This window comes from Telopea speciosissima, chromosome 7, assembly GCF_018873765.1.
Source record: "Telopea speciosissima isolate NSW1024214 ecotype Mountain lineage chromosome 7, Tspe_v1, whole genome shotgun sequence".
Taxonomy (NCBI): domain Eukaryota; kingdom Viridiplantae; phylum Streptophyta; class Magnoliopsida; order Proteales; family Proteaceae; genus Telopea; species Telopea speciosissima.
Window position 1 is genome coordinate 22,283,945 of NC_057922.1, and position 71,780 is coordinate 22,355,724.

At 39.6% G+C, this 71,780-nt stretch overlaps 4 protein-coding genes and 1 pseudogene across 7 annotated transcripts in view; 3 read left to right on the top strand and 2 right to left on the bottom strand.

Moving 5' to 3' along the window:
• Window positions 1-1,905: 1,905 nt before the first annotated feature.
• Window positions 1,906-11,354, top strand: LOC122669037 (calmodulin-binding receptor-like cytoplasmic kinase 3). Its single transcript, XM_043865658.1, has 7 exons — window positions 1,906-2,266; window positions 2,474-2,725; window positions 3,235-3,494; window positions 7,078-7,243; window positions 7,332-7,421; window positions 10,364-10,662; window positions 11,065-11,354. Exons 1-7 carry the CDS (start codon window positions 1,960-1,962, stop codon window positions 11,272-11,274), a joined length of 1,584 nt encoding a protein of 527 aa, XP_043721593.1. The 5' UTR covers window positions 1,906-1,959; the 3' UTR covers window positions 11,275-11,354.
• A 1,722-nt stretch (window positions 11,355-13,076) lies between these two features.
• On the bottom strand, window positions 13,077-23,707 carry LOC122668107 (putative chloride channel-like protein CLC-g). 2 transcript variants are annotated; one of them, XM_043864676.1, is made up of 7 exons: window positions 23,469-23,707; window positions 23,191-23,391; window positions 22,883-23,060; window positions 16,879-17,141; window positions 14,955-15,224; window positions 13,741-14,869; window positions 13,077-13,326 (listed from the first exon to the last, which is right to left on the bottom strand). In XM_043864676.1, exons 1-7 carry the CDS (start codon window positions 23,651-23,653, stop codon window positions 13,159-13,161), a joined length of 2,394 nt encoding a protein of 797 aa, XP_043720611.1. In that variant the 5' UTR covers window positions 23,654-23,707; the 3' UTR covers window positions 13,077-13,158. The 2 variants fall into 2 exon arrangements, with proteins under 2 accessions (XP_043720611.1, XP_043720612.1); XM_043864677.1 differs by lacking the exon at window positions 23,469-23,707 and having other exon boundaries at window positions 22,883-23,080; window positions 23,191-23,330.
• A 6,973-nt stretch (window positions 23,708-30,680) lies between these two features.
• LOC122669301 lies at window positions 30,681-31,120 on the top strand (annotated as a pseudogene).
• Window positions 31,121-36,161: 5,041 nt separating this feature from the next.
• LOC122666651 (synaptotagmin-5-like) lies at window positions 36,162-54,007 on the top strand. 2 transcript variants are annotated; one of them, XM_043862688.1, is made up of 10 exons: window positions 36,162-36,680; window positions 36,770-36,874; window positions 36,972-37,022; window positions 37,153-37,273; window positions 44,355-44,476; window positions 45,921-46,022; window positions 46,215-46,280; window positions 48,089-48,168; window positions 53,494-53,644; window positions 53,728-54,007. In XM_043862688.1, the coding sequence occupies exons 1-10, from the start codon at window positions 36,576-36,578 to the stop codon at window positions 53,971-53,973; spliced, it is 1,149 nt and encodes a 382-aa protein (XP_043718623.1). In that variant the 5' UTR covers window positions 36,162-36,575; the 3' UTR covers window positions 53,974-54,007. The 2 variants fall into 2 exon arrangements, with proteins under 2 accessions (XP_043718623.1, XP_043718624.1); XM_043862689.1 differs by having other exon boundaries at window positions 53,494-53,648; window positions 53,728-53,870.
• A 2,415-nt stretch (window positions 54,008-56,422) lies between these two features.
• LOC122670104 (chaperonin CPN60-2, mitochondrial-like) overlaps window positions 56,423-71,780 on the bottom strand; it is a 23,955-nt gene continuing 8,597 nt past the window's right edge. The window contains exon 20 of one of the 2 annotated variants that reach the window (XM_043867070.1): window positions 56,423-56,436. The gene's annotated coding sequence lies outside the window, so the exon portion shown is untranslated. Of the gene's footprint in view, window positions 56,437-68,858; window positions 68,873-71,780 lie in introns of those variants that run through there. The other variant, XM_043867071.1, reaches the window with a different exon arrangement.

The window sequence follows — 71,780 nt, forward strand, 5'->3', positions numbered from 1 at the left end:
TTCATATGATATGTGTAGGAGAGAGATATACCTCCACTGACTCTCTGGCTTTGTGGCCTTCTTTCGTCTAGCCCACTTGTTATGATATTTATATCAACAAGCAAGCACATGTATTAAAATAATCAAATCATAGAATATATATATATATATATATAGGTAACCTTCATGGTGGGTCCCTTGAAAATCACTACATCTAATGTTTTAAGGGTTTGGGTTTTCCACGACACCAGAGTGGATATCGCACCAATGAAAGCTAAACAAGAATTTAATTCATGGTATCAGTCGCCGACGTTATTGATATCAATAAATATATATCAACTGTATCGGATCATATCATATCAATATAGGATAAAACATTTACCTTTTCAACAAAAAAAGAGAGTCAGGTATTAATAGTAATCATGGTGGCTGATTCAATATCGATACCTAAACAATGAGTATAAAATTCACATTTTGTGTCGTCAAGAGAGTGTCGGAATAGATACCATGACTACTAAGTAAGAGGTTTGGGAAGAAATCCTCACTCTAATCTACTTGGGTCACGTTACCTGATCGCATGGCCCACGTGGTTGTTGTGCTTAGACATAGAAGTACACAAAGTACTGTGTTACCCTCATGAAAAGATAGAACTCCTGTCAAGACAATACTTGCACATATGAATCAGGATCATCTCTAGGGAGGCGTGTGCCTAGGGTGGTGTCAAGGGGCATCCAGCTGCTGAACTATGCCGCACACATTTCAACGCACACCTAGGGATGTGTGCGGCATAGCTCAACGGCTAATAGCACCCTAGGCGTGTTGGGCTCCCTGGAGACGAGCTAAATTCTACACATATACTCCCATTGGCCATTGCAAATGCAGTGGAGGGCCGCCTAGGCTACGATCTCCTTTCCCATTAAATTAGGAAAAATTATCCTCTCCAATTCCTTAAAGTGTGGCAGTGTGGCAGTGCAACAGTGCTAAGTGGAGATGTTGACACCTGACAGTTGCCGCATCCAACAGTCCATATCAATGAGCTCGGACGATTGGATGCAACAGCTATCAGGTATCAACATCTCCACCTAGCACTGCCGCACTGCCACACTTTAAGAACTTGAAGAGGATAATACATATTGACTTCAAGAGGAATTTTAGTATCATTCTCCAGAACCTATAGAATTGAGCCCAAGATTGTTTGTACTTATGGTCATGCAGATTGATTGGAGAATTGGAGTGGATTATGGTGTACTCTTTATGTATGTGAAAATTCCTAACCTGCTACATGGGAGTCAACAAAGAGTGAGTGTCCGTCATTTTAACGGTCAACAATGAGTGCCTTTTGAAATTTCTGCAGAAGAGCCAACGAGGAGTTACCTAGCCCATCTTACCTTCGCTGTGGGTCTTTCTTGCTTTGTTCTGTGCTTCCTTTAGCAAATTTTGACCTTCCAAACTTTGCCGCTTTCATCCTTCCTTCCATGGCTAATTCAACTTCAAACTCAGTTCCTCGTTTCATCTTTCCCAGTTCCGTCCATACAAGTCACACGACTGTAACCAGGTTGATTCTGTTCCTGTGAGTTATGGTTTTTAATTCGTGGCAGTGACAATTTCGACTTCTCTGTTACTGCTTATTCCTATGTGGGTTCCAGAAAGTTAGCTTCTTGAGCCCTTGAATTGTCTAAGAGCGCCTATTGGAATATCAATTCTGCTGCCGTCTGGGTTTCTTTCTTACTTCCTTGAACTGGGTGTTAGTGTGTCGAAGAATTGGGTCTGAGTGGTAGCGGCGTTTGCAATTACCTGAGTTTTTTCTTTCGCACTTGTACCCTAAATTCTACTTGTTCATTGTGGGTTTTTTTTATTTTTAGTTTTCTGCCTACCCTGGGTTCGTCGCTTCCTGGTTAATTTGGTGAATTGGTGCGGATGATTGTCATTTCTTCTGAGCATGAACACGGAAATGGTTTTGCTATGTTTCAGAGCTAAAAAATGGAGTACGAATGCACTGGTCCGTTGAGAATGTTTTCAGTTATATTGCGCCTATTGTTGTTACTACAGTTGCCTGGCAGCTGTGTATCCGAGTCAGTAAATTGGTCAAAGGCCTGTGGAGCTGATGAGTTTACCTATTCGAGAAATTTAGGGGATGAACTGTTTAACATAAATGGGAACAGAGTAGATAGAATTTCTTTCTGCAACACTTTTGAATTCTACTACAGAAATGGATGTTTTCTGGATTTGGGTCTGGAAGATTGGGGAGGACTTGCAAGGAAAAACTGTGCTTTGGAGATTAAATCAGGTGTGTACGTTCTTTAGTCTTGAAGGTCTTCTTCCAATAAAACAATCACTGGAGATTTTATGAGTTTTACATAAGAACTAATATTCCATTATAAAGGTTCACTTGAGGTTCTGGATTGGAAAGTGTTTACTTTTCATGCCTTCTGTTTAATCATTAAAGGCAGAAATGGTTATTCACTTGATTTTACTTGGGTTTTGTAATTTGCAGTGCAGTTGCCTCAAAGGAGGGGGAGAAAATCTCTGCGTGATTTGGGAACAAATCGATCTACCTTCCGCATGCTAGGTCAAAGGAGTCATCAATTAGAAAAGAACCGAATTCACAGTTCTTGGGTGGCCCCAAAGAACATTGCCATGGTTGCATCAGGAATGTTGCTTCTATATTACAGTTTCCTCTGTGCTCGTGGTTCTCGTTCAAAGAAAGAAACAACCGACACTCTCCCTGCAAAGGACCCAAGTTCAAGTGAGTCAAAACTATGATTGCCACGTTGAAAGTTCAACTCTTCTTCTTCTTTTGAATTCTCTCTATTTTTCTATCGAGCTTTGATTTGGGATAATAGTACATTCTCAGAATTTCTAAAAGATAAAGTGTGCATATTCACTTCTTGGTAATGCATAACTGGCTCACCCTCCTGTCATGATGATAGGAGAAGATCTGGTATGAGTACAATGTCCAATTCAATGTGCACATAGTTGAGTAGTGTGCACGAATCTATCACAATGGTTTGAACACACTGAAACCTGTTGAGTACAGAATGACTTGGGTTTTTCTCCAGAATTGTTCTTGTTCAGGATAAACTTTGCCAAATCAACATCTATTTGCTTAAAGATTTCCCCTTCAATTCAGGGTTAAATCTATCAGATAATTCAGTCTTCTCAGTCTTCACCAATTCTCATTTTCTCTGCACCACCAATTCATTTTGTTTTGATGAGTAGGTAGTTCTACTTGACTAATATCATTCATTGTTCCAGTGGATTCAGTTTCTTCTTTAGGAATGAATTCTGCACATGAAAAGGTTCCTGCGAGTCCACTACGAGTGCCACCCAGTCCTCGATTTGGGATGAACCCACAACTGGATAGAATTGGATCAGTGCATCTCAATATGAATCAGGTGGTCAGAGCCACACACAATTTCTCCCCATCGTTAAAGATAGGTGAAGGAGGCTTTGGAACTGTCTATAAGGCCGAGTTGCAAGATGGTCAGGTTGTTGCTGTTAAACGAGCAAAGAAGGTAGTCATCAATTTCTTCCTTTATCTTGAACCTAATACAACTGTGGCAAAATCGCTAATGTTGCATATAATAGGTTGGTTATTTCTTCATGAAGTAGGGAAATTGTATTTTTAATGGTTATTTCAAGACCATCTTGTATGATAGAAAATTCAAGTCATGAATCTCCCAAAAAACTCGCACTAAATCTATTATATTGGTTTTGTATAAGGCTTGAGGTTAGATTTCAAATGGGATGTTAGTTTTGTAGAAACTCAAATTTTCAAATAATAGATGGGGAACACTCAAGAGTCAAGTGGGACTCTTTCAACAAAATGACTGAGAGCATTCATTCAACTCTATTTAAGATGCAGTTTGACTCTTTACATCAAATAATATGACCATTTTTCTCAACAAATTATTTTTGTGAAGGAATGCTTGCTTTAACTGTTCACCATTTTGAGCGATGTTGAGAACTGATCTGGGAACACCAATGATTGGATGCGTAGGATAAGTATACTACTTGAATTAGCCACATGTCATGTTTCAATTCCCATATTGAACTTTTACCCTGTACTTCCAGTTGTTGAATGAAAGTTGCCAAAATTGACTTTGCAACCACTTTTACAAGCTTTATATTGGCAAATGGCAAATTGCATTTTAGGCTGAAACTAACCATATGGACAGATAATGACATGATAATGTTTCCACAAAATCTGAGGCCGATTAGCCTTCCACGTGATAGATATTTTAGGGCTGTGTAGACTTCCCAGGCATGGATACTCTTCAATTTCACCCCCACTTTTGAGTAAAAATAAATAACTAATGTATTGGGCTTTGACCACATTTCCTATATCTCATAGTTGATTATTTATTGAGTCAACTAGCATTATTCTAAAATTTTATTGTCCAGAGTTTGGTGCATCTCAAGGAATGGGTTATCTTGCTGAACAGTCTAAATGATCCTTTAGCAGCCAATGGTTTTGTTATTTACTGCTGGAGGTGGTGAAAATGTTAGTTTACTGATTTAGTAAAATCAAGGGAATTGAGGGTTCATTTTGACTGATAATCTAAATTATCATTTACCAAGCAATGTTTTTGCAATTTACTGCGCAATGGAAACTGGTGGTGAAAATGATAGTATCCTGATGTAGTAAACTCAAGGCCATTGAGGTTCCCTAATATGTAAAGAAGTGGAAAACAACGAAAATATAGGGCTTTTATTTTCAGGAATTAAATTAAAATAACTGGAAGGTTTCAGTGATACTGACCAGAGTTATCAATTAAGTTTGGGGTTAAAGGATTACACATGCAATAAATTTAGGGTTTCAAAAAATTGAAATCTAGGGTTAGGATATCAAGAAAACATGAGGAAGAGACCTTGAACTCAAGAACAAGAAAAGAAATAACCAAGAGCATGGGCCAAGAATTCAAGATTCAAGAATTAATCCCAGTGCCTAGAATATTTCAGTAACCTAATGTTAAAGCTTTAGAAACTTAATTGAAATCGAGAAAGGATGATTTGAAGATTGGTTGGAGAGATTCAACTCGCTTTGACAAAAAATTGGAGTCAACAACTCTTGGAGAAAAGGATTATGGTCAAATCTGAGCCACCAGGACAATGTGCAGAGTCAGCTTCCCTTGTACAAGGACTGTTCTAAGCAAATAAACTTCTTAGTCTACAATCAAAACTTGTTTTTGAATGACAATGCAGCAGCTCCTATTTATATACTATGTAGGGATTTCAGCTTTCTTACCCGCTACTATCTTAAACTTCAAACCAGATATTAGGCAGTTACTTGCTTAAAAAGAAAAAAATGGTTTAGGACTAATTAATGACTCCTAAGTCCTAACTGGGACAGGAATTAGAAACTTCTTAAAATGTAAAAATGAAACTAGTGATTTAGGCTGTCCTAATTCAAATGAATTGAGAACACAAGGCTACAGATACCGCTGTATGGTAGGGTGGTCAAACCAATCCATGTCTGACTAGGCTCTACTTTCTAGAATGAACTGGATTCGGTCTGACAGCACCCCAGAAAAAATCCCCGTTGCCTGTGCTACAGATTGTAGGACTTATTAGTCTTTTTGGGTTTGGCATGTCAATTCCCATCATATTAAGAGCCATAGACCTTGCCCTTCACTTTGCATGTATACCGTCAGCTGCTTGGATGTTTTATTGTTAGTTTTCCTTGAGTGTCATTGTCAAAGGTGAGAAGGGTAAGGATTTGGAGGAAAGGTGACTTGGAATAGAGAGTTTAACAAAGGGTTTAGCGTAAGTTGAAAAACTGAATCCTCCTTGCAGTAACAGATAAAGGATCTGGTTTAGTATATTTCCTAAACTGCTGAAAGTGGAAAATCTCGTCTTCTAAAGAAGGGGGGTGTTTGACCATGTAGGGAGTTCTGTTAACAAATTGTGGTTCATAGGCACCATCTTGGATAGTAAAAGTGAGGATTTTTAATAATAATAATAATAATATATATATATATATATATATATATATATATATATATATATATATTTATCTATTTTTAATTATAGTTATGGTTTTGGGAAATTGGAGAAGTTTACCTCTGCTGAATTATCTTTGACAAAGGGTATCCTATTGTGGTAAACAAGTGGTGAGATTTGGGTAGCTCACACTAGGAAGGGATGGATGATCTATAAGGGTAGTGCACTTTAGTAGAAAGGCCTACTCAGTAATGTACCCTGGTTGGCATTTTATCCTGTTCTCACAGTTCCAATGCCAAATTCTTATGCAGCAAATTTAACAAGGCAATTCATATGGAATCTATGCAAATTGGTGCTCTACTATGATGTGGTGTGACTCATACTTTTCACCTTGTTCTCCCTTTTGTTAATTTTGTGTCCGTACGTCAATAATAATAGTTCTATTTCACACCTCAATCCCTCACTTAAAAATAAAATAAAACCTTAGATTGGCTAAAATATATGGATTATGTTTGTTCACTATCATCATAAAAGTTTAATTTCTTCTCAGGGTTAGCCTATCTTCTGAGAATTTGCAATGATGAAGAAATTTGTAACATTGATAAATAATACAGTTCATTTAAGAGTTGGGTGAGCACGGAACTTTTATCCTCATTATGCCTAAAAGCAACACATGCCAAACAATAAGAGAGTAATTTGATAATGGTAAGGTATTTTAACCTTTAGGTCTAATCCTTGCTTTCCATCAGACTGCTCAAAAAGTTTTTCGGTTCTTAAAATACACTCGTCATCATTTTATTCGTGAGAGGATAGATTTAATTTCTTTCTCCCATGGGTCATAGTGTGTTTTCCATTCACAAAAAGTTCAATTGAGACCAAGAAGAAAGGGGCAAAAGAAATTTGTGAAGATGCCATGTCCTATTCAGATAGTGATATTAAAAGTTTATGGGAGCAAAAGATGTTAGACTTGACAGAATAGAACTAAAGAGGACTGGGCTAATAACTGGAACTATAAGCTTTTAAAAGGAATATGTTTTCTTTTTTCCATATTAATGAGCTTATAATTTTTAACAGCTTTATGTTTATATCATCTGTTGAGGATTTTCCCAAAATTTTATATGATGGTCCTATGTTGACATGTGAGACTTTGAACAGGAACACTTTGGGAATTCACAAACTGAATTCAGCAGCGAAGTTGAACTACTGGCTAAAATTGAACATCGAAATCTGGTGAGACTACTTGGTTATGTTGACAGAGGAAATGAACGCATAATTATTACTGAGTATGTTCCGAATGGCACTCTTAGGGAGCATCTGGATGGTAAAATTATTGTCCTATAAGATTTACTATATATCTAATTTAATGTATAACTTACAATTATTAAAACTTGTTCTGCTTAACGTGTCAGGTAAGCGTGGAAAAATCTTGGACTTTAACCAGCGGCTGGAAATTTCTATTGATGTTTCGCATGCCCTCACTTACCTTCATATATATACAGGTTAGAACAACTCTTGTGTTCATTATAGACTTTTCTGAGTTGGATGACATGTTGATTATGGTTTCTTTTATCATTTGAAGATATGAAGGATACTTTTATCCTTGGGGGGGTTCAAGTACGGAATCTTGTTTTAGAAATCATTTATGCTGGTGGACAATGAAATACTTGGTTCCCTAACTTTAATTTTCAGGTCAATCTAGAACTCAGTAGAAGTCTAGAAGCTGGACAGTGAAAAATTAGTTCTCAACTATAAGTTAAGTAAATGGAGGAATATGTGGGGTGCAAAAAATGTGCTGTCCAGCTTTCCTTTTTAAATCCAAGCAAAATTCGCTAGACTTTCTGTTTTCAAGATCCTTCAGAATGCTAAATTTCATGAAAATTTTTGAATGCAACAGAAAAAATATGTGGTCCTCTCCACCTATTGAGAGAGATTTTGTATTAATTGATCATTACTAACAAACCAACTTCCTACACAAACCTGAACCTCGTTGTAAAAACTGTGGACGTAATAGAAACCCAAATTGAATTTAATTCAACTAATATAAGCTGCTGGGCCTTAACAAAACTGGCATACCCTATGGGACAAGCATAGTTGTCATGGTGACAAGGCAATGCTAAGCAGTTGAAGGGTGCGTAGACGCCTAGGCAACTAGGGCATTACATATAAATTAGTGGGTTCAAGGAAAATATATTAGAATTTCTTCTTTTAGTTTTATTTTCAAAGATAGCCTCTTCTGTAAATTATTAAATTTGGTCCCTTTTGCTTTTAAATATGAAAGGGAATTATATGTAAATAAGAAAATTTGGTCCTTTTCACTGGATTTTCAGAGCTTTATATCGCTGCTAGGCCAACTCCATTTTAGCTGAAAATTGACATGTGAGTAGGGGCCCTTGCGGTCTATCTGTCCGCAAAATTTCAGCTCTATCCAATCTGCCATGTAGAAAATATTATTTTTGGACTAGAGAAACTCTCTAGGCCTGCCAGACTAGAAAACTCCTCTAAATTAACTGGGTATCTTAAGAAGAGGTCACGGGTTCGAGTCTGGAAACAGCCTCTCTGCGAAAGCAGGGGTAAGGCTGCGTACATTATGACCCTCCCCAGACCCCGCAGTGGCGGGAGCCTCGTGCACTAGGTACGCCCTTTTTTTCTTAAGAAGAAAATAATATACAGTTGCTCCAGAACATTTTATGCAAAGAATTAATTGCTTGGTTTGAATTGTCAGAAGATGAAGTTAATGGGACAAGATTTCCTTGAGACTACTATTATTTTGAAAGGCCCAAATACATTTATGCCCTATATTGCCTTTTTTTTTTGGCTGTGTATTCAGCCTGTTCCCTACCTCTTGAAGTTGATTTTATTGCAAGCCTGATCTCTTATTTCCAGTTCTTGCTGTCCTATCGTGGGGTTCTTGGCTGAAGGTTTCTGGTTGTTCTTGTATGGTTGATTTTTTTGCTGTTTTTTTTTTTTTTTTCTGTTGGTGCTATGGGAGAAAATAAAACTACTTCAGTTGTTACATCTCAATCTGAAACAGTGAATGTCACTATTACCTCTATCAAGCTGAAAGGGAGTTCAAATTACTTGTTATGGGCTCAAGCAGTAAAAGTTTATATTATGGCTAGGAAGAAACTCAAGTATATTACCTCCGACCCTCCTGCCTCCGATTCAAAAGATTATGAGGATTGGATGCAAGAGAATGCTGTTATTTTGATTTGGTTATGGAATAGCATGGAACCAGATATTGCTGCAAACATGATGTTTCACACCACTGCTAAGGGTGTGTAGGAGGATTTGAAAGATTATTCACAGGAGAAAAATATGAACAGGGTGTATGATCTCTATGAAAAACTCTTTCAGCTCCGTCAGTCGAACAAGCCCCTCCAAGACTACTATAGCACTTTTAAGGGTCTTGTGGAGGAATTAAATGTGTTCCAGCCACTCACCACCAACATTGACAAATTAAAAGCTCTGATACCATGTTACTAATCAGACACTAACAAATCAGTAGAAGAGTGGAGAAGAAGAGAAAAGAGGAGAAGAAGCACACTGCCGAGAGAGAAGAGAAGGCAGCCTGCGATAGAGCTTGTATGTTCTATCGCAGGACCTGGGTTCTATTATTAATAAAGGACAGATCTAATAGGTAAGTTGGTTAGGGATTTATTATGAAATTACCCCTAAGCCCTTACCAATTGCAACTCAACAAATAAAGACAGAAAAGAAAGTAAATAACATAGAACCCCAAAACCCAAAATAAGTATGACCAAACTACCCCTAATTCTCAACAAGATCCAAGCATGAAGTGGGGTTGGGGGGGGGGGGAGATGAATATTTTAGTGCCCCCTTGCGATATTGCTGAAAATGTGAGTTGGTCTGCAGTCAAGCATTTGAAGAGAAAAAAATAAAATGAGCGAGAAGAGGACATGGGAGAGTTATATGTAGTTGGGGTCAAAGAATTTAAGGGCTGAAATGCCCCTAGTACTCTTGCTTATTGTGTTATTTTCTTGAATGAGTTGTTAGGGAAGTGAAGTGGAAAAATCTAAACGAGTCAATGACGGGATTTTCCAATTATACCATTTATTCTTGTCAAAAAATGTAAAACACTAACTATTTGATTAGAAAACTGCAACTGAAGATTGTTGATGTAATCTGTATACTATCTTTCCCTATATCAAATGGTGGCATTGCACTTACTAGGCATCTTTTCAAGGTATGTACATTTAAATACTTTGTCCACCTGGGTCACTTTCTGAAGCCCAATAATCCTTTAAATACACACAACACACACATATAGGCTTATTACAGAACTAAACTCATATTTATTATTAACATCACTATTGAATGTAGACACCCTTGAAAAAAAAAACTCTGCATGTGCTACTGTTGTTTCTTGTCTTGAGCCTTTCGATACTGATTTAGTTATTTTGCTCCTTCCCTGCCTCAATAGAGAACCCAGTAATTCACCGGGACGTGAAATCATCCAACATTCTACTGACAGAGAGCTACAGAGCCAAGGTAGCTGATTTCGGGTTTGCACGACTTGGTCCAATGGATATGGGCCAGACACATATATCAACCAAAGTGAAGGGGACTGCAGGCTACCTTGATCCACAATACATGATGACCTATCATCTCACCCCCAAGAGTGATGTGTATTCATTTGGAATTTTGCTTATTGAAATTCTTACTGGTCGCCGGCCAATGGAGTTGAAGGGACCTGCTGATGAAAGGGTCACAGTCAGATGGGTAAGCAATTCATTCTGATTCATCTGTTTTCTTGACAAGAATGTCAGTTTTATAGTAATTTTCATTGCTGATGAGGAGGGTTGGAAATCCTTGCCACATATACCATAGCCATCACTGTCACACGCATTGGGGACCAGCATTTGATGCATTGGGAGGGTTGACGTATTTGTGATTGTATGAGAGAATGCCACAGCTGTGGTTATAAGTAACTGATTTAATTGGCTTGTAGATTTTGGGAATCTACTTGGTTGAAGCTCATCAAATGGTGGGCCACCCCCGAAAATATACAAACTTTATGATGAAGCAGGGAAAATGGCATCTTGGTTTCCCTTACAGTACCCTTTAGATCTTGTTCCTTAATATTGTTCAAAAAATTAAATAACTAATTGCGGTGGTGTGCAGGCTTTCAAGAAGTGTGAAGAGGGAAATGTGGCGGAGCTTGTAGATCCTTTAATGAACGAGGTGGTACCTATAAAGACACTAGTGAAAATGTTCAGTTTAGCATTCCAGTGTGCTGCACCTACACGGTCTGATCGGCCAGATATGAAAGAAGTTGGGGAGCAATTGTGGGGAATAAGAATGGACTATCTTACGAGTGTTAAACGAGTGTAGTAAGTGCAAATTCAGATTGATTTCCTATTTTCACTCCGTGGTTTGTAGTCTACAACTTGTAAACCGAAATTGAATTTAAAAAACAAAAGATCATAATCTGTATTCTTAAAAAAAAGAAAAAGAATGGTATCTTAGTAAATGATATAATTTTATCCATGGATTATCTTCCTTGTTTGGCCATATCCAAATATGCTTCTTTGCCATGTACAAATAAACAAAAGTAGGACAAATTGCAATGAAATATAAATACATTTCAGAAACAAGAACTCTATTTTCTGCAAAATAAAAATAAATCAAAATTCAGTTGAAATGAGGAGAGTCTAATGGTAAAATCACAGTTCAAAAACTTATTTTTAAAGAAAATAAAACCAAGTTCTAAAACGTTTAAGGCTAACTCTATATGAAATAGGGTCAAGTCGGTGGGTCGGTCAGGTACCGCATAAGTAGCACAACCTATCCACACCATGAACACATTTTCATCTCATTCTGTGATTAGAATTAATCAGATTCTATAAACTACCCAAATTTCTTATCATATTTAGTAATGATATTTTTTAGATGTAATTTTTATTTTACTTTTCAAATCCAAGGAATTTGGATGCAAAGTTTCAGTTAATCAGTTGAAACAATGTACAGTTAGGACTGTAAACGGATCGGATTCGGCTCGGATTGTTCTATATCCGCATCTACATCCGATTAGCTATTGGACGGATTCGGATAGTGCTAAACGGATACGGATCGGATATTTTATCCGTTTACATGTAAATATAGCTTTTTGGATAGCTATAGCCTATCCGTATCCGCATCCGTTTAGCTTTTGGATGGATTCGGATAGTGTTAAACGGATACGGACACGGATTTCGGCTATTCATTTACACCCCTATGTACAGTTGCTTAATGAAGGAAAATGTCAAGGACTGACTTTGATTGAACACAAAGTCTACGCGAAATACTCAAATATGACTTTTGACATATCCAGACAGTTGAGCTCTGCAAACTTTTTCCAGTTGAAACAAGTGAAGCCATAAGTAGTAAACCAAGGTTTGAAGACTGGTCATCTTAAAGAAGAGGACGAAAAAAAAAAAAGGAACATAAAACCAAGTGCTGAAATGGTAATGCAAAAGCACTGACACTTCCCTCGCATTCATAATCTTAACATTTCCTTAATCATCAAAATAGTAGATGAAATTGGTATCTTTCAGGAATAGACAGATGGAGGGAATCAGATTTGGCATGAAACTACAAGGTGAGACCTTCTGTTAGTCAGACACCCTCATTGTCTATGCTCCGTGTGGGTAGTCAACAGAGCATCAGCCATACAAATTGAACAAAACAGTTAGTATAGGGTCTTAATCAACTAAAACTAAAATTTGAAGTAAGATACTCTTAATGAGCAAAATGCAAGGAATGAGCACAAATCCCAATTGAAAGAGGCAAATATGAATTTGACATTCACAAAATTCAGCTCAGCAATCCATCAAGATTTTGTACACAGAGGAGGCTGGAGAGGCATAGCTTATTTGTGAAACATAATTTTTTATCTGTATCTATCCATTGAGTGATTGAGGGCCAGCAGTTCATTTGTTCTGACCCATATTGGGGTTGATTCTTTATCGTTCCTTGTCTCCTCTGCTTTCTAATAAGTCTGAAAGAGTTCTGCACTTGATTCTAGCAGATATATCACTTTGCTATACAGAAAAGATAATGGATTTGAGGAAAAGACTGGATGATATCGATGCTACAATAACTAAAGTACCTTGTGTAACTCCAGAAGGGTCACTATATACAGAAAAGATAACGGATTTGAGGAAAAGACTGGATGATATCGATGCTACAATAAATAAAGTACTTTGTGGAACTCTAAAAGGGTCACTATTTACAAACTCAAATGCGGGCTCTCAGATTTGCCTGAGATGCCCTAAAAATCTTAATTAAACCGCAGGACCGAAATCTTAATCTCTTCCATCTGCTTCTTGCTAGGGTAGGATGCAAACCCAAAATATGCTCAGGCATAAAATCATGCCTCGTCAATATGCCAACGACCGGTGATCTCTGCATCATAACAGTACAGAAGTAACAGCAATTAGGCAGAGAAATGATCACCATACAAAGGCAAGTTCATCCAAAACATCTCCAACAGTGGAATATAGTCATATAGATGAAAGAGACATAACTTAGAAGTGTGAATACCACTAGCACACTAATGCACATGACCACATTAAGAGGTGGAACCCATGGGATGGACACAAGAGGAAGTGTTTGGGTGGTGGCACATTAAAAAAATTTCCTCAACTGCTATCCATTTCTTTCTGTTTAAGACAGATAAACTAGATCTTGTGGGACCATCATGAAAGGCACTTGTTTGTCAGAGAAAAATTGCAATTTTGCCAATGGTTTTGTCAGATTATCTCATCCCTAGATGGCAGAATTCATAGTAAGTAAAACAAATCAGACAGGATCACTTACATTGGAGCCCTTGGGCACCACCAACAGGTGCCTCAAGCCAACTTCCCGGAAAAGTATGAGAGCCTTTGCAAGTGACATTGTCTCTACGACTGTATAGGGTGAAGCATTCGTAAATGCATGCAAATCTACAAACATCTCCATATCTTCCTCCGTCAATTCTATGTCTTCTATCTTGTCACTATTACCTGAACCCCTCTTTGCAAAATCATCAGCTGAGAACTGCTTTGTGGCATCAATTCCTATATAAACAGGGGTAGGCAAGAAAGCTTTCTCCTTTAACAACACAATAAGGTGGGTGCGGAGGATTAGACCGTACAATAGTGGGGAATCTGAAATTGGAGGTTCATCAATCACAGGGAACCCATTATGTCCCGTGGTTTTTAGGACATGTACTATATTGCTGACCTTTTCAATGCCATTGAGGACCTGAAGTGGCCCTGTGACAACATCGCTAACCGACAGTTGCCTCATGTATGGCTCTGCATGAGTTTCTAGGTAAGGAAACCCTTTCAACTTCATAATAAGGTCATAAATATTGCCATTGAAAGCGTCAGCTACAGTCTTTGACACAAGAAGAACCAGCATCATCAGGGGCAGCAATAGCAGATTATTTGTCAGTTCCAAGAGAATAACGCACAAGGACACAGTCATCCTCATTGATCCACCAAGAAGGGAAGCAGAACCCAACACAGCAAAGAGGCCATGGTTGAGATTTGAGTGTGACTTCATCAGCATTCCAACAAAGCGCCCATAACCTGCCCCTGTCACAATTACAGGTACAAACAGCCCCGAAGGAGCCACAACCCCATAACTCACGATACCAAGAAAAAAGCAAGTTACAAAGAAGATGAGGATTGACACGTAGTGGAATTCATCGTCTGTGTTCTTGCTGAAAAGGTTTCTAATTGCATCATCATTTGTGTTGAAGAAAAGGCTGGCGAGGTCATTGTAATGACCTGGAGGACATTGGAACTTCTTGTAGTTACCCGACCTTCCAATTGTTGGGCATGCTTCTGATGTGTCAGCCGGGCAAGGTCGGCAAGATGCAATCCACGGTAATAGAAATAGACAACAGGATGTGAATATGGAGATTGAGCAAGCAAGAAGTATTTTGTAAGCATGTCCTTTCCTGGAAGATGGACAAACATCAAAATGAGTTCAAAATTTTATTTTGGATGGGAAAGTCATGGTTGAGGTAAAGAATCAATGCTCACTCATTGATTAGATTGTAAATTCGGAGGACCTTCTGCAGAAGAAAGTTATAAAAACTTCCCAATATACCCCCAATAACTCCGAGAAGTAGAACAGCAGGTATGTCTGAAAGGTGATATGAAACATGTTCTGAGGTTACATCAAACATTATAAGCCCTCCCTTACCAAATAAGCCACACTTGTCACTGTTACAAATGTCAATCAGAGCACGGAGAACAATAGCAACCACAGCTGTTGTGAAGAATGCTCTCCAAAGAAGGGCACTTCTCCACCTGCAGAAAAATTTGTTGAAGTTGAAAGGATTGCCAATACATGACATGCATGTCAAAAGATTCATAAAAGCATGATAGCAAGGAGCTAAACAAACTAGCTGATATAGTAGCAACGAGCAATTTAGAGGGCATATACTAATTGCAAAAAATAGAAGAAAAAAGAAACAATTGCAAAGGATGTACCAACTTCTATAACAAGAAGAATAGCAAGATAATTCTGCCTAGAAGAATCCTACACCAGCAGACACCATTCTAGTTAAAATTAATAGGAAAGATGTCATTTTGTTAGGTGATTAAGAATATCTGATAGGGAGCGTAATAAACGGATCAAGAGACCAAAATATATCCTAGAGAGGCAAAAAAAAAAAAGTGGATTGTTGGAACCGCTTCCTCTAAAAGGCCGACCTTGTAGGAAGGGAGGAAACAATATGTATATCAAATAGGAGCTCTAACACGGCGGACTATCCAAAGGGGGACACGGGTGGATAAATAATTCAACACTTGCCCGCTCCCAGGGGGACCCGATACCGTGACCCCTGCCTGCTTTGATACCATGTTGGAACCGCTTCCTCTAAAAGGCCGACCTTGTAGGAAAGGGAGGAAACAATATGTATATCAAATAGGAGCTCTAACACGGCAGACTATCCAAAGGGGGACACGGGTGGATAAATAATTCAACATAGATATATGTGGATGAGAACCATGTGTCAAATAGACATCCATATGGTACCAAATACCTAACAATCATTTTGGCTATATAAACATGTATTGAGATGGATTGGTGGAGCATCAAGGGACCAAAATATCTCCTCTAGAGGCCCAAAAAATTGGATATATGTGGATCAGAACCATGATCATATAGAGATACATATACTACAGAATACTCACCAAAGGAAGATCCCTTTTTTATTAAAACTTTCTGGCTCTGTTCGATTGAGCCAGCTAAACACGGCATGGATATATGTTTTTGTTAAAGTGTACCATGAGAAGGTGTGGGAGTCTTCGTTATATCGATTGAGTTAGTCTTAGAGTTAGCTTGTGATAAGTCTAGTTAAGTCATTGTTAGTTAGGATTAATTACTTTATCGGTTATTTACTGTGGTTGTAATTTGACTCTGAATGGGTTTCTAGTTTTAATATAAATTGTGGGTCTAGGCCAAAATTGGAATAATTCTGAATCCTATCATGGCCTAGGATTCCCCCCCCCCTTTTCTCCTATCGTACTCTCTCTTTCTCTCTCTCTTGGTTCACTTTACTTCTTCTTCTTCAAAGGTTCTGGTCGTCAAGTACAGGTTTAGTTACAGTTTCTTTAACAAAGGAGGAGAAGAGAGGTTTTTCAAGGTCCCCATGTCTATCCTTGTTATGCAAATTGCAATTTTAATACCACATCCTCTAATGTAAACGATTTTCCCAATCTATACAAACTCCCCCTCCCCCTTCTAGCCTAGCTTAATACTACTTCAAAGCTTTCACAACTCTGAGGCATTTAGCAGCATGACCAAAATCCAAAAGGTCAATAAGCACCGTTAGAACCAATAAATGAATAAGCAGAAAACTCTAGGCTTCCAGAAGAAATTAGATTTAATCAAGTAGGAAAAGCAGATATGCTATGAAAGAATGAACAAATAAGTGAAAATTTACTGAAGGGAATTTACCATGATGCCATTTCTTCAAAAGCAAACAGAACACCGCCAACAGGTGCACGGAAAGCAGCAGCAATTCCAGCAGCTGATCCACAGGTTACAAGATCACGCCTATCTCTGTCATTCTTGAAGAAACGTAGCCATCTCCATGTTAAACCATATTTCTTGGACCCACCCTGACCTAGTAATGATGCAATACATGCACCAGTATGCACCATGGGTCCTGCCTTTCCCACCATTAGTGATGAAGATACTGCTGTAATGCTACCAATAATCTGTAATTTATTAGTTAAAGTTTCAGTCATTTAGCTTTTCAATAGAAGGAACCCCATACAAATCTTGTGTTTCTTTTGGATAAAAGAGAAGAAAAAAACTGCATATTACAGAACTGCACAGAAAATATATATGAAGGAATTTTTACATGCCTTCTGTATAAGAAAATTGGAGGCTGAAAGCAAGAATGACTTCAAAAATAAGATTGAAACAACTCTATAGACAACTAAATCAGTATTCAGAATCACAGATAAGACCATTGCATCACATTCGTCTTCCAAAAATAAACATCTACATATCTTAGTTGGAAGAAAAATCATCTTTTCATGTACAGGCTCAAAGCTGAAACAAATTATCTCAGAACAGTTTAGGCACTTTAAATTCTAATTATGGAAAGGTTACTATTAGAGGAATGCCAGACGTGCATTGGAGATTTGTGATTGAAGGTTGATTGCTTCAATCACGTGTTCTGTATATTCACACCATTAGCTCCTCTGTACATATCTCATTAGCTGTATGTGATTGTAATTATCTAGGATTAGTTTACCCATTTAGTTGATTTAGTTTCTTATTTTAGTTTTGTCCTTATCTCAGCCAACTGTCATGGCTTGATTTGAGGAAGGGAATTATAGTAATTGTAAAGCTATATATAGTCACTGTCTTCATCCTAACCAATACAAGGAAAAACACCATTAATCCAGTCTCTCCATCTTCATTCTGTTTCGTTTCTTATCATGGTATCAAAGCAGAGGGCCTGAACCATTTTTTTTTATAATTCGTGGAGGGCTCTACAGCCTCTTCATATCAGATAGTTTCTCAGCAAAATGACCCTTTCAAAAATCCTTATTCTCTTCACCATTCCGACAGCCCTACTGCTGTTCTTGTCTCTCCACCTTTGAATGGAGACAACTATGGCACTTGGGTTCGTGCTATGAAGATGGCTTTAAGAGCCAAGAACAAAATAGCTGATGTCCGGCCGTGTAAAATTGAGATATATAAGGCGAACAATGAGATGCCGATATGTGGAGGGATTGGGTAATAATTCGCCATCATCCGGATTTAATTTCAGGTGCTGCTCCATGGGGGTGTGAGCCGGTCGACAAGCTGTCATCCCCATATCGGCCAAGATGTCCAATGTATATTTTCTTTGACAGAGAAAAATGCCCCGATCCGTCTTTGCAACTTCAACTCCAAGGAAGTATCGAAGGTCCCCCAAATCTTTGATGTGAAATTGACGATGCAAATGTTGCTTCAAAGATGTAATTTCTGTAATGTCATCCCCAGCTATCAATAGATCATCGACGTACACAAGGACAAACGAGGAGCCGGAGGGACCTGTTTTTCTAAAGAGAGAGTGATCAACAGTGGATGAGATGTACCCAGCCTCACTCAATGCCATAGATAGCTTGGCATACCAGTTCCTACTGGCTTGTTTCAAGCCGTAGAGAGATTTTTGAAGACGGCAAACTCGGCCATCCCTCGTTTGCAGTATCCTGGTGGAAGGGTCATGTAAACTTCCTCATGAAGTTCCCCATGCAAAAAAGCATTATTGACATCAAGTTGATGAAGCGACCAGGATTTAATGGCAGCAATAGCTAAGAGGCAACGAATTGTAGTTAGTTTAGCCACTGGTGCGAATGTCTCATGATAATCCAAACCCTCAGTCTGGGTGAACCCTTTCGCAACCAAACGAGCTTTATAACATTCAACTGTTCCATCTGATTTGAATTTCACCTTGTAAATCCATTTACAGCCAATGGGCTTTTTATTCGGTGGCAATGTAGTGACAGTCCATGCGCCATTCCGTTCGAGAGCAGCCACTTCCGCGGCCATTGCATCTCTCCAGCGTGGATCTTGGACAGCTTGAGCAAAAGTGGTAGGCTCATTATGAGAATGAACAGAACTAAGAAAAGCAGAGAGAGAAGGAGATACCTGGTGATATGATAAATAGTTGGAGATGGGATGAACAGTCCCTGCATCGAGGTCAGATGTAGACGAGGAACCTGTGTGGACAATATTACATTGATAGTCCTGAAGATAACCAGGAGGGCGACGAGTGCGTGGTGGTAAGCAGGGAGAGTTGTCAACAGGTTGAATTGCATGTGGTGTCGTGGTGGCATGGGGTGAAGGGGGAATGGATGGGGATGGGTTGGTGAGAGTATCAGTGGGCGGTGATGGTAGGGCAGGTGAGGGTGGGTCACCCGAGAGAGGTGGAACAGCCATTGGAGATGGTGAGGTGGCATCAAGAAGGTCAAATGTGATGGTAGGGCAGGTGAGGGTGGGTCACCCGAGAGGTGGAACAGCCATTGGAGATGGTGAGGTGGCATCAAGAAGGTCAAATGGTGTGCCAAAATGATCAGCAATTGGAACAGGTAACACAGGTGGAGAGGTGGGCGGTGAGCCATGCACAGTGATGGGAGATACATCACGAAATGGAAAGACAGTTTCGTGAAATATAACATCACGAGAAGTATACACAGAGTTGGTTGCTAGGTCATAAATACGATACCCCTTTTGTCCAAATGGATAACCCACAAAAATTCCTGGTTTAGAACGAGGATCAAACTTATGACGATTGGGGGAGTGGTTGTGAGCAAACACTAGACAGCCAAAAACCCGTAAATGTGTGTATGACGGTTTAATATGAAGGAGCATCTCATGAGGTGTTTTCCCAGAAATTGTAGGGGTAGGAAGTTTGTTTATGAGTTAAGCAGCAGTGAGAACACATTCCCCCCAAAATTTGAGGGGTAGGTGACTCTGAAAGCGAAGGGCACGGGCAACCTCAAGTAGATGTCGGTGTTTACGTTCAACCACCCCATTTTGTTGTGGGGTCCCAACACAACTAGTTTGATGGACGATGCCAAGACTTTGAAAGGTAGTCTGGAGATCCTTGTCCAAAAATTCGATACCATTGTCACTACGTATGATTTTTACTCTAGAGTTGTATTGTGTGTTGACAAGGGCAAGGAAGGCAGTCAAAAGATTTTTGGTGTCAGATTTGAATTTCATTAAGTATAGCCAAGTGCAACGAGTGTAATCATCAACTATGGTTAAAAAATAATGAGATCCAGATAAACTAGGAATGGTAAACTTGCCCCAAATATCACAATGTATTAGTTCAAAAGGAGAGGTGGTATGAGTAAAACTAATGGGAAAGGAAGACCGTGTGTGTTTGGCCAACGGACAAATATTACACACATCAGAATTGGAAATAACAATGGAAGGATCAGATTGCGCAACTTGTTGTAAGCGTGAAGATGACGGGTGACCAAGCCTCCAGTGCCAAATATCCAAAGGAGATGATTGGACTGAAGAAAGGCTGGTGGGTCGATCAAGGTAATAAAGCCCATCACGAACATGTCCCAGTCCAATCGTGTTCCTCGTTGACAGGTCCTGAAAAACACAAGAGTCAGGGAAAAAGGTCACTGAACAATTTAAAGATTTTGTAACTTTGGAAATGGACATCAAATTAAATTTGAAAGATGGGACGTGTAGCACATTATTAAGTTAAAAATCAGATGTAAAATGCTGTGATCCAATATGGGTAATGGGCACTTGTGAACCATCGGGTAATTGAACAATGAGGGAATTAGAAACAGTTGTAATGGAATTAAGTGAATCTGAGTGGGAACAAATATGTTCATTTGCACCAGAGTCTATGACCCATTCATTGTCTAAAGTGACAATAGAGGATAATGTTGTACCTGCTAGTTGAACAGAGGGTTGAGAATTGCTACCTTGCTGTAGAATGGCAAGAATTTGGGCATATTGAGATGCCGTGAGAGGAGAGTTGCCATGACCCATTGTTGTTTGGTTTGGAGTATCTGCAGATCCAGTAGCCTGGAAGCCCTTAGGCTGTGTAGAACTGATATTGCCTCTCTTTGGTGGATACCCATATAGTTTATAACATGTGGTGATAGTGTGACTGTCTCTATCACAATGGTCACAGTGGGCTGTCCCAGTCCCTTTCTTTGGATATCCATGTATCTTGTATCAGGTTTGGATGGTGTGGCCATCCATATTGTAGTGTTCACAGTGAGGACGATTCTTTTGTCCACGTTGAGTGGATGATGATGGAGCATTTTTATGTGAGAGAAGAGCAGAAACTTCTGGCTTTTCAAAATGACCAGCAGTGATTTCTCTTTGCTTTTCCTCTTGCAAGGCTAAAGAATATATCTTCGTAACAGCCGGAAGAGGATCCTGTAGAAGGAGCTGACTTCTTAATGGAGCAAAAGAGTCATGAAGACCCTGAAGAAACTTCATGCTTTGATCTTGCTGTAGAAAAGCAAGCAAGCTCTTTGATGCACCACAACTACATTCTGGCAATGATACATATGAGGACAATTCGTCCCAGAGTGTCTTCAACTTTGTGAAATAGGTTGAGACCGAAAGCTTGTCTTGCTTCAAGTCAACTATGGCTTGTTTGATTTGATAGATTTTGGTGGTGTTGGGTTGAGAGAAACGGTTCTGCAGATCAAGCCAAATGACTGAAGTAGATTCAGCGTAGATGACGCTAGTAGCGAGATCAGGAGTGATGGAATGCAGCAGCCATGACGTCCTCATCTTGATGCTGCGCTGCATATATTACGTTACCTCAAAACAACCCCTGGTCACGGGATTTTTCTGTCCGTCCAAAGTTCTCTACAACTTCGAGCATATGCAGATTCTGACTGGGCCAGTTGCCCGTTCACTCGCCGTTCTACTACAGGATATTGCATCCTCCTTGGTGATAGTCCCATCTCCTGGCGTTCTAAGAAACAAAGCACAGTTTCTTGCTCTTCGGCAGAATCAGAGTATCGTGCCATGGCGCATGCCTCTGCAGAAATACAATGGCTGCTTTATCTCCTAATTGACTTAAGAACTCCCCACCATCCACCAGTGCCACTTTACTGTGATAATCAAGCAGCTTTGTATATTGCGGCCAACCCCGTCTTCCACGAACGAACCAAGCACATCGAGTTGGACTGTCACTTTATTTGTGAGAAGATTCAACGGGGCCTCATTCGCACGGCTCATCTTTCCACTACCAATCAACTAGCAGACGTATTTACCAAACCATTGGGCCATGCACGTTTCAAAGAACTTGTTCGCAAGTTGGGCGGGTTGACATTTTTTCAACCCCCTCCAACTTGAGGGGGGGTATTAGAGGAATGCCAGACGTGCATTGGAGATTTGTGATTGAAGGTTGATTGCTTCAATCTCGTTGATTGCTTCAATCACGTGTTCTATATATTCACACCATTAGCTCCTCTGTACATATCTCATTAGTTGTATGTGATTGTAATTATCTAGGATTAGTTTACCCATTTAGTTGATTTAGTTTCTTATTTTAGTTTTGTCTTTATCTCAGCCAACTGTCATGGCTTGATTTGAGGAAGGGAATTATAGTAATTGTAAAGCTATATATAGTCACTGTCTTCATCCTAACCAATACAAGGAAAAACACCATTAATCCAGTCTCTCCATCTTCATTCTGTTTCGTTTCTTATCAGTTACATTCTGGAGGGGATTGGGAATCAACTTGAAATTGTCACAGCAAAAACATCTTATCAGGATAAAACATGGCATAGTCGAGTTTCAGTAACAGCAGATCTTCTCAACATCCCAAAACTAGATAAAAATATATTTCTCACATTTAATTTGCATAAAATTTCCTTTGATTTGATAAAAAGAAAAAATCAGGACCAGAAAAATAATCCATTAAACACAAAAGAACTAACTCTAAGGCGCCTCAAAATCAAACCTTTACGCACAGAGTCCGCTTAGACAGTATTCCCGGAGCATCCACACCGTTCAAATAAGCCTTGACTTCAGGTATACCCGAACCAGCTGCTGCAGGCGCTAGAAAAGAAGTGATTATGGATGAAAACAGAATGAGAGCGAAGTTGGAAACTGTAAACACCGCAAAAGCCATCGCATACCTATCCAAATTTTCACCAACCTGTCGATCAGGGAAAAAAAGCAAGAAAGAAATACCAGAACAGAGCAGAAGAGAGACAGAGCAGTTAAAACGGAATTTAGTTAGATATAAGAAAGAGAAGACTGACTCACCTATGCTCCAACATCATATTCGATGTGATGACAAACTTAATTCCGGCAACATTCTCGACGGCGAGGTTGTTGAAGAATCCGACAAGACCGGCAAGAAGGCCTATAAGAAAACAAAGCATCCATTTCATGAATATATACTGAAAAATCTGGCTCTTGTCGCGGCTCCTCCAATCCTGCTTGAAGAAATCATTCTCAACCAATCTGCAATCCAAATAAACAAATCACAGAATGAAGAATCAAACCAAAAAAAAACTGTGCAGATCTCAGTGAAAGCTTACTCGTAGTCCAAGCTCTCGATGGGGCAGACATTGGAGCCCACAATTGCAACCTGAGAAGTAGCGTTAGAGGCGGATCGACGAAGCAGTACGTGGTGCTGGCTCTCCAGTAGAGGCTGAGTCAGAGGCAGATCTTCTTCCTCTTCTTCTCCTTCTCTCGCCATGCTTGGGGTTTCATGATCTCCCATTTAGATTTCAGAGAAGAAATTCTTCAAATCGAATACATCTTTCTACAGAGGGAGAGAAAGTCTCACTAAGAAGAGCAGATGTTTCGGCCTTGTCACTTTGTCAGTTTTGTTTCTAACACGTACCTCAGCTTCCGACCTTTACTCTGACAGCCTTTTTTTTTTACTTTCGAAGTCAAAATATTCAGTAAAATAAGCGAATAGGATCCGTTAGATTCAAGAGATCTCAAGCTGATGGATTGTGTTTTTGAGTAGTATCTTATTACCTTGGGACTTGTCGTGTGTAATCGATATCCGATAAGAATGAAGGATATTGCTTTTTTGTTTTTTGTTTGGTAAAGAAGGATATTGCTATAAGAAGCAAAAAAGGAAAGTGGGTAGTTTTGAAGGAAAAATCCGAAACGTTTACGTATCTCCGGAAGCCAATTGGAAGCCGCTTCATGTCCCCTATCGTAACTGTCTCTCTTGCGATGTTTGGATCACGTAACCGGTATATACAATCTGTATACTTTATATCTTACCATTAAAAGAAAAAAAAATGTAATTTGTACAGCGACCGTCCGTTAAAATTGAGATGATATCGGTATCTGATTTTAATATTCAATAATAAAAGAGATAGGATGGTTATGGGATGGGATTCTCAATGTTATCATTACTGAAATACTAGTTAAGTATTCAAATTTGTTTAATGATAGCATTAAAACTGTATATGGACTTGTTTATTATCTTAAGGAAATTGAAGAATTAAAACCATAAAATTCAATTCATAATAGTTTCTTATTCTAAATGGCTTTCAAAAGAAAAAGAATGTTTTAGATCTTATTATAGTGAAAACATCCACAACATTACTAATGAAATCATCTCGTTAGAAATTATAGTTTTCCTTTCTTTTTCTAATAGGCTTAGAACCGTTAAAGAACTGGTACAATCTCAGCCCATTGATAATCGAAACTAGCATCTAAGTTTGGTCTTATTAACTAAATGGAATGGTACTAAAATTGACACTTTTAGTACCGATAGATAAGACCAGTCCTACCAGGAACCATCCCAATTGACGCCCTTACTATGGACCCCAAAAGGGATTCTTTCAGACATCGTATTGGAATCAACTTACTTTACCCAAGAAATTCCCCTCACGGTAGGAATTTTATTTTGATAACCCCTCACGGTAGAAATCAGACAGTTGAAAAGCAGTGTGACCGCTTGTTGGCCTATCGCATACTGTCTTCCAATTACTATTCTGTGGGGGTCCACCACGTTAATGAATTTATCCATAATTAGGTAGTTGGGCCTAAAAATAAAAAATGAGACTTCTACCAAAAAAATATATAATTAATTAAAAATGAGACTCACGTGGTTAGAGAAGTATGGCCTCCCATTCCTTCTTCAGTAATTGTGATATTATTACTCTGAATCTTATCGAAGTCATCATCACTCATAAGATAGCTATTGTGCCTATGCCCAGACACATGGGGTGGGCAAAATGACCATCCTACCCCTTGAGTGGCAGGCCCATGTGTCTGGATGAAGTCTGCACTGCAGCATTTTATTAGTGAAAGTCGCAAGGCATAGAATCGAGCAACAGTCTAAGAACAAAGCATTACAAACAAGAATATGAATCATCTGCACATACGTGCAGGTGAAGGGTGAATGCACATCTCGGGGCCAATCCCATATTTATTTTATTTTCATAAATACTCCTGTTCCCCTTGTAAATTGTAAAAATAGGACAAATGGTTACCTCTCACATGCATGTGCAGAGGAATCGAACTTTACAAACAAAGGGGGGAGCGTACATCTCAGAGTCAATCCCATGTTTATTTTGTTTTCTAACTTAATAAATAATGGATTCTTCGAGATTCACATAAATGCATGTGTGCGTTTGTATCCCAAGTACCTAAGAAATCTCCAAATTTGTGCTTAGATGTCACATGGTAGTAAGAGCTTTCTCTTTCTCAGGTTGACTAGAAATTTGACCAGGAGAAGGGGAGGTTTCCAAATGACAGAATTCTTGGAATTTTTCTCCTCTCAGGTTCCCTGATCGGTCAGGTTCGCAAGTTCCTCTCATAGGGAGGGTAGAAATGACGACCTTATCCCACCCGGGCAGTGTGTTCAGGCAGGGGGTGAGATCGTCATTTTCACCCCTATTAGAGGAACCTGCGAACCTGACCAGGCAGGGAACCTGCGAGGAGAACGATCCGAACTCTTGTGTCTTGTACAAAAAGAGCAGAACAAGTTTGCCATAGTTCTGCTTGCCTATGAGTGTGAACAAAAAGGACATAAGTGAAACTAGAATATAGTGAGAGGCAATCTGAAATTACAATGGGTATCCTCCAGAGGGGATCGGTAGAAATCATCTTCAAAAGATTGATAACCATCAATGAATCATCTTCAAGAATGAGCTATCTATATCCTCGCATAACCGCAATTTGTAGTGCTTGTCTAGCTTGTGTGGATCATGTCCTTGAACAAGTACCGTCTAAGGCCCTTCGGGCCACTCACATGGAATCCACTATAGGACCCACATGAAGAGTGGATTCCATGTGAGTGGCCTTGGAGGGCCTTGGACGGTACTTGTGTAAGGACATGATCCGGTCTCTGTTTAGCTGTCAACGCTTCTACCACATAAGCGAAGATGTAATCCACATATTCCGAGAACCTCAAGATAAAGTCACCATGATGGTCTTTAAAAACTCCAACTTGCACCCACATGACTTAGGGAGCCAAGACACAAACCATGTAGTTTGAAATATTTTAGGGTTTATAGAGGATAATTTTGGAAATTTGTATCTCTTTATGCTACTATAAATTGTAAGCGATGAGGGTTATTAGGGTTATGAGATTTTTTTGTAAACATAGAAAGCCATGCAGAAGAGAGTGCATAACCCTTTTCTCCATTGCTAGAGAATTCTGGTATCTTCTCTCCATGGACATAGACATGTTGTCTAACCACGTATATCTTTACATTGTGTGATTGTTTTTATCTTTGTTTCGTTTTGTTTTTTGCATCGTGCACAAGTTCTATTTCTAAACATAGAACACTAATCATAACTTGTGAGAGTATATAGTTATTGCTTGCATTTCTTTTCCAACCTTAAAAGACTACTAGGTGAGTGACCCAATCTTGAATGGAAGATGCAACAGTCAAAATAATTGAGACACCAACAACCATTCATATTGATAAAACATTAGTGCCAGTAAGAAATATATGTTTGGTATCAATACTAAATAAGGAATTAAATGCAAAAAGGATGTAGACATGCAACTGCAAACCCCAATTGTTAAGAAAGCCTGGATGAGGAACCTTGCCAAGGAGAATCTTTCAAAGAAATATTCACACTTTAAGAGCTGTGTTGATATGCCAAATCTTTTGCCATATAGAATTGACTTGGGAAGCTTCCTCCTCCAAAGTTAATCTGTAAGCTGATGAGACAATAACAGTGACCATGTATATTCATCATCATTCATTGGTAGGGGAATAGAAAGGATAACGATAGCTAAGGGTATTAAATGGTCCGATTTTGGTTAAACGATTCGGTTTCAACTAAATCGTTTTAATTTTGAAACTATAACTGAACCATTTATTTAAACGATTTCACGGTTCGATTCGGTTTTGATAAACGGTTTCTGTTTGATTTTGGCACATTTATGTTCATCTAATAGCATTAACGGTCTATTTCAGTTAAACGGTCCAATTCAGTTTAAATCATTTAATTAAATGGTCTCATTTTTGAAATCATAATTGAACCATTTATTAAACAATTTCACAATTTCGATTTAAATGGTTCGATTTAATTTCTATAAACCATTTCGATTTGATTTTGACACTCTCCGCTGCCACCAATACTTGACAATATATCAGCCTTTTTCATGAATTGGACAAGACATCAATCACATCTGCCACAGTTTTTAGTTCATTAACTAGTAGGGGTGCAAGTTTGACCCTGTTGGCCTGAACCTGCCCTGAGCCCGAACAGGGCCTGGGCTGAGATACCCTGACCCTGAAGGTGAGTCAGGGCCGGAAATGGTTGACCCTGAGTCAGGGTCAGGTTGGGTTAGGGTTGAGCCTTGGGCTAAGCCCAGCCCAGCCCGACCTTGTTTAAATTATATTATAAAATATAGATTGATTTTATAATATATTATCATAAACTTTAAACATCACACAGTTTATTATATAATATAGGAAAAATTACACTGCCATCTCTTGAAGTTTGTATTAAATACAGAGTGACCCTCTGTATTTTTAAATTATATAAACACACCCCCTGAGATTTGATTGGTTGTTACAGTCAGCCCCACTCCATTATATTATTTCCGTTTAATGATACGGTGTTAGTAATTCATGATTTAAAATGATTAATATACCCCTATTAGGGGTTTGAGCTTACCAACCCTTCCCTTGCCCGGTTACTCGAATCAGAATGAGGTTCAGGGAGGGCATGGGTTTACCGCTGCTTCAGAGGAGATTTGAACCACCGGAGCACCTTTCAGAACCGCTTCAATGAGATTCATGAGCCGGACAGGTTTACCTTTGCTCTTGCAGAGCTAATCTGAGTATCTCGTTCTGTTTTTCACCCTCCCAGAATGTAACTGCTGCATCTGTTCTTCTGTTTTCCCAAGTCTGAGCTAGGGTTTTGTGGAGAAGAACACATGGCGGTGGCGTCCTTGTGTCGGACTCTGATCAACAAACCATCTGTAGCAGCTATTTTTTCTCGATCTGTCACTTCAAACTCTATCTTAGTTCCTGGTTTCTCTCTCTTATTAATCTATTTTAATTTACAAAAAAAAAAAAACCTAATTTAATTTTTTTAATCAAAGGACTGGGACCTAGTTTAATCTTCTTCGTCTTCTCACTCTCAACCAAGACTTCCATCCGTGACCACCACCCCTGTGAACCCCTCGCCGACCGCTGCAATTGCCGCCCAGCACCGCACCCCCCAACCCTCCCTCCTCTGTCCCCGACCCTTCTCTTCCCTGCGACCCCACCCCCTTGCTTGCCCGTCCTGCCCTCTGTTCCGCAAACTCATATCCGCCCCCAGTAGACAGGTCACCGGCCTTCGATTGGCCGAGAAATCCTCCCTAGCCGGCTGAGAACCTTAAACGGTTGCCGCACCCAGTTTCTGGAATCTGGATGGATTGCAATTTGGGTTCCATACCATTGAATCGCCACTTCCGCTGTGTTGCTTCCATACCATTGAATCATTTTCTATCTGAAAATATTCAGCTGTTAACCACCAACTTGTATAGATCAGGATATAGAAGTCTCCAAGGCATTTTCAAGCACCACAACTGATCCCAAAAATAAGATTTTGTTACCCACCCACCTTCCAGTCTGATTCCCATTTAAAGTCAAGTTTTCTTGGAATCAGCGATGGAGTTGCAGGTCAATCATGGAGGCAATTTCAAATTTGGGAAAGAAGAGGGCAAAGTTGAAATTTCTCACTGAGTATTAACAGGATATTAGAAGAGGATAAAATTGGTATTTAAAATATATTATTTAATACCGTTCACTCACCGTCCACTCCAGGGGTGTGATTTTATAATTTAAAAGCACAGGGGGTCATTCTATATTTAATATAAACCTCAGGAGGTGATAGTGTAATTTATCCTATAATATATTGAAGGTAATAAATGATATAATATATTAGGGGCGGTTTTCATTCACATCGTGTATAAAAAGAATCTTTTACACTGAATTTTAGTAACTGTCAGATCGAATTGTTTTAATATGAATCGTTCAAGAATAAATAAATGATATATACTTCCGCCTATACGGTTACCTTTTGGTTACTTTTACAAATCCGTCTCTACAAAACTATGTATTTATCAACAAATAAATAAAAAAAAAGGTAACAAGGACGAAAACAATTCGATCTCTTTCTCTTTGGCCTTTCGTCTTCCCAGTGTGCGATTTCTGCAAATTATCCCCACATCGAAAAATAATAAGAAAGAATTGTTGAAGCTGAAGAAATTTTGAAGTCTAAATTTTGAAATCACTTGTCGGGAAAGACGTAATTTTCTCGCTCCGTAAAAAATGCAAAAACTGAGGCTTCGAGTAGACGATAACATTCCTGAGGAAGAGAGAGACATAGAGAGGGGGGAAAAAGTGGGGATTTCACTCTTTCAGCTGTCGCGACCTCGCTCTGCAGCTCCGGAGCTCACGCGTGTTGGGTTCGTTTTCTTCTCTCCACTTCTCCCTTCTGGAAACCACTTCCGCCACCGCAAGAGACTGAAAACGTAGCAGCAACAACATAATGCCGTCAGGCAAGCGCCCCGGCCGCGGCAACTCTTCTTCTTCTTGTTCGTTTTGGTTACATTCTCATATTCCCAATTCAATGGCTTCTCGCATAAATCTCGTGGCAACAACCCTTCCGGAAATAGCAGTGGTCGACTCCTGATTCAATCAATTTCAGTTCCAAATTCCAATAGCAAGTGCATCTTTCACCTCCGGTGGCAGAGCCTTTCCGCTGCTAAATTTGTCCTCCGCCTTATTCGCTGTGAGCTTTTTGAAGTAGTCTTGGCACCTGGCCCAAGCCGAGGGATGGAGAAGATAAGGCTTTAACGGGCAGTGCACATGGGAGCATGGAAACTTAGAGACATAAAATTTTTAACAAAAAATAGAAGCACAGAATGAGCCAATTTATTAAACCAAGCAGTCTCTATTGCTTATTTGATTTCAAATAGACAAGCATCCAACAATGTACTTCAGTAGTCATGGCCCAACTAATTTGAGATTTTTTCCCTTCTGCAATTGAGATACAAGTAGGCTAATAGACAAGCATTCCTACGAAAAGTTGAGATAAATAGCAGATTCAACTCAAAGCATGTCAAATTGTCAATATTCATCTGTGTTTGAAGGTATCTTTTCAGACAGTTTAGTAAAATTTTTCCTTAGGACTTTGACAAATGTTAAGAACCTTTGAAGGGCTTCAATAAAAAGCACTAAAAAAGAGGTGGAAAGAAGAGAAAGCTAAACTGAAAGCTACATTAATGAAAGCCAGAGATGACAATGAATCATCTTCTAGTTCCTCAGAGGGTTCTCTCGCTTCTGTTTTGATTTCCTCACCCTCGTCCCCGAGCTTCGCATCAGAAGCCAAGATGCCGTCGCATAAAACCTTGAAAAATCAAGAAGAAGCTCGCAAAGAAGAAGAAGATGAGGCAGAACAGGCCCATCCCTCATTGGATCCGCATGAGGACCGATAACACCATCAGGTACAATGCAAAATGTAGGCACTGGCGCCGCACAAAGCTAGGGTTTTAAGGGGTTGCGAGCTGCCCCCTTTCTGGGTCAAATTAGAGTTGTAGGTCTTGCAAGAGAATGGCAAGTTACTGTTTATTGTAATTCGTTTGTTAATTAATTGGGAACTCTAACGAGTCCCTGAACCAGATTTTGTTGCGATTGTTGTTCGTCTCTTTATTGCGGAATATTTTGAACAAGAGGGTTAGTTCAATTTTATAATGGCTTTTGAAACCAAAAATAAAAAATAAAAAATCATCTTCTAGTTCTGCATCTGAATCGAGTGATAGCAAATGCGAAAAGATTGTTGATATGAAACAGCTCAGGAATAGGGCATTGGCAGAACCACAGTCAACCAGTGAATTAGAAACATTAGTAACAACCTCAAAACCTTCAAACCGAAGAACAGGGAATTGCAGAGGTGAATGAAGATCACAGTTTGAAGAGTTGTTGTAATGGTGACAGAAGGGTTGGAGAAAGTAAAACGAGAGCGATGAAAAAAAGCAGGGGGACGGAGAAGAGAAAGAGAAGAGATCGAATTGTTTTCCCTTTTTTCTCTAATCGTCCTTGTTCCTTTTTTTTTATTTTTTTTTATTTATTTGTTGATAAATATAAAGTCTTGTAGAGACGTATTTGAAAGAGTAACCGAAAAGTAACCCTATAAGAGAAATATATATCATTAGTTTATTCTTGGACGGTTCAGATTAAAACAATTCGATCTGACGGTTACTAAAATCCAATGTAAAAGATTCCTCTTATACACGATCGTGTATGAAACTTTTAGCCTAATATATTTTATTATAATATAATTTTATATAAAATTGATAATTTTCTCCCCAACCCAACCTAACCCATGCATTTATTTTCTTTCTCACCCCATAACCAGGGCCAAATAGAATCAGCCCGGCTTGACTCTGAGGGTGGGTCAGAGTTGGATTTTTCAGGCCCTAATAGGGTCGGGTCGGGCCTGGGCCCAGCTATGGGGACTCAGGGTTGGACTGGGGTTTTAAAAAGCCCAGCCCAACCCCACCCTATTGCAGCCCTATCGACATTAAGAGGAAATGAAAATGGGGTTGCTAAAGACGAAAAACCTTGAATCCAAGGAACGATCCATCTAGAGATTGATACTTCTACCATGACCCATTATGATCAATACACCTCTGAGAAGAAGAGACCTAGTGTTAAAACTAGATTTCCATCTCCAAGAAACAGTCGAAGGACAAGAGGCTTGAATAAACCAAGAAGATGGATAATATTTTGATTTCATCAATCTAGCTATCCCATAAGGAATTATCATGATTTAGAAGTTTTTAAGATTCTTAGCTAGCAAGGCCCGATTCATGATGAATGATAATTTGAGGTTTAAGCCTTCATATTTTTAAGTTCTACAAATGGAACATCAATTAACAGTGGGAACCAAGGACTTTTCTCCACTAGAAAAAGAATTTCCTACTAATTGAGTCAAGATCCTTTAATATAAAAGAAGGCAATTGAGACGAAAACAAAAAATATTGAGGCATGGGTGGCAAAGTAGTCCAGATCAAGGCATGTTTGCCAATTGAGTTCAGAAACTTGGTTTCCAACTTATAATTGTAATTGTAATTATATATACAATCTAATTAATACAGGGCCGGGCTCAACTCAGGCCCAGCTCTGTCCTATAAGGGCTAGGAAAAAAGCAAACCCAAGTCAGTCCTGCATGCTGAAAAACTGAGCCAGGGTAGGGTTCGGGCTCAAGGCGGACTTTGGTTCGCCGGGCCATATTGACACCCCTAATTCAGGGTCAAATTCAAGGTCAATCAGGGCCAACCCGGTCCGGCTCTGCCCAATAAGGGTCAATCAGGGTTGGGCCTGGTTCGAGTGTTTGTTAGGCCCTGGCAGGCCCGAGCTTGGGCAGACTTTAAGACCCCTAGGGTTGGGTTGGGGTTTTAAAATGCCCAATCCAACCCGGCCCGTTGACGCCCCTATGTCCAAGTCCTCAACTTTGAGTTTACTCTATGAATCAAATCTGTTTAATGAGTTTCAGACTTCCTAGAATGAAGGGGATTTTGAGGTACATATCTAGCCTATCAGTTGGCACAATATGGAATTTCTAATGCAATTGCTTTCTAAGAAAGGAAGGAACATTAGCGCTAAAATGAGCTCTAGTTTTGTTGACATTAGGAGTTTGTCCCGATTAGGAGCAATAATCTTATAATATTGATTGAAGTGATATTGATTCTTGGGGAGTTGCTCTACCAAACAAGTTAAAGACATCGGCAAATGTCACATGTGATATGGCCTCACAATTTCGACCAATTCTGATGACATGCATTCTTTTTTGTTGAAGAACAATAGATAGAGGTGAAGATAGAATTTCAACATAGAAGACAAAAAGTTATGGGGATGACGGAGAGTCACCCTGTTGGGGGGGGGGGGGGGTTGTTGGATACGTTTGAAACAAATTAACAGGGGAACCATTCAGTAGAATAGCCATTTGGGTAGAGTCAATACAACACGTCACTTTGTTCACCTATCTTTGATCAAAACCATAGTGAAGAAGGACCTTCTTAATAAAATTCCATTCAAGTCTATCATTCGCTCTACTCTTGCTTAGTTTGAGTGACATATATCCATATCTGCCATTTCTCTTTCTCTTGATACGTGTAAGCTAGAGTTCATGGCTAATCAACACAGTATCTTAGATATGCCGCCCTTTAATGAATCCATTATGATTGAATGATTCATTGGTAAATATTTTATTTACTTAAAAAACGAATCAAACTCACTCTAGTAACCATGGTAGGATCATCCTATAGGATCTCACCACTTGACATCTTTATTCAACACAATTATTAAGATTTTATGAGAAAAGGGATACATCTCATTTCATTTCACGAGAGAGGGAATGCCAAAATCAGACCCTTTCTCTTTCTCATCTTCTTAATTCTTGGGAGTGTGTTATAGGATTTGAGAAACCTAAAGTGAAAAGGGAAGAAAATTCAGCAATTTCTTGATCGTGTGATGTTGTATTCCTTCTAAAATCACTGGGCTTCCCCATTTGGTCCCTCACAAGGCAAAGCCTACTGTTGAAACCCACAAGCCAAAGCCCACTCAAACATTGGCTGGGCTGGGCCAGGCCAAGCGATCCGTATGCCACCTCTTATTGAGGTTGCAAAAGCTTACTGTTTGGGTATCAATCACACAGTTTGATGAACTGGTTTATCCATAAAAATGAAAGTTAATATGCTTCTGTCTCCTCACCTAGTCAATTTTGATGTCTTCTGTCTACCTCAGATGCTGTTCCAACTGGCAATTGAACATCTAGGTGATTTGATCATGTAATGGGTCTGGAATTGACTCTGCTAAATTCTAAGAATAGGGTTCTATATTGCTTTACCTAACCCACATAATTAATGTAGATATATTGATAAGAAGTGAATAAAGTAGAGATAATTATTATTAATCAAAAATAGATAAAGCAGAGATTATATTATTTATGATCAGAAGGAATAAAGCAAATTATCTTCCAGTCACTTGACAGCACATGATCGAGTTAATCCATATGATAGAGGACCCAGATACATCTCAATGGTCAAATTTTAGTCCAAAGTAAACAAGGAAACTTTGATTCAAAATTTTAATAGAATTATCAAAATACCATCAAATAGAGTTGAATATAAAATACAAAATGGTATCTTTTGTAATTCTAGTTACTTCCTCTACTCATTTTAAGTTGATATTGTACCAATGAGATGTTTACCTAGTCCTATATCACATGGACTAACCCATACACTACCATGTGATAAATAGTGAAACGTTATACTTCACTAGACATAGTAACGAGAAAGAAAATCTCAATATAAAACAAGAAAAAAGAATGTTACTTGGTCTTGGCTCCTGCACTTAGACATAAGAGCATACATAATTACCACTTCCGTTTTATCAAAAAATAAATAAAAAATTACCACCCCGTCCTAGTAAATTTAAAAAAATCTCATTCATTTAATGCCCCTACACGCGTTCTTTTGCCTATAGAATAATATGAAAACACAAAATGATTCAATGGTCCAAATCCAAAATTTTGAACCCGAAAAGGTATTGCTATTTGAATGGTGGGGATAGTGCGGGGGATTTTTTTTTTCTTTTGATAAAGGATAGTTTGGGGGAATTAATGGTATGGGTTTATAATAAATATACGGCAAGATGTCGGCAAAGAATTTGTCACTAGTTACAAGCTACCTGTCACTTTCCACCTCAACCTCAAGTGCTTTATTTTTAGAAGCAACCAAGTTCTGGTTTCAACCTCAAATCAATTCCTCTTCCCCGAAATGATTGATAAAATAAAAAGAAGTATCGGTGTTTTGCCAATTGTTTTAAGGGGCGGGTTTTCCTGGCCAATTGGCTAAACACCAATACTTTTTTCTATTTTATCAATCATTTCAGAGAAGGGGAATTGATTTGAGGTTGAAACTAGAACTTGGTTGCTTCTTAAAAAAAATAGAACTTGAGGTTGAGGTGGAAAGTGACAGGTAGAAAATGAGAGTAGTTTTCTAGACCGCAAGACCACCATGGAATCTGTCTTTTTAATTCAAGGAAGGGCGATCAAGGATAAGAGCGCTGGTAAAGGGGAGTTGGGATCCCATTCTAGTATGAGAACATACAAGAATGGATCACCCTGATGGCATCCATCATGTGGGATCCATTTATGGTGGATACCATCTGAATAGCTCACACCCATTGTCGTACGTTGTCGTACTAGAATCGGATCCCACCCCAATGTGGAATCCCGCCCCAATATGGAGTGGGGGGAGTTGAAATAGTGACTTCTCCCTAGACTTACGATAACGTTCTACTACATTGGTAGCCATAATCGCCCTAAGAAGAGGGAAATTTTATCATATGCGGTTCTTGATAGATGCAGTTCCCTAGTGTATCTCACAAGAGAAGGGTGGACTCCACCCGAGCAGAGTGTTTGGTCAGATGCCCTGGGTGGGTCTCACCCCCCTCTTGTGAGAGGCACTAGGGAACCGTAGACGATAACGATTCCCTAAGAGGTGCTTCTCCAAATGAAGTCAACTGTATGGCAATGACCAATCGAAATCATTCCTTAAAAATAAGTATCCAACGGTTGTAGTTGCTCTATCAAGTCTAGAGTTGCAAGCGCTAGTCCTGCAGTCTATAGATTCTACGGTGGTTAGGCCAGTAGGAGAACTTTTACCTTTTTTTAAATATAGAATGGAAAAGACTTCTTAATCCCCCACCATAAAAATAAAAAAAAAACAAAAAAAAAAACAAAATGGGACAATGGAAAGTAAAATGAAGAAACACATCGCTTTCCGGCCCCAACGTCCAAACAGATCTATCCATCTCAGAATCAGATAGATCTTGCCCTCTCTCTCCGTCCATTTTCTTAATCTTCTTTATTTCTGTCCTTTTTTTCAACGTTCATGGTCGGTTGGGGCTTCCCACCTTACGAAGTATCCGGGTTAAAGTTTCTATTTTTTATGTATCTGAAGCCCAATTACTGTTCGATAAAACGGCCAACTGAAGCTTTGTCGACAATCTCCTGTAAAACTGTGGTGATGAGCACTTGTTCGAGTTACGCTGATTGGGATGTGTTTGGATAAAGCTAAGGTAGACACTTGTATCTGAGATTATAGTTCTTCATTTGGGTACCCTGGATTTCTCTTGCTTTGTTCTCCAAAAATGTCGTTCTTCTTTGGTTTGGTGATCGGTATCACTTTCGGTATCGGGCTGATAATCGCCTTTGTCCATTCCGAGAATACCCGGTCGAAGCGTCGGTCAGAATTGGTAGGTAACTGTGAATTTGTGATGTTTTGTTTCTACCCATTTGTAAATCCTTTTTTTTTGGTTGTTATGTTTCATTTCTTTTGTTTCAGGCAACTACGGTCGCAGCTTTTGCGAGGATGACAGTGCAGGATTCAAGGAAGATCCTTCCAGGAGAATTTTACCCTTCATGGGTTGTGTTCTCTCAGCGGCAGAAGGTTGGGTTATATAGTTTTTATTCTGTTTATAGAGTTCTTTCTTTGTTTTCTCTGGGTACTGTATGGATGTTCTTCCTCCCCGCCTCTCTCATTGCAGCTAACTTGGCTCAACCTTCAACTTACGAAGATCTGGCCATACGTTAATGAGGTAATGTTCCTGATTTTACTGGGGATCTCGTTGTATTTGGTGGCATGGGATCAGGGGGAAGCTGTGCTTCCTACTTTGCATGTGTTGGTGACAATGGCAAGTGGTCCTTTGTTGTCTTGTGGTGGTATAGGCTGCTTCGGAGCTGATAAGGACTAACGTCGAACCAGTCCTTGAGCAATATAGGCCCGTCATCTTGGCTTCTCTTAAATTTTCCAAGTTGACTCTTGGAACTGTCGCTCCACAGTTTACAGGTTAGTCTAATTGATTATGTCTAGGGTATACTTTTTTTTAATATGGTATAGTTTTGATGACCATCATCTTATTTTTCAAAAAAGTTGCTTGTATTTCTCCTCTCAAGATATGACTGTACAAGTATATGCTAACTTGTTAGTTGTTATGTTGGCTTAACAAGGCTGCATGTATTCCATATGTTAAGAATGTAGGTATGGAAAATAGTTCCGGCCTTACTAATAAATAAAAAAAAGGGTTTGACTGGGTTTTTTTCAGTGCCGGCTGCCGACTTGACACACCAACCCTCCTCCTTTTTCCGGGCTTGGGACCGGCAGCAAACACTGGCGGAGTTTGTTCCGGCCTTACTAATAGGTCCAAGAAATCATAATCAATTTTGGGATTACCAAGCGATATGAGCTAATTACTACAACAACAACAACAACAACTCAGCCTTAATCCATATATCCTCCACTTCATCCATCCTAGTTTAACTCTTTAAGTCTCAACCTATTAATCTAAAGGAAATCAAACTTGGGTCGAATAAAGTAGAAGGGGAAGGGAATAACATATTCAAAACTCAGCCCAATCAGAAGAATAGATACACAAAAAAACAGTGACTGAAGTCCAAACATGTATGCTGCGAAAACAATCCTATCGCAGACCTAAAAAACAGTACAACAACAACAACAACAACTCAGCCTTATCCTAGCTAAATTGGTCGGCTACATGGATCCTTACCCTCCAATCAGCTCTGTTCGAGGTCATACCTGATACAAGGCCTGATATGCATGTCTTTCTTCACCACTTCTCCTAGAGTCATTTTATGTCTGCCCCTTGCGCTTTTAACTCCTTCAATCTGAATCAAATCACTCCACCATACTGGAGCAACCAAAGGCCACTGTTGAACATGGTCATGCCACCTAAAATGACTCTCTCGTTGCTTACCATATATAGGAGCCACTCCCAAATCAGCTCTAATATGATCATTCCTTATTTTATCCTTCTTAGTTTTGCCACACATCCATCTCCACATCCTCATCTCAGCTACACTGAGTTTATCTATATGATGCTTCTTAACTGCCCAACATTTCGCACCATACATCATAGCCAGCTGTATGAATGTCCTATAAATTTTTCCTTTAAGTTTTAAACGAATACGCCGGTCACTCAACACTCCAGACGCACCTCTCCGCTTCATCTATCCTAGTTTAATTCTTTGTGAAACATCATCCTCTATATCACCTTCTTATTTATGATTGATCCTAGATTCCTAAAATAATCACTTTGTGGGATCTTCTCTCATCAAATTAAGTTTGACCGGTACATAACGCCTTCAATATAAATCAGATTTAAGCAATCAGATAACTTAAATCTGATTTATATTGAAGGAATTCTGTACCGGTCAAACTTAATTTGGTGTGCGCGAATGCTGTCAAAATTGCTCTGAATGAAAATATTTGTTTGGACATCAAAACAAATGAAAATTTTACTGCACTTTTTGGTTTTTAGTAATGTTTTACCATATTAAGATTTATGGAATTTTTACATTTGAGAAAAACCCCTGCATTAGAAAGTTGAAAAGTGCACCTGTCGCCGAAATCTAGTTTTGTTTTTGACTTGGGGGGGGGTTGACTTTTTATCCTTTTGGAATTTTATTTTTTAACTTTTTTTATTGGATTCAAATAAGGGGGTATTTGCTTTTTTATGAATTATATCTTAAGTAAATGAAATAACAAATATTTACTTTAATGATATTAGGCATAAATAAGTGTCTGTCCTGCTTTCTGGCATAAGTAAGTGCCTGTCCTGGTTTCCCACTAAGTGAAACTCCTTTTTGGACTTTGATTTTTCAAAATCTGATAGTACCATTGTGTCTAAATGGCCCAAAATAGGCTGTATACCAACTTTTATGACCAAATTAGGTAAAAAACCCACTGAAACCATCAACTAAGTTAAAAAAAAAAGAAGCACCAACTCGGTTTTTTGGCTGGGCGAAATCAATACCGAAACCGAGTTCTCAAACTATGATAATAGGTTGCATACGGGATTAGCTAGTTTATTTTTATACTCTTTTGGGTTAGTTATTGACCGGTTCTATGTGGTTCAACTTAAGTTGTTAATGTAGCTCTAGATAGGAGAGGGGTCCTACTAGAGGCCAAGCAATAGGATCAAAAAAGGGGCTGCTGGTTCGAATGGGCAGAATTAGGGTTTTAGGTCAATTTCTAAGGTTAGGTTTGGGGGAATGGGGGTAATTTTTATATGGTAATGCTAGGCAAGTCTAGGGAAGCTAACAGTGGAGGTTTGAACAAAATTTCAAATTTCAGAAAATTAGGGTTAGGGTTTTGGGTTTTGGGTTTTAGAATTTAGGTTGAAATTAGGGTTTAAACTTGGAAATAGGGCAAGGGACTTAGGTCGAGTTCTGTACTGGTAGAGTAGAGGATTCGGCCAAGGTTTGATGAGTAATGGATGGCTGGAAGTAATGGTTCTGGAATTTAGGGCTTTTGGGGAATTAATGGGGTAGGATTTTTTAGGGTTTGGATGGGAGTTTGGGGTCCAAACTCAAATCGAGTTTCCCAATTGGAGAGGGGGATATTTGATCCAAATCTGAGAGGAAGGTGATGGCTGGAATGGTCTGTGTAGGGTTTAGGGCTTTAGGTTTTAATTTGAGAGGGGGGGGGGGGGAGGGAAATTAGGGTTGGCTGTTGAGGGGATTTAGAAGAAGAGGAATGGGGGTGGGAGGCTTCAAACTTAATTGGAATTGCAGGGGGAAGATAATAGCAGCAGTAGCAGCTTGAATATTGGAGAAGGATAGAACCACCTTCAATGGAGATCCTCCCAGCCGTCATGGCGTAAGGAGTCGTAGGAGATCCACCTACCCTTTCCACCTTGATAGAACCACAAGGATGAACACTCTCAAGGAGCAGTAGCAGCAACAAGGTAGCAAACACAATTTTTTTTAATTCATAAACTTGTGGGGGAGCCTCCCACGATTTATCTTTTATAATAAAAGGCCATAGGCCAAATCCTAATTCAATTTAAACTCTTCCTTCACTTAAATCGTGGAGGGGGAGGGGGACCTAATTAAAACAACAGAAAATTTTAAAAGGTTAAAAGACCTGTTTACTCCTAATAACTTAAAACAAAAGACACTTAATTAAATCACTTAAATTGAACCATGGTTTAAACCGGTTAATTTTAAGTTTACAAATAAGCTGAAAGAAAACCAAGTATAGAACCTACTAAATGTAAACCTAAGCTATGGCTCCAAACTAAGCCTACTTTCATGGCTATTTCTTCTTCTTCTTCTTCCTTCGGGTGTGGGCACTTGGTGCTGCATCAGTTGTGGTCCAGTCTAGTGGTCTAGTTGATGTTAGTTGCTTTTAATTTCTATTTTTATTTATTAGTAATTGTCAACAATTATTTCACATCAGTTTAGAAACTGATTGTGCCTTGTACTCCAAGCAAACCAAATTGGAAACTTCCTAATTCGGAACCCTGCTGCTCCCTTCTATTATTATATAAAGCAACCCAGGAGGGCACAAGGAGCTCACAATGTTTACTTCAAACTAAATCTGTTGTTTGCATGCTTGCTTGCTTCCCATGGAGTTTCCATAGTGTTTGATCTGAGGAGGAAGGGGGCTGGTGTTCGATCCAGTCGACTCCTTGCGATGGGAAGCTCGAGAGGCTGGTATCTATTATGTTCTTCATCCCTACATCTCTCTAGAAGCCATTAGAAGGCTGTCTTGAACAATTTGTCACTGTTGAGTAAGTTCAGCCATTTAACTCTGTTAGTTTCTAATTCTGTCCCCTTAACCTCCTAAGTTCTTATTCCCCTAGTTTACCACTTCCACTCCAATCCACCCATCAGAACTGGCCAATATTTTAATCGAGTTTTAGCCTACCCAAGAGGGGGATTCGATCAGAATTTCAGACCAAACTGACCACCTGATCTGCAGTTATTCATCTTCTCCCATAATCAGTCCGTGTTAAGTTTTTCTGCAGTTTTGACCTGTTTTATGAAATCTGTAGGAAGGCTTAAGCCTGCTGATTGCATAGAGGCCTTTGGCACTGACCCTTACTTTGTTTCAAACCTAATCTCTACACCCCTGTCCTATTCCCAGTCCCTAAACTGCTATCTACAATCTGACTTCCTTCTATTCCGTTTCATACCTTTTGCCTTCAGTTTTACTACAGCCTGAATATCTTAAAAGTGTGATTCAGTCCCTGATTTAAGATCCTGTTCTGGGACTATTTGAAGCTTTCAAATCTGTCCTACATCACTGTGTAGTGAGGCACATATCCATGACCACTAATCTATGTTGTGTGGTTAAGCTCTCCCCTGGCATAACCTTACGGTCCTTGCATAACAATCTATTGGACCTTCTAATTAGGAAGAAATCTATTTGGCTACTATGATGTCCACTTTTGAAGGTAACTAAATGCTTCTCTCCTTTCAAATAAGTGTTTACAGTGGATAAATAATAAACCATGACAAAATCTAAAATTGAGATCCCCTCCTCATTCCTCTCTCCAAAACCATATCCTCCATGTACACCTTCGTAGCCTCTATGATATTTCCCAATATGTCCTTTCAGATCACCCCCTATAATAATCTTTTCTCCTTGACGAAAACCTTGCACAAATCTATCCTTGTGTTCCCAAAATTGTAACTTACTACTTTCATTCGATCCTACTTGAGGTGCGTAAGCGCTAATTATATTGACAACCTCTTTCTCCAACACAAGCTTGATGGATATAAACCTATCTCCGAATCTTTTAACATCCACCAGATCACCACATTATTCTTTGAATCTTTATCCACTACAATGCCCACTCCACTTCTATTATGTTTATCCCCCATTTACCAAAGCTTAAAGTCGACCAATTCCTTAGCATTTTTACCCTTCCATCTATTCTCTTGAATATAGGCTATTTTAATCCTTCTTCTCCTTATAACATCTTTCAATTCTAGACTCTTACCTGTTAAACTTAAAGGTCCAATGTTCCAAGATGCTAATCTAATCCTACGCTTTTGGACTAGCTTCTTTACCTGCACTCGTCCATGGTGCGAGAACCCTTGCCTACTTGTCACCGCATCTGGGTGCCGACATGGCGTGTCGCTTATAGGGGATGCCCTAGCTAACCCTTGCTCACTTTTCACTACACCTAGGTCATAGTGTAGCGCATCGCTTATTCTGTCGGGGAATCACCCTAGCCTAAAGTTTAAAATATAAGGTTGTAGAATCCATGTAAAAGGTTTTGGCTGGGTTTTTCCCAATGCCGGCTGCTGACCTGACACACCAACCCTCCTCCTTTATCCGGGCTTGGGACTGGCAGAAAACATTGGCAGAGTTCAATATGAGCTAACTAAAAGGATGAATCAGAATTTTAGATCAGGAACTATAATTGAATTTTTCAAATTCAAATATTTACTTAAGTGTTTGGAAATCAGAATCATAGGTTAAATAAAACAGTCTGAAACAAGAACCTATAAAACCTAGCGATTCGTTGAAAGTACTAGGAAAAACAAATCCAACTGAATAGAAATTAGACGCTAGTTTTTCTGTGATGCAGATTTATCACCAAACTGTGCTTCTTTTATTAGGAATAAGCCTAGGGTTGGGTTATATACATGTTGGGCCTTTGATCCCATGGGTTTTCAATGTAATAGGCCACTTTTATGGGCCTAAACTATGGGTAATAAGGTTACATACGGGATTAATTAGTAGATTTCTTTTTATTTGGTTAGTGGTCATGTGATCACTTAAATGATCATGTGACTATTTAATTGTTATTTAAGTTGGGCTGGATTAGGACTCTATTAGTCCAGCCATGTTTTGAGTCTATTTTTTTTAGTATTTCTGTTTCCTAGTCAGTTTAAGTTACCTAATAGGTTGAGGATTGGGTTAGGCCTTTCCTTTTTAGAGTAGGAGTCTATTTTTGAGTCTTTTATATAAGGTTGTAAGGTGGGCAAGCATGGAATACGAATCTTGATATTAATGAAAAGCTTTCTTCTTCTCCATTGAAGATTTTTATCTGGTGTTTGATCAAGGCTGGTGGGATTGGTGTTTGATCCAATTGACACCTTGCTGTGTGAAGCCCGGGTGGTTTGTTGGTGGGATTGGTGTTTAATCTAGTCGACACCTTGCGGTGTGAAGCCTAGGTTGTTCTTTTGAAGCTCTACATTCAAGTTCAAGTTCAAAGATTCAATTTTTATTCAAGTTCCTCTATCAACAAGCTGCTGCAATAATTTTCTGCCATTACAAGTAAGTTGGAAGCATCCCCATGACCCCATCCCCATCCTCCTCCTTCTAATCCTCTAAACCACCAAACCCTAACATCCCCTCCATCACTGAACAAACATTCCCATAACTTAAATTCTGCCCAGCCCAAACCAACCGTCAGAATAGTCTACAAATCTGACCGATCATTCCTCATACCCTCCTAAGAAAACCATTCAAGTTTGGTTAACTTTTGTCCAGCCAAACCCTAGAAATCTATCTTTTCCTCTTTTTAAAAACCTGAAACCCTAACCCTAACGTGCTGCCTATTCAAGTTTATACACTTCCACTCATCAAATCGTCTCAGGACCTTCACTGATAGACTCCCCTAAACTTGCCTAGCATAACCAACACATCAAACCCTAACCCTAATTTTGACCTATTCAAATTACCAGTTCATATCAGATCCTTGTGTACTGGCTCCTAGTTAGTCTCCTACCAATCTAGGACTACATTACATAGCAGCAGAGAAATGATGCAGAAACTAACCACAACTAACCCAACCAGGACTGACTGAAACTATTGAAATTAGAAAAATAAATAAAGAATGGCTACATGTAAAACCAGCTAGCCCATAAGGCCAGGAAGCCAGCCCATGGTCTGCACTGGTTACAGGATGTTGAGCCTAGTCTGTCTATACTGTATACATGTATGAATATGTATATGACATCCTCTTGCTAAATTCTTTGATTGTATAAGAGTTAAACAACGTAAATTTCTCTTGCTTCATCTGTTTGATGAAAGATCATAGTGATGTTTATTCATATCATTAGTGGACATTTTTTTATGAAGAGCCACTAAGATTGTTCATGTTTATTAGGAGTTTCAATTATCGAAGATGGAAGTGAGGGAATCACAATGGAGTTGGAGTTGAAGTGGGATGCAAATCCAAATATCGTACTAGATATCAAGACTAGACTTGGTGTGGGACTTCCGGTTCAGGTGATCCATGACCTCTTTACTTGTCTGACTTGTATCATTTAGATTAACATACTGAAACTTCCTATCCATTTAAGTGCTGAAAAACATATTGTGGAGAAAGTTTCAGTTGTTCATCTTCCCTATTTTTGTTCTCAAGACGAATATGTATAAAATAACACAGATGCAATCAACAACAAAGCTTGGTGAATTTCTTACATCTGTCATCTGTGTGATATAAATATGCTGCCTGCTTTTTTGATTAACCCATTTTATGTCAAGATGTTTTATTCTCTTCCAAATGAATGTTTGTTGTGCTTGGGTGCTTCTGAGTTGATGAATCATCTATTAGTTCACTGCCTGTTTACTTTTGAAGTATGGGGAGTAGCCCTTGAGGATATAGGAATGAAATGGGTGCTGCAAAATGTCTTATGAGGCTGGAAGGGAATGGTTAATAGAAGGGTGGGAAATTGTGTTTTTCTTTTCACGCAGGCAGCTAGCGCAGTAAACTGACTGGATATTATTACGATCTATATTTGGAACCCCCTGGTTTATCCCGGATACGAATACACTGATATCATAACCGATTAAGATCTGATCCGTTTATTGCATGTCAGATTAATAGTCGGTATAGATATTTGTATAGCCATATCCTATCTGATTAATATCTGATCCGTTAAAATTTATTATATATTACACATATATCATAAATATATGTGATATATATGGAATTTTATTTTATATAAGGTTATATAAATGGCTTCTAACATAACAAGAGGGGTATTTGTGGAGAAAGATTTTAAGTGAAGGGCATATTTGTAAAACAGGTGTAAGGGATTAAAACATACCAGATCCGTATCCGGATGTTTAAATGGATACTAATACAGATACGGCTTTTCATATCCATTGGATTGTTTAATTAGATATTCAATTAAAATAAATGGAACAAAAATGGATAAACTATATCCGGCCCATATTCGGTCTGTTTACAGCCTACAGCAGCTGCCTTCTTGTCTCTTCAGTTAGGTGAGAAACAACTGTGCATTTCAAAATCTAGTGGAACCATCACATAAAGTTGCCTACAAAGCTAAAGAGAAGATTCCTTAGGCTTCAGTTAAGTGTTCATCCCCCCCTGCCCTTTTAATTTGTAGTTTCCAGTCTTTGTATAGCCTGATGGCCCTTGTACGGTCTTGAGGCTCCCTTTATTGTGACTGAATCTTTGAACTATCAAAAAGGAAAAAAAGAAAAGGTTAAACACAGAAGCAAAGAAGAATTGAGAGAGTAGAACTGGTTGGACAGAAAAAGGTTTAAAGATATTCTGTGAGGCTGCTTAGCGTTCATCTATATGATGAACCAATGGATTCTGTAAATGTTTGATAACTGGCTTGTTTGTTTTGTGGCAGTTCATTTAACTATTGGCCTTCCATCATGAGATAATTCTAATATCTGCTGCTGTTTTTCCATCTAGATAAAAAATATTGAGTTCACAGGTGTCTTCAGGCTCATATTTAGACCACTTGTGGAGGAGTTTCCTTGTTTTGGAGCTGTTTGTTATTCTTTGAGGGAAAAGGTGAATTATTTTCTTCTCAGGCCTTTCTTTTCCTTTTCCCTTTTTTTTTTTTTTTTTGGGAGGGGGGGGGGGTTGCATTAGTTTCTTTCAGATTTTTTTTTAAAATTTTTTTCACAACCAGTCAGACCTATTGGTTTGCAGGAGTAGGGGAGAAAGGGAGTATAACCACTTTCATAATGTTCTTTGTTGCAGAAAAATTTGGATTTGACACTTAAAATTATTGGGGGTGAGATACCTGGTGTACGTGACGCCATTCTGGTTAGAAATTATCCCATCATTTGATCATTTATTTTCTGTAATTTTTATTCTTGCATGCTCATATAACTGATGGATTTTAGGACTGAGTTCTTAAGAGCATAATGGGTAATTTTCTTATTTGTAATTGGAGTGTCAGGGCATGTGTTACGCATGCTTGGCTTTGCAATTCAATGGTCAAATCTCTCACGAAATAAAATTTCTGCACCAAAAATCAACTGTTTGGATGATAGACTATCCAGGCTATCATTAATCTTTGAGTATCAGAAACATTATCAGACTGTAAACTATTCAGCAATCTCTCCCTTACATGTGTCACATATGACCACATTTCTGCTACTTGTAAAATGGCAAGAAATTTATATGATGACCGTATGGTTAATTTTGATCTATCAATCAAAGATTTGGTTAAAGAAATAAAAAAGATCATAAAATATTCATCTAGGAATATGTCATCCAGGGATCTGTTTGTGCATAATGCCTTCTCAAATAATTTTTGGGGCAAAAATAAGCATGTTTTTTTACTTAAGTATATATATTATGCCTTCAATATGTATCTTGAAGTAAATAGTTTGAAAAGCTAATCACTTGACTTTTGTGAGTTGTAAGATTGATGGACAGCCTTCTCTTAAATAAATAGATATAAACACAACATATAAGATAAAGGAGCGTACCCAGTGCACGAGGCTCCCGCCACTGCGGGGTCTGGGGAGGGTCATAATGTACACAACATATAAGATATGGTGACATAAATCTTAGAATTCCTGTCTTACCTGAGGTTTAAATAGTTACAATCTTCTGTACGTTTTGGGCTATGAAAGTTATTTGTTTGCTATTTTAGGCAAGGAATCCTGTCTGTTCATTGATTTGGATTCCTTTAAATCGTGCCCATCAGATCAGTTCAGGCAAGAGAATTTGAAGGCAGGGTAAGGTGAAACTGCTTTTCTCACAGAGAGAGCTATAGTTTTGCATGTTTTGCCTAAGACAGAGGAGAAGAGAGCTAGAGCTGCCACCACCTTCTCAGCTATGGTGGTTCCATCTTTGCGTCAATTGCCATTTCAGACCTTGCCTAAGGTAAATTAAGCAATTTTGCTTAAGACAGAGAGGAGAAGAGCGCTAGAGCTGCCACCACCTTCTCAGCTATGGTGGTTCCATCTTTGCGTCAATTGCCATTTCAGACCTTGCCTAAGGTAAATTAAGCAATTTTGCCTAAGACAGAGAGGAGAAGAGCACTAGAGCTGCCACCACCTTCTCAGCTATGGTGGTTCCATCTTTGTGTCAATTGCCATTTCAGACCTTGCCTAAGTAAAATCAAGCAATTTTGCCTAAGACAGAGAGGAGAAGAGAGCTAGAGCTGCCACCACCTTCTCAGCTATGGTGGTTCTGTCCTTGCGTCAATTTCCATTCAGACCTTACCTAAGTAAAATCAAGCAACTGCAGTAGAGAAGCCATGACTTGTCCATCAAAACCATCATACTAGATTCCAAAACCAACAAGGCAAAGAAGGCACCTGCCTAGACTAGGCTTTGACAACTATTGATTTAGTTTAAAATATTGAAGTATCTGGTAAAGAACATCATCAGGAATTGAATTAGTTGCTGGTCACTCAACCTTCCAATTCCAACCCCTCCCCACGTTAAAGGTAAATAAATAAATAAATAAAGAGGACCTAATAAAAAGAACTTGTCAAAAAGTAAGGAAGAAAAATTGTAGTTATTATGATCTATTTTTTCACGGTATGTTTTTTGATTTATGTGTTGGTTGTAGGACTTTAATGGCATTTTAGATTTTGATATAATGAAATTATGCAGGAGACAATTCAAAATGCTATTGAGGATACATTACATTGGCCAGCTCGAAAAATTATTCCCATTTTACCTGGGGATTACAGGTATTGTCATTTAATCAATATAAAGAGATTCTAGCTTACCCATTTACATACCCATGTGGATGGTCAACCAATAGCCTGATGATACATGTTGCTCATATACTAGAGGCTTGAGGCGCTAGTCGGATGCTTGCTTTTTGCTGATGAACATAATATTTTCTGTTTCTGGGCTATTGATAAAGAAAGCAAGGTTCGAGAACTCGGAACTCGGTACCAACTCGACCCTTGGAAAAATCGAGATCTCGCCGAGTTGGTGCATTTTTTTCCCGACTCGAAGCCTCAATTCGGTGGGTTTTAGACCTAGTTTGGGTCTGAAACTTGGTATTCAGCCTATTTTAGGTCATTTAAACACAATGACACTATCAGATTTTGCAAAAACAAAGTCCAAATATGAGTTTCACTTCGGACCATAGTTTGGTAGGCGACGACGTACAGAAATACCCTACTCTACACATAGTTTAGTAATAGAAAGCAATCAAAACATTCAATTAATGTAAAACAACTTAAATAAGCATTAGAAATGTTAAAGTGTACAATACATCAATCTTTAAACAAATGTTACATAAAATGTGATATGTTAATGTATTTAGTCCCAACCATATCCACATAGAATTCCCATGTCAAAGTGTTGTAGTTTTGCACATAGTTTGCCATAGCACTCATATAAGTGTTGTCATCAACATATTCCAACTCCCTTATCCTAGGGTATAGAAGAGGCGGAGGCGGTTGGTTTGAGGCGTGAGATCCACTGCTACTGTTATAGTGAGGCATGTATGGATATGACTGGGAATATGTGCCCAAAACCAAACTCATGTGTTGATTGCCCAAACTGACCATAGCCACTATATTTGGAACCGGTGCTCTCCTGGCCATAATCATAATCATGATGAGGTTGAGATGAATGCCACGATTGTCGCTCACTAGTAGTATCTATACTCATGCTTCCGAAACTTGCAAGCATGGTGTTCATACTCGTGTCATCATCCTGAGAGCCTGTGATTGTTTGCGATCCTTCTTTCTCTTGTACGTAGCGTGGCCACCATGGTCTCGATCCTGTGTGGTATGCGTAAACTGAGACTCACCTGTGTAATGCACAGGGTCCGCCTGCGTTCCCACATCATACTGATGCTGCTCGCGCATCCCCTCATGACGATTATCATAATAACCACCACTTTACATGCCGCCACCACCAACAGGGTCATCACCATCACCATCACCATTACTATCACCACCATCACCATTACCACCATCACCATCACTACCATCATCATAATCATCAGCAACACTTCCTATTGCAGCCTCAAAAGGTCTCGGTGACTCTGAATGTGCATGCCCCTCTTGTGACATATAGTCCTCAACATCTATACCGGTTACGGACGCAATGGTGGGGTCAGGACTACCCCCAGGTTGATCCATATCTGGCGTACCATGGTGCCTCACCCACTGGAATAGGGGATCCTCATCATCATCAGAGTCCTCCTGGAAAATGTTGGCTAGTTCGATGGGTTCTTTATCATTGGTGTCCATTCCTTCACATATGTGCCTCATCCTTAGTCTCATATTATAATGCACATACACCAACTACTCTAGTCGTTTGCTACCCAATTTGTTCCGCCTCTTCGAGTGGATCAATGAGAATGTACTCCAGTTGCGCTCGCATCCGGAGGATGAACAAGTTTGTGAGAGCACTCTCACTGCTATCTTCCTCAGGTTGGGTGAACTTGTATCATAAAGCACCCACCAATCATCTGCATTACAAATATAGAATATTAAGAATATGTACATTCTAAAGGGATAAAATTATAATTCATAAATGTAATGCTATGCCACCTACCAGGGTCTGACTTTTGTCTACCCTTTACTGCAGCTTTTCGACTAAAACTTGCTGAGGCCTCTCTGAAGTTTGGATCTGTTTTCATTTCAAATTTCAAACAATGTTAAAGGCATTAGTATTTTTTTTTTTTTTTTTGTGAAAGAGAGGCATTAGTATTTACTACTTACTAATTGCATGCCTTTACGTATTATCAAAGTACCAAGTCCCATACTCTCACCTCATCATTGCACTCAACCTGTGTCTTGGCATTGGGCTCCAACTTCTCGATAACATTTTGAACTGCCACTAACAACTCTGTATCTAGCCCAAGATTATCCGAGTCCTGATACTTTGGATTCAGATAGTATGCTAGTAAAGTGGAAATCAAGAATATAACTTGTTAGTGACTTAATGCTTTTGAGTTTGAATATGTAAATGTAAAAACTCATATAAAGTGTCAAGTATGTTGAAGTGTTGAACTCACCAGCTTTATGCAGTGGATGACTCAAGTGTTTCTCCCACCGCGCATCAATGATGTTAGTGTATGACCTTGCACTCCGAGGTATCGCAGCTCTGATAATTTCCTTCATCTTCTGAAGGGCAGCATAAATGTGGAGCAAGGTAGGCTTCTTCTCTGTGTCAACCATTTCACTTGCAAACATATTTATCAAGGCGGGAAGGCGACCATGGCGTTTTAGAGGGTCAAAATTCAAGGCGACACCGCCATGGCGCCCAAAGCATCCATGGCGACTAAGGAGCCTGGACGTCATGGCGACGCCTTGATAGCTATGCTTGCAAATATAGACCTCAGACCTATCACCTTCGTCTGAAAGCTTTTCAATGCAATGTAATTGGTGGCAAATCGAGTGACACCAAGCCTTGCTAAATCGCCATTGCATTTTCCCCTCAACATGGCTAAAGCATAATCATGGTTATATACAAAAGTGGTCACTTTTCTTGCCCTATTAACCACACTTGCCACCAAAGTTTTCTTCCCCATGTCTTTCAACATTAAATCAATGGAATGTGCTGTACATGGAGTCCAAAAGAGACGGATCCTCTTACTCTTCTTGTTTATCAACTTCTCTCCAACTTTTTTAAAGTTAGAACCGTTATCCGTCACAATTTGGATAACGTTTTTTGGTCCTATCTCATCCACCACTAGCTTCAGTTCCTTATACAAGCATGATGCATCCTTTACATGCTTCGATGCATCAACAGACTTCAAGAATACTGTCTTTCCATTGCAACTCACCATGAAATTGATAATGGACTATCTAGTAAGTCCAGTCCAACCGTCAGCCGTAAGGGTAACCCCATAGATCTCCCACCTTGGCTTCAGACCCTTAATGTACTCTTTCAGCTCCTCCACCTCCTTAGGCAAATATACATTATATAAGTCGTGTGGTGAAGGCCCCTTCCATCCTGGGCCAGCCCTCCTTGCAGCGTCAAGGAATGCATCATAGTAGGTTCCTTGTGCTACATTAGCTAGAATGCCATTGTATAACATGAACTTGCTTAAGGCTTTCCATGCTTCCTCTTGTTTACCACCAAACACTTGCGGGATGGTTGGCTGGTAGGCATCTCATTGCCTAAAAATAGATGGATCCTGCTAAAAAATGGGAACTGGGGAATGTGCTCGTGGTCGGGTTGGGGGCTGTGGGATCTGTCTTGTGTCAGTGCTTCTCCTCCTCTGATCTTATTGCACTGGTGCAGCTGAGCCAAATCTACCAGCTCCTCTTGCCTGCTCATATCTTCTCATATTCTCATAATGCAAAGTTTGTCTACTCTCTACCAAAGTCTGTTGTTAAATTCTCCACTCAGCCTCTGATTCAAACTCACTAGGTGTAGGCCTATATTCAATATCATCTCCTCCATGGATCTCTACACCAGACCTCTCTAGCACTTCCCCATCAAACTCTCTTTGTTGTCTTTCTCTCTCAGCTTTCTTTGCTTGTCCTCCACTCAAGTGTTGGGCCATAGCTACTGTCACTCGGCTCAGAACATTTCTGCATGAGACAATGTCCTTACCTGTACCAGCCAAATGTTGTTTTAACCTAGTGGTTCCTCCAGATAGCAACTTTCCACAATAGTTACACTTGGACTTCTTTTTATCCTCAGACATCGGGACTCCATGTTGCCATGCTATATCAATTATCAACATGGTCCCCCATTGTATACCAAATGTCTTACTCTTTTACACTGTTACATAAAAAATATGTATTAGTAACTATGAAAGACTTAAAGTAATGTATTAAAGACTTGACGTAATGTATTAAAGACTTAAGTATTGTATTCATAACTATTAAACATGATGTTAAGCTACTAGAACAATCAAATAGCTAACTCTTATTTATCCCCTAACTCTAGTATTTATTTCTTAATTAAAAATAAATTTATAATTTTTATTAAAAATATTTATACCTTAAAGTATAAAATATTATAATGTAATGATGAATTTGACACCATTTGAAGTTGGACATTATGTACATATGTTGTGTATAATTTTTCAACAAAAACAGGTATTTTTTTTTAATATTATAAATTTGTTTACAATTTTAATAATATATTTATTAATTCTGAAAAATAAAATAAATTTTTTAATAGGTGAAAAATAAATTGACTCCATGAGGCTGTAGAGCATCCAAAGTTGTCCAACATACATGAAAAACACTTCCAAACAATCACTATTCATCCTATTTTTTTCAATTTCTTTTTTCAAAAAAATCATTTTTTTTTGCAGAAAATATAATTAAAAAAACAATAACAGAAAAAAAATTCGGACTCCATCAAGTGATAGATTGCCCAAAGTTGTGTAACATATCTTAAAATGACATGAATCTACCAAGGATTGAACAATTTTTTTTGAAAAAAATGGATTTGGGGAAAAATAGTTTACCTTTGAAAAATCCTTACAATTTGTGATGAATCTTGAAGATGTGTAGTTGAATCGTCAAATGTGCAGCTGAATCACCTCTCCCGAAGTTCAAGTCTTGAAATCCACAGGTAAAATGAAGGAGCTTCAAATGGGGATGAAGAGAAGAGTTTTGGGAGCTTTGGACAGAACTCGACCGAGATCTGTCGAGTTCTGTCGAGTTAGGTTAGTAAATAAAGTGGTAGACGGGCCATTTAATGGGTCAACTCGAGATCTCGACCTGATATCCGAGATCTCGGCGAGATCTTGTACTCTGAAGTATCGTATTCCATCTCGTCTCGGCTTCTCGAAAAACCGAGAAACTCGCCGAGATCTCGCGAGTTCTCGAACTATGAAAGCAAGTTATTGGGTCTTCCCAGCAAAATGCTGAAGGATTGGGTGGTTGTTGCCGTTGTATGTGCATCTTCTTGGCATAGAGATGGGTAGAGCATTTGAATGGTGGTTCACACCATGCATGTTTCGGCTGCTGGTTGATCATCTTTATATCAAAATTTCATCTTTCATCTCTCTATCTCTCTCTTTTTCTTGTGTATTTGTCTGACTCTCAGCAACTTCTATTTCATGCAATTTTGTTGTTTAGTGACTTAGAGTTGAAGCCTGTTGGAATATTAGAAGTGAAGCTTGTGCAAGCCAAAGAATTAACAAATAAAGACATCATTGGAAAATCTGATCCTTTTGCAAAAGTCTATATTCGCCCTTTGCATGACAGAATAAAAACCAGCAAAACCATTGTAGGTGAACCCAACATTCTTTTCTCCAATTTCTGTCACCTTTTTCTTCGGTTTAGAAAATAATTCTGAATTTTCTTGTCCAGAACAATGAATTGAATCCTATTTGGAACGAGCACTTCGAATTTGTAGTTGAAGATCCATCTACTCAGCACTTGATTGTTAAAATTTATGATGATGAAGGGGTTCAGGCAGCTGAATTCATTGGTTGCGCTCAAGTGCCGCTGAAGGATCTTGAGCCTGGTAAAGTGAAGGATGTATGGTTGAAATTGGTCAAAGATTTGGAGGTCCAAAGAGATGCTAAAAACAGGGGTCAGGTAAAAAAATGCTAATTGCTTTATTCTTGTTCTTGTTTTCTTCTCTCTTTTTTTGGGTGGGTGGATGGGGTGTGGTTGATTCAAATTAGCACTTCATATGTTTTTTCTTTTTCTGCTTGTCTCTTTTCTGTGAGATATGTATTGTATTTTTAGGATGATCTAGGCAGTTTTTAGGCTTTTGTTTTTGGCAATTTGTACCCTTATGGATGCCTATGAAGGGAAGCTGCTTTCAGTTTTAGGGATTAATATTGATGATATTTGAGTTGAGAGTAGGCTGATCAGTAGAAAGGGAGAACATTTGGTGTGGGTCAGTCACCCTTAGTTGAAGTGGCACGATCAGAATATGAGCTACATTTATGGTTCCATCTTCCATGGGGTCGCGCTGAACACCATATGTTTTTTCTTAAATTTCTGTACAATCTCCATTTGCATCGGGGGTGTTGTTTTTGAAACTGAATAGAAGAAGAATTAATTATCTGTTCAAGAAACTGGTCGGCGAAGAAGTATATTTATATGGTAAAGGTTACAGGGTTGCATACATTTGCCCTTCCCAGACCCTGTAGTAGTGGGAGCCTCGTGCACTGGGACACTCATATAGGGTTTCAACAAAATTGATTATGACTGTCTTTGGTAGATAGTTTATATTTGTATCTATTACCTAAAAAGGGCGTACCCAGTGCTCGAGGCTCCCACCACTGCGGGGTTTGGGGAGGATCATCACGTTTGCAGCCTTACCCCGCTTCGTGTAGGGAGTCTGTTTCGGACTCGAACCCGTCACCACTTGGTAATGTAGAACCAATTCAGGTTAGACTTAGTCCCAAATAACCCAGGAATATTCAGCAACACAAAACGTAGATTAGGAGTTGAACCAGAAATTAGAAGGTTAGGAGTTTTGTCAATCCAGCCAATAGAAGAGGCTGAAATTCAGATCGAGTGGTGCTTGTGTTGGGGGTAATCTCTGCATAAAATTTCAGTCTATTCTGATGGTGTGATTGTGAGATCCAAAAGTTGATCCCAAAATAGAAGGTTAAGATGTAGGCTAAATCCAGCTAGTGGAATGGAGTGAAGGAAAATCGAGTGTGGTGGAAGTGAGATGGAATGGAGGTAAAAAACCCAGCAAGGTTTGGTGGACGGATGTTGGGTTATCACACTCAGGAAATCTGCAGCAAACCTGGGCAGAACAGCAGAGCAGCAGGGTATTCAGAACCTCCCTTCGAGTGGATGCAGCAGAGCAGATCTGAATATGATTGGGGCTTGATCCTGTTCTTCCAGAGGCCTTCACAGCTCTTGTGGCAACCTTGGATGGCAGTAGCAACAAAGGAGAATCGGGCAGGGTAAGGGGAGGAGGAAGAAGATAAGAGAAAGGAGGGATAATGGGATTCGGCTCTCCCAGCCAGGCTCCTAACAGCCCTTCAAGTCATGAGCACTTGATAAAGAAACCATATTCTTTTGCAGCGAGCAAATTTTCTTCATTCATAAATTCGTGGGGGAGGCTGAATAGCCCTTACAATAAAAAGAGAGCAATAACTTGCTTCTCAAGAAAGGAGAAAATAGAAACTTAACTAATTGATTTTACTTTAGAAAATTGAAACTTTCCTAATTCTTGACTGAACTAACTTAGAAACATAAAAAGCAATAAAGTTACAAAATTCTTGCCAATAAATTGACAAGTATGCCCCCCACGATACTGGGTTTGAGAGTCCCAGCAACTCCCAGCCCAATTGGGCTGGCCCAACTAGAAGTTGGTTGGCTCTATGGCCCATGGGGTTGGTTTACCGATTTGTGGATTGAGCCAGCCCATCTCCCACTAGTCTTCCTAGAGTACTTCTTGCCAAACAGCTTGGCTTCTGCATCAGTTGGTCACAATGGAGCAACCTTACCATTGCACCAAGGCCCGCCCTCATTTGTATTTATTACCTATTTTTGAAAAATCATTTGTGATAATTAATTATGGACCATAAATAATAATCATTTGGTTACTATTTATATAATTAGAAATAGGTTTAGTAATTCCTATTTGTAGAATATATTCTCTAAATCTGAAACTTCTATTGTACATCATGGGATTCCAAGTCACAACATTTGATTCTGACATTCATTCAAGTTCCACATTGATCTATCCATCCAAAAAAAAAGTCCCACATTGATCATACACTTCTTTCCATTTTTCTCTTTTTCAATTCTTGAATTGAGTTTCAGCAAAGAGAAGAACCATCAAGCCCCTGATGTAGGACAGGTTTGGGAAACCACATATTTCATCACAATCAGTCCTATTCCAGCCAAACAAGTATGATTTATTGGGGTTTGCAGGCTGCTGTAGTTGAAAGAAATAATGGAAGGGACTTAAGAAATGAAAATGGGGTTGGGAGAAATATGATAATTAAATAGGGATAGTTTGCTGTAGGTATAGAGTTTGAAAGACAGGAGTGGATAGAAGAAGAAAAAGAAGAAGGTAGAGAAGAAAGAAGATCATGTTGGCTTCACACCATTTTGGAGTCACTCCAGCTTGGCTTCACACCATCTTGAATTGCATAGAATCGCTCATGCTTTCATTCCTTCCTTGCTTCCTTGCTTATCTTCCATCTCCAAATACAGTCTTTTTAAACCTTAAAAAGAAAAAAAAGAACCTAATTACTACTTTTCCAGCAATAACTACTCTGTAATAACTACTTCTCCAGCAATAACTCCCTAATAACTCCCTTCCAACATTAGTACACAACAATTCTGGCCCCAAATAAAAATACAACAAAATAATAAAAAGAATTACACATAATGCTGGTCATTTATCCACAATGAAGTGACATGTGGCTGCATAAATCCTTGAGTGATGTCCTCATCAGCCCCTCACACAGGAGTTTGGATTTCTTTTTGATAAAATCTCAGAAATTGGGAGAATGACTTGTGTCAATGAGACACAGGCCCGCTTTATTTATAATGAAGAATAGAAAATTCTAGAATGAGTACGAGACCAATGTAGATAGATTTAAAATTAGGGAAAGGCTTGGATGATCTATTCACCCCAAGCACCTCTTTATTTATAAGAGTAATGAAACCATAAAAATATGTACATGAGCAATGTGGGACTAAACCACATACAAAACAAAGGGAAAAAGGTTCAGAATACTCTCCACGGTATTCTGGCCCATATATCTAACACTTCCCCTCAAGTTGGGGCATATATATCATGCATGCCCAACTTGACTAAGATAGGATGAAACAGCTTGCTTCTCAGTCCTTTAGTGAACACATCAGCAAGTTGATCAGTAGTCTTCACAAAAGGAAAACAAATGAGGCCGGCTTTAAGCTTTTCTTTGATGAAATGTCGGTCAACCTCAACATGCTTAGTGCGATCATGCTGGACAGGGTTATGAGCAATGCTAATGGCAGCTTTATTGTGACAATAAAGCATCATGGGAAGATGGACAGCAACACCAATATCCTGCAATAATCCTCTAAGCCATAGAAGTTCACAAATGCCTTGGGCCATTGCACGAAACTCGGCTTCAGCACTGGACCTTGCCACAACATTCTGCTTTTTGCTACGCCACGTAACAAGGTTCCCACCCACAAAGGAACAATAGCTAGAGATAGATTTCCTGTCAGTTGAACCAGCCCAATCGGCATCAGTATAAGCTTCAATCTTGAGGTGACCATTGGTAGATAAGAGGATTCCCTTTCCTGGAGCAGACTTCAAATACCTCAAAATACGACGGACTGTATCCATATGAGAGGAATAGGGATCATGCATGAATTGGCTCATCATACTTACAGCAACTGCTATGTCAGGTCTTGTGTGTGAAAGGTAGATTAGTTTGCCCACTAACCGCTGATAACCACCCTTGTCAACAAGTTCACCCTCTTTCTCCCTAAGTTTTGTAGTAGCATCCATAGGAGTATCTGAAGGATAACACCCTAGCAGCCCTGTCTCAGTCAATAGATCAAGGACATATTTTCTTTGAGAAAGAAAGATGCCCTTTGAAGAGAGAGCAACTTCTATCCCTAGAAAATATTTTAGAGGGCCTAGATCTTTGACCTCAAACTCACGACCAAGGAGAGTCTTTAAATTTCTGATAGCAGCATCATCATTACCAGTCACCACGATATCATCCACATAGACTATGAGAAGAGTAACCTTGTCACCAACTCGTCTGATGAACAAAGTGTGATCAGCATTGCTCTGCTTATAACCTGCTGAAATCATAGCCTTATGAAATCTGCCAAACCAGGCCCTAGGTGAGTACTTTAGCCCATAGAGAGCATGTTTCAACTTACAGACCCTGCCCCTAGTCTGGTCATCAGAGAAGCCTGGTGGAATGTCCATATATACCTGCTCCTCAAGCTCCCCATGGAAGAAGGCATTCTTTACATCTAACTGCTGAAGATCCCACCCAAGATTTGCAGCACAAGATAATAACACCTTGATGGTGTTGAGTTTTGCCACTAGTGCAAAGGTCTCCCGATAGTCAACTCCATAAGTCTGAGTGAACCCCTTTACAACCAGACGTGCCTTATACCGATCCATTGAACCATCAGCCTTCTGTTTGACCACGAAGACCCATTTACATCCCAATGGTTTTTTCCCTGGAGGAAGAGCCACAGGATCCCACGTATTATTTTTATGTAGTGCTCTCATTTCTTCCAACATTGCAGCCTTCCACTTTCCATCTGTATATGCTTCCTGCCAATTTTTAGGAATAGAGACAGAAGAAAGAGAAGATACAAAAGCACGAAAAGAAGGAGAAAGAGAGCTATAAGAAATAAAGCGAGATATGGGATGTAAAGTGCAAGTCCTAGTACCTTTGTGATGAGCAATAGGGAGGTCGGAAGAAGAGGGATTACCAGGAGATGAAGGGTTTGGGTCTGGAGCCGGCAATTGGATGGGTACTGGTGCTAAAGTGGGTTGCAGCTGCCCTCTGTTGGATCTGCCCCTTGTATAGGTGATGATGTTGGAGTTGTCAATTCTCTTATGAAATTCACCAATAGTTCTCTAGACTGGAGTCAGCTCCCCCTGGATAGGAACATTAACAACACTATTTTCTATGGTCTCCCCCTGTAAAGGATTCCCATCAGGTGAGGGAGGAATAGCCAGAGGAAGTTGGACATCCAAAGTAGGCTGGGCAGCAGCCGTGGGTGGTAAAGAAGGCTGGACAGAAGCCGTGGGTGGTGGTAAAGTAGGCTGGGTAGCAGCCGTGGGTGGTAAAGAAGGCTGGACAGCAGCCTGAGGAACCTCCGGTAGAGGAATCTCAAAAGGCACATCTTCACTAGAACTCTCCCCCTGAAGAGGTGGCGAAGAATAGTAAGAAAGGGACTCATGGAAAATAACATCCATACTAACCATGGTACGGCGGGAAGGGGGATGGTAACACTTATAACCTTTCTGGGTCGGAGAATAACCCAAGAAAATACAACGGAGTCCCCGAGGTTCAAGTTTGCTAGGAGATCTAGTATCCCTAGCATAACATACACAACCAAACACCTTGGGAGGCACAATAAATGAGGAATTTCCCATTAAAACATTAGAGGGGCTGCGAGAGTTAAGAACCCTAGAAGGCAGCCTATTGATGAGATAGGCCGCTGTGAGAACCGCATCCCCCCAATATTGAGATGGGACATTCCTCGCAAACATCAAAGCCCTGGCCATCTCTAACAAGTGGCGATTTTTCCTTTCTGCCACACAATTCTGGGCAGGGGTATCAACACAACTAGTTTCATGAAGTATGCCATGATCAGCCAAATATTTTTGAAATTGTGATTCTATATACTCTGTTCCATTATCACTTCTCAATATTTTGAGAGTAGCCTGGAACTGAGTTTGTATCATTTTATGAAAATGCTGAAAACATGAAAAAACTTGATTTTTGGTGTGCAAAAGATACACCCAGGTATGCCTAGAACGACAATCAATGAAAGAGACAAACCAACAATGGCCAGAAATAGAGGGTTTACGACTAGGGCTCTAAACATCAGAATGCACCAAATTAAAACAAAAAGAACTCCTTTTATTGGAAATTGGATAATTTGAACGTGTCTGTTTGGCCAGAACACAAGCCTCACAAAAAAAGTCATCCTTAGTACAAAGGGTGACCAGACTAGAAAATAAATGAGCTAAGATTCCTAAAGGGGGGTGACCTAACCTAGAGTGCCACTGGTAGAGTTCAGAAGAGACCATGAAGTTCTGGTGTGGCGAAGAATGTAATGGTGGTGGAGAGAAGCGACCGTCATCAAGCATGTACAGCCCACCGTGCATTTTATCCAATCCAATCGTCTTCCCAGATTCCAGATCCTGAAACACACAATGAGAAGGAAAGAAAGTGACTTTGCAGTTAAGATCATGAGTAATACTACTAATGGAAAGAAGGTTAGTAGTAAAGTTATGAATGTGCAAAACAGAAGACAAGAGAAGAGAGGAAGTGCAGTTGATGATTCCCTTTCCAGATATGGAAGAAAGAGAACCATCAGCCACCTTGACCTTGTCTTTCCCTGAAGTGGGAGAATATCTGTGAAACAAATTAGAGGAACCGGTCATATAATCTGTAGCTCCAGAATCTATGATCCAAGGATGGGAAGCTACAGAAGCACAATGACCTCCAAATGGAATACCTGACCTGGCAAAGTATGAACCTGAAGGAGCAGAAGAATTGGCAGTAGCTGATGTAGTAAAGGCAGCAGCAGTGGAAGACCTTAGCATACGTAGGAGTGCCTGTAGATCATCCTGGGATAAACCAGTGTCAGTAACAGGGGCTACAGTAACAGTCTCACTCTGATGGGCCTTAGTCTTGGTCTTGGTCTTGGTCTTGGCAGCCCTTTTAGCTTCAAAATCAGCTGGTTTCCCATGAAGTTTCCATCACTTCTCCTTGGTGTGATAGGGTTTGTGACAGTGCTCACAAACAACGGTCCCTGTAGTAGAATCACCAAGAGAAGCAGTGCCACTAGGTGCAGGAGTGGCAGGGGCAGCAACCTTGAGAGTTGATCTGTCAGTAATAGGAGGGTGCAACATGGCAGCCCTACGGTTCTCCCCAGAGGACACCAATGCATAAGATTGTTCAAGTGTGGGAAAAGGCTTATGGCCCAACACCTGAACACGGATCTGATCATACTCTACATTTAAGCCAGCCAAAAAATTATATACTCTGATCTTGTCCACGTGCTTCTTATAGGAAGCAATATCAACCACTGTAGTAGGGTGGAAGTCAGAGAAATGGTCCAACTGTTGCCACAGACTGCGGAGAGTAGCATAGTATTTCGAAACTGAAAGGTCTCCCTGAATGGTGTGAAGGACCTTCTTCCGAAGTTCATATACTTGGGCATCATTGCCAAGCTGCCCATAGGTTTCCTTGCACGCAACCCAAATCTGGGAGGCAGTGTCCAGAAGAAGAAAGTTATGCTGTAAATCTGAAGTCATAGAGCCTATCAGATAAGACATGAGAACACCATTATTGGCAAGCCACTGTTCCTGAGCAGGTCCTTGTTCAGTGGGCATAACACAAGTGCCATTAATATGGCTGGTGAGACCACGACCGACAATGGCAAAGGAGGCAAATCTGGACCATAGGAGGTAATTCGAGCCATCAAGTTTAATAGGATTTGGTGGGAAGCTGTGGTAGTCTGTCTTGCTGTGACCATCATTAAGTGACTGATCTGAAGTAGCTGAAGAATTGATAGAATCACCCATACTGGCAGCAAATAAGTCCAATATTAATTTCAAATTAAGGGCTGAATCACCCCTCCAAAAATCAGAACCAGTAGCACATGAAGAGTCCTATATCGATATTGTCAGGGTTTTGGAAAAAACCCTGAATTGTGGAAATCGATAAAGGGAAAAGGGAGGGACAAAACTGCAGATAAATGGCTTCAACTGAAGTCGATTGACCCTTTATAGATTTCCACAATTCAGGGTATTTTCCAAGACCCTGACAATATCGATATAGGACTCTTCATGTGCTACTGGTTCTTATTTTTGGTGCATTTTGATATCTATGCACCAAATTAGGGAAAGGCTTGGATGATCTATTCACCCCAAGCACCTCTTTATTTATAAGAGTAATGAAACCAATTAAAACAAAACAAATTAGATTTAGGAGTAACAACCAAAATACTCCTATTGACAATTCTACCCTTGTACCCATATTACAACACTCGCCCTCAAGTTGGTGCATAGATATCAATCATGCCCAACTTGCTAACAATAGAACTAAACAACTTAGAACTTAGGCTTTTGGTTAGAACATCTGCAAACTGATCATCTGAAGGAACGAAAGTAATCCACATCTGACCACTATCATCAAGTTTCTCCTTAATGAAATGACGGTCTATCTCCACGTGCTTTGTTTGATCACGATGAACAGGGTTGTGAGCAATGCTGATTGCAGACTTACTGTCAGAGTACAAACGCATAGGCATATCAACCTCAATTCCAAGGTCTTGCAATAACCCTTGGAGCCAAAGAGCCTCACAAATACCTTGGGCCATAGCCCGAAACTCAGCCTTTGCACTAGAACGAGCCACAACCGTTTGCTCCTTGCTCCTCTAGGTGACAAGATTTCCTCCAACATAAGTACAGTAGCTAGGAGTAGAAAGCCTGTCATCAGGTGACCCAACCCAATTTGCATCTGTATATGTTTCAACATTCATGTGACCATAAGGAGAAACCAAAATTCTTTTCCTTGGTGAAGCTTTCAAATATCTCAAAATTCTGTAGACGGCATCCAAATGTGTAGAATAGGGGTCATACATATACTGGCTTACCAGACTTACTGCAAAGGCAATATCTAGACGAGTGTGGGACAAGTAAATCAGTCGTCCTACCAATCTCTGGTACTACTCTATTAACTGGTTCCCCCTCTTTTGACCGAAGGTGGCAATTAGGCTCTACAAGGGTGTCAGTTGGCTTACATCCCAACATACCTGTTTCAGATAATAAATCCATGGTGTACTTTCTTTGAGATAAAGAAATTCCTTTGTTAGAATAGGCAACCTCAATACCCAAGAAGTACCTAAGCTTACCCAGATCTTTGATCTCAAACTCAATACCCAGAAACTTCTTCAAAGAATCAATCTCCTCCTGGCTACATACACTATCAATATTGTCACATATTTGGTAGTTCTTTTAATAAAAAGTGTGTGATCTGCATTGCTTTGCTTGAACCCAATGGAGACCATAGCTTTATGAAACCTACCAAATCATGCCCTAGGAGATTGCTTCAACTCATAAAGATCTCGATTGAGCTTACATACCTTTCCCTGAGTCTTCTGAGAATCAAAACCTGGTGGAATATCCATGTAGACTTCTTCAGCCAATTCACCATGCAAGAACGCGTTTGTTACATCAAGCTGAAATAAGTCCCATCCCTGATTTACTGCATAAGACTGGTTAACTCTCATAGTGTTCATCTTAGCCACTGGAGCAAACGTCTCCTGGTAGTCAATCCCATATGTCTGAATAAAGCCTTTAGCAACCAGCCTGGCTTTATATCTCTCAATACTTCCATCAGCCTTGTGTTTGACAACAAAGACCCATTTACACCCTACAACTCTCTTTCCCGGTGGAAGCTGAACCAAATCCCACGTGTTATTTTTGACAAAGGCTCTCATCTCTTCCTCCATAGCTTCTTTCCAATCCGAATGTGCCACTGCCTCCTGCCAGGAGCTAGGAAGCGAAACAGAGGACAAAGAAGCAAGAAAGGTTTGGAAACTAGGTGACAACGAGTCATAAGAAACCACATTAGAAATTGGGTGATGAGTACAACTACGTTTACCTTTCCTAACAGCAATAGGAAGATCTAAAGTAGGATCATTAGGAGGAGCAGATGGAAGCTTACCAGAGGGCTCAAAATTAGTAGGACTTGGAACCATTTCAGTTAATTCTGTAGGAGAGATGGTAGTAGGCCGGTTCTGGTCATACTTTCTCTTCCTGGCATATATCTGAAGTAACTTATCTCCCTGAACCATTTTTTCCTTGCCTGGCTAAATGATGGTTTCAATAGGCTCAGGAGTCTCCCCCTGAACAGGAACCTCACTTTGGCTTTGCTCCTGTTCTTGAGTCCTGACTAGTAACCCCATCGTCAAGAACATCCTCTTCTTCCCATGGTAGATCTATAGAAATTTGGAGGACTTCTTCCTGGTGAATGGACTCCCCCTAAAGAGGGAAAGGGTAAAAGGGAACATCTTTCTGAAAAATAACATCCATGGAAACGAAGATTTTTCGAGAAGGATGGTAACATTTATATTCTTTTTGGGTAGCAGAGTACCCCAAAAAAATACATTTAAGACCCCGGGGATATAATTTCCCATGGAAATGGTAATTACGAACAAAAGCAACACAGCCAAAAACTTTAGGAGGGACCAGAAAGGTAACAGTACCAAGCAGGGTTTCGATGAAACTCTTATTATTGAGGACACGAGAGGGCATCCTATTAATAAGAAAGGCTGCAGTGCTAACAGCATCCCCCCAAAACCGAACAGGGACATTCATAGTAAACATTAGTGACCTAGCAACCTCAAGAAGGTGACGGTTTTTTCTCTCTGCCACTCCATGTTGAAGTGGAGTATCAACACAGGATGTTTGATGGATAATCCCATGGGCAGAAAAATAGAATTGAAATGTCCCAACTGAGTACTTTGTGCCCGTAGAATTCTGATTTTAGCATCAAACCGAGTGGAAACCATGTTGTGAAAATGCTGAAATATAGAAAACACATCACTCTTCTGTTGCATTAAATAAACCCAAGTTGTATGACTAAAACAATTAATAAAAGTCACAAACCATCGATAACCAGAAGAAGATACCACACGGGCAGGGCCCCACACATCAGAATGAATTAAACTAAAAGGAACTAAACTACAATTATCCGACACAGGGTAGGTATTCCAAGTTTGTTTTGCAAGAATGCAAGCATCACAATGAAAATTGTTCAAATTACATGATTAGTAAAACTAGGAAATAAACTAGAAAGAGTTCTTAAGGGTGGGTGTCCCAGTCGACAATGCCAAGTGTGCAAATCAGCAAGGGCTTTGGAAGCAGATCCTGGGAGAGAAGCCACGATATATAATGCAGTAGGAGGCTGCTCTAACAGGTGCAGGCCACCTTCCAACTTACCACATGCAATCGTATTGCCCGTTTCCAAGTTCTGATAAACACAGTGAGAAGGAAAGAAAGTCACTTTACAATTGAGCTCACGTGTAATACTACTAATGGATAACAGGTTAGTGGAAAATTTGGGGACATGAAGAAAAAAATATAAGGAAAGGGAAGGGGAACAATGTATAACACCCTTATTAGATATAGGGGAAAAAGAACCATTAGCAACTCAGACTTTATGGTTACTAGCTAATGGAAAATACTTGGAAAATTTTTTAGGAGAACTCGTCATGTGATCAATAGCGCTAGAGTCAATGATCCAAGAAAACGATTTGACGGAGGAGCTATGACCATAAAACGGAATACCTGTGGTAGAACTGGCAGAGGAAGTTGCAGTATTGGCAGAGGCAACATGGGCATGGGCCGAAGGTGCTGAAGTAGTAGATTCCAGCCTAGACATCAAACCCCGCAAGTGAGTCATCTCATCAGTAGAGAGGGGTGTACTAGAGGAAGCATCCTCAGAGATGGACTGGTGGGCAGCACTGCCTCCAGTTCTTAGCTGACCACGCCCACGAGGCTCAGGTGGACGACCATGGAGTTTCCAACAACGATCCTTGGTGTGGCGTTCCTTCCCACGGTAGTTACACTTCACAGGAGGGCGACCAAATTGAGCAGCAGGACCACGATTCTGGACCACAGGTGAGCCAGGAGAGGAGGTCAGAGCCCCCTTGGAGGGAGCCGTATATAGGGCAGCGCGCTCCACAGGTGGAGGGTGCATCATAGATTCATGTCGGCTTTCTTCTGAGGCCACAATTGCATAGCCCTGTGCAAGGGAAGGAAAGGGATCCTTATTCAAGACATGAGAACGGATGGGATCATACTCCATATTTAGGCCCGTCAAAAAATCATACACCCAAAGCTTCTTTCCATTGGCGGTAGGCAATAGTGTTAGCCTGACATGTAGCAGTAAACTTCCCATAGAAATCCAAGGTCAACCAAATACCCTGCATGGCATTATAGTATTGTCTGAGAGTAAGATCCTTCTGTTCCATCTTATGATTCTTTCGACGGAGTTTGTGGCACTGGGCAGCATTACCGACCTTATAATTGGTTTCTTTGGCAACACTCCATACATAAGCAACAGTCTCCAACAGAAGATAACTCTGGGAAATAGCAGGATCAATCGAACTGAGAAGAAAGGACATCACAAGGCACTCATCGAGATCCTATTCATCTTGGGTTTTCCCTGTAGCAGTTGGACGAACAGAGGTACCCGTCAGATGGCCTTTCAAACTACAGGAACCAACAATAAGCGAAACAGACCTCGACCACATGAGGTAATTATTGCCATCAAGTTTAACAGAGTTGGTCTGGAAGGTAGGGAAATCCTTCTCACGGTGCACAAAGGACCCTCCTTGTCCAGAAGAAATGGCAGAATTTTCGTCGTCAGACATGGCCGCAAAGAAAGGCAAAAAAAAATTCACAAGGCTTCACTCAAAGAAGCAGTACATAAAAAAAATCTCCAAGATAAATGGGAGATTTATCGCATGATAGAAGGAAAGGGCCCTTGGTGTGACGACCCAAACCCAGGATAAGGGTAAGAGTACAACCCTCGCGGGCGATGATCTTACGATCAGTTTCTTTACTTAGCATGTGTCTAGAAGTTGGCTGGATTTTTTTATATTTAATTAGTATGCAAGCATGCCACCTTTTCTAACTACGCGGAAGATTATCAAGCAACGTATCATCAAATTCAAAATAAATATATGTCTTCATCCTAATTGGTGGCAAATCCAAATAATCACTATATGTTCATCCATAAGAGCTAACAAAAAAAGAAAATAAACAGAATCCAAGTCAAATTGTGTTACATCCAACCATTATATCCAAATTCAATTTATAAAATATCCTAATAACCATTATTCAAATCTCCAAGTTTATCAAGCATCATAATCTGCATCTTGCTGCTCCTGGTCACCTGTGGAGTTCGTGCACTGGCATGTTTCATCATCTGTGTCTGAAAAATAAAAGGGTGAGCTAGACAGCCCAGTGAGACAAAGCATAGATAAAACATGCATTAATAGGCACAACTTACACATACAAACAATGCATGAACTATAGTCAAAACTAAGTACATTAATGCAAGTCATTTTGGTTCTACTGCATGTGCACATATGGTAAAGGTGAGGAACACGACCATTGATCTGACAGCTGCCAGTTCTTGCATTACCCGACAGAACACCACCGGGAGTCATTTCTCTTTTACCCCTGCTAACCTTATCGGGTCTGGGATCAAGTAAGCTCCCCTGTGGGCGGTCTTGATCCGGTTCTAGAGGAGTAAGGAATTCCCATCCTTACCCTCATTCTGGTTCTGGAGGACAGTGTGCTCTCCTGTGGGAGGTCTTATCCTCAATTCTGTTCTGGTGTCCTCATCCAGCACCTAACCCCCTACTGGAAAGGGGTGCAGTTTGGGTTCTAGTTCTGAATTCCAAGTGTCTGGATCTGGGACCTTATGTCCAATTCTTTCTTTATATTCTGAATGAGATTCTAACATATACTGTCATGGTATTTCACCACATTCATATAATTCTAAACTCATGATACATACATGGCATGTCACTCATAGTAAAGCATGAAACAAAAATCCAATACTTGTAAATATCATAAACAATCCCAAAGCATCTGAAATATAAGAGATAACGGTTCACTCACATAACATAGTATAAGAGGCATATTAATCCATGTAAAATCCATGATTATACTCACCTTGGTACCTGAATAGAAATACACTTTTACAAAATCTTTAGTTTCTCTCCCGTACAATGTACAGACCCTAGGTATGCTCATCTATCACATCATATTAATCTTTTCAGATTCTGTCCCATTTTGCGCAGAGTCACTTCCTAATGCCATAACTTCTAACATAGACATCCAGTGGATATAAAACTTATATATTATTTAACTAGGCTTAAAATCCCACAAATCATATGAAGGACCCATCTCTAGAATAAGCCTCGAAGGCCCTTCAAATCCAAGCCCAAACTAGGGTACTGACAGGAACTTTTTCTGCCAAACAGAATGACCTTTGTGCACTAAAAGTGCCTTAACACAATCGTTAAAAATTCAAATGGCTCTCCGTTTTTTTTATGTTAAACTAGACTCATAAATACACAAATCGTAAGGAGACATTAACCTAATTTAAGGTCTCTAAGTCTGCTAAAAAATTGAGCACAACTCGGGTTCAAAACTGTAACAAAACCTGCACTCAGGATTGAGCACAGTGTGGTAAAAATATAATTTGTCCCTCTTCCAGAAACCAATTTAATCGGATTTTTTTATGGGTAATACTAGACGTATAGGGACATGTTTCATCAGAAGAGGTCATATTCGGATTTGGCCAATAGGTCACCCGAAAATCAGTCACAAGGACAGACAAGTGTGCTGGACAGAAATACATTAACTTCATAATGATACCCAAAATACGTGCACTTCCAGAATGAATTAGGGGCTTAAATACATCTATAAAAAGTTCTATCTGTCCACTTCACAACCATATAAATTTAAAATCTTAATTCTAATTCGTTTAAAAGCTATGATTTTTACAAAAAAGGTGCACAGAAAAATCTGTGCAGGGAATATCAAGAATAACAGTCTCTTAAAAGACCATCATCCTTGACGATGATGCAAAACAAGGTCTGAGAATACGATCCTATAAAATACGGGATTGTTGTGGCAAGGAACATCATATACGGGATAGGTGCTGGAAATTACATGGGCGTCCCTCTAACACTCAGGGTCACGGTTAGGATCGTCCCTCTTCTACCAGAGCTCATCATACTTCATTTGAGGACACTGCTACTGAGTAGTCTCTTTCTCAGGAGGAACTTCTTCACCTATGTCATCTCATGACTCGGCTAGACTCATCATCTTCACCAGCTCCATCTGCAACTTCTGCCACCTCCCTGCCAAAGCACTCTGACACCAACTCCATCCCCAGGTATTTCTTTTTGTGGCCATAGTTCCTTTGTCATACCCATTCCCTGGCTCAGGGGTTATTGTCTACTGATCACATGACCGATTCTCCCACTCAATTTTCCCAATACTCTACTTTGTCAGGTAATACCAAAGTCCAAGTGGTTGATGGTTCCTTCTCTTTTGTTTCTGGGAAGGGCATCATCAAATGCACTCCATCTTTATTCCTTTCTTCTGTTTTGCATGTTCCCAAGTTTTCTACTAACTTACTTTCTATTAGTAGTCTTACACGGGACCTCAATTGCAAATTAACTTTTTTTCTTGATCATTGTCTTTTTTAGGACTTGGTAAAAAGTCATACGATTGGTAGTGGGAAGGTGGCTGGTGGTCTTTACTTACTTGGTAGTTCTCCATCAGCATTGATTTCCCAGGCTGCTCTCTCTTGTTCAGATGCATCTGCATTGGCTGAATTACATCGGTGGCATCATCGTTTGGGTCACCCTCCTTTAGGCATTTTATCAGTTTTTCATTTCCCAGTTTAGTAAAAGCTTGTAATCCCAACAATTTTGTTTGTGATGCTTGCACTTTTGCAAAGCAAACTAGAGAAATTTATCCTATTTTTGATAATCGAAATGTGGTTCCTTTGGGTTAATCCATTCTGATGTCTGGGGTCTTACCCGTTGTGTTTCAACTTCTGTTTATAGGTGGTTTATTACTTATATTAATTGTTTTAGTCATACCACTTGGGTATATCGTATGCACCAGAAGAGTAATGTTTTTTCTTGTTTTCAAATGTTCCATCGAATGGTCTAAACCCAATTTGATGCCAAGGTTAAGATACTCCGGTCTAATAATGGGAAAGAATATTTTGATGGTTCTTTTCAAGCTTATTTGTCCACTCATGGTATTATATACCAGACTGGTTGTGTGGACACTCCCGCTCAGAATGGCGTTGCCAATAGGAAGAATCGACATCTCTTGGAAGTGGCCGATCTTTAATGTTTGTCATGTCTGTTCCACCACGGTTTTGGGGTGATGTTGTACTCCTGGTAGCATACCTTGTCAATCAGATGCCATCTAAGGTGTTGGCATCTCACTGCCCAATTGAAGTTTTATTGGGCTCTTCTACTTTTGTGGTGCCTCCCAAAGTATTTGGCTGTGTGGTATTTGCTCGCAATCACCATGTTCACAGCAAATTCGATCCCAAAGGATTGCGATGTATTTTTTTGGGTTATTCTGCTACCCAGAAAGGATATATGTGCTATCATCCTCCTTCCAGAAAATTGATTGTTACTATGGATGTTATTTTTCGAGAATCGGAGAGATATTTTCCATCTCATTCTTCTTCAAGGGGAGTCTACCAGTGAAGAGGTGCCTTTGATCACTGAATTGGACATACCTGTTGTGGAAGACCCAACGGTTGAACTCGAAGATGGCATAACAGGACAGGAACAAGAGCAATCTCAAGTTCAGGGGGAGACTGGGGAATTTGATAACCTAAAGGTATTTACTCGAGGAACGTGGCATAAACCAAAGCAAGTTGATAATACCACCACTACTACGCTGGACAAATCATTGCTCCCTGATCCAAGTTCTCCTCCTCCTTCTGTTGGTGAGTCTCCTTTGGATTTTGATCTAAATTTACCAATTGCTATTTGTAAACCAGTAGAACTTGTACTCTACATCCCATATCTAACGTCATTATGAGTCTCTTTCTCCTTCTTTCCATGTTTTTGTTTCCTCCTTGTCTTCTATTTCCATCCCTAACACCTAGCAGGAAGCAATGGCTAATTTAAGATGGAAAGATGCAATGAACGAAGAATTGAGGGCACTGAGAGAAAATGACACTTGGGATTTGGTCAGTCTCCCTCCAGGAAAGAGATTGGTTGGCTGCAAGTGGGTCTTTGTAGTCAAACATAAGTCTGATGGAACAGTGGAAAGATATAAGGCAAGGTTGGTTGCCAGGGGATTCACTCAGACACATGGAATTGACTATCAAGAAACCTTCGCCCCAGTAGAAAAAATGAACACTGTCACAATTATTATCTCTTGTGCAGCTAATCAAGGATGGGATCTTCAACAACTAGATGTAAAGAACGCCTTTCTTCATGGGGAGCTTGAAGAGGAGGTATACATGGACATTCCACCTAGCTTTGTTGCCGGAGAAACCCAGGGCAAGGTTGTCGTCTCAAGAAGGCCTTATATGAACTAGAACAGTCGCCGAGAGCTTGGTTTGGTCGTTTTCATAGAGCCATGGTGTCAATTAGCTACAAACAAAGTAATGTTGATCATCCTTTGTTTATCAAGAAGATAGGGCAGCATATCACAGTATTGATCGTTTATGTGGACGACATTATCATCACTGGAAGTGATGTTGATGAAATAGGTAAATTGAAGACCTATTTGGGAACTGAGTTTGAAATCAAGGATCTGGGAAGACTAAGATATTTTCTTGGGATTGAGGTTGCTTATTCAGCTCAAGGTATATTTCTCTCTCAACAAAAATATACATTTGGACCTTTTTTCTAAAACAGGAATATTGGGTCGTAAGCCTGTAGACACTCCCTTGGAGCCAAATACTCACCTAAAGAGTAAAGATGGAGATCCGGTGGAGAAAGGCAGCTATCAAAGACTAGTTGATCGATTGATTTACTTATCACACATATGTCCTAATATAGCATTTACAGTTAGTGTGGTAAGTCAGTATATGCATGATCCTCATTCCACTCATCAAGAGGCAGCATATAGGATCCTTCGATATTTGAAGTCTTCT

Excerpts from the sequence above, each read along its gene's own strand:
- LOC122669037 (XM_043865658.1), top strand. The coding sequence starts at position 1,960 with ATGGAGTACGAATGCACTGGTCCGTTGAGAATGTTTTCAGTTATATTG. Across the intron at positions 2,726-3,234 it reads TGCAAAGGACCCAAGTTCAA|TGGATTCAGTTTCTTCTTTA; the intron begins GTGAGTCAAAAC and ends TCATTGTTCCAG. Across the intron at positions 7,244-7,331 it reads TCTTAGGGAGCATCTGGATG|GTAAGCGTGGAAAAATCTTG; the intron begins GTAAAATTATTG and ends TTAACGTGTCAG.
- LOC122668107 (XM_043864676.1), bottom strand. The coding sequence starts at position 23,653 with ATGGGAGATCATGAAACCCCAAGCATGGCGAGAGAAGGAGAAGAAGAG. Across the intron at positions 23,392-23,468 it reads ATCGAGAGCTTGGACTACGA|ATTGGTTGAGAATGATTTCT; the intron begins GTAAGCTTTCAC and ends TTTGGATTGCAG. Across the intron at positions 14,870-14,954 it reads ATTTACAATCTAATCAATGA|GAAAGGACATGCTTACAAAA; the intron begins GTGAGCATTGAT and ends TCCATCTTCCAG.
- LOC122666651 (XM_043862688.1), top strand. The coding sequence starts at position 36,576 with ATGTCGTTCTTCTTTGGTTTGGTGATCGGTATCACTTTCGGTATCGGG. Across the intron at positions 36,875-36,971 it reads TGTTCTCTCAGCGGCAGAAG|CTAACTTGGCTCAACCTTCA; the intron begins GTTGGGTTATAT and ends CTCTCATTGCAG. Across the intron at positions 44,477-45,920 it reads GTGTGGGACTTCCGGTTCAG|ATAAAAAATATTGAGTTCAC; the intron begins GTGATCCATGAC and ends TTTTCCATCTAG.